The sequence below is a fragment of the Eucyclogobius newberryi genome, unplaced genomic scaffold (genome assembly GCF_026437365.1).
Source record: "Eucyclogobius newberryi isolate DKJ021-1_F unplaced genomic scaffold, fEucNew1.0.hap1 SCAF_7, whole genome shotgun sequence".
In the NCBI taxonomy this organism is placed as follows: Eukaryota; Metazoa; Chordata; class Actinopteri; order Gobiiformes; family Gobiidae; genus Eucyclogobius; species Eucyclogobius newberryi.
Window position 1 is genome coordinate 10,553,543 of NW_027316389.1, and position 72,089 is coordinate 10,625,631.

The 72,089-nt window shown below is 41.4% G+C and overlaps 2 protein-coding genes and 1 pseudogene across 5 annotated transcripts in view; all 3 read left to right on the plus strand.

Moving 5' to 3' along the window:
• Positions 1–10,857, plus strand: part of dyrk4 (dual-specificity tyrosine-(Y)-phosphorylation regulated kinase 4) — a 22,937-nt gene extending 12,080 nt beyond the window's left edge. The window contains exons 1-14 of one of the 3 annotated variants that reach the window (XM_072435214.1): positions 810–1,201; positions 2,601–2,684; positions 3,555–3,707; positions 3,879–4,029; positions 4,157–4,320; positions 4,949–5,085; positions 5,644–5,784; positions 7,461–7,599; positions 7,775–7,856; positions 8,817–8,989; positions 9,073–9,133; positions 9,215–9,344; positions 9,421–9,596; positions 9,673–10,856. In XM_072435214.1, coding sequence (XP_072291315.1) covers positions 1,178–1,201; positions 2,601–2,684; positions 3,555–3,707; positions 3,879–4,029; positions 4,157–4,320; positions 4,949–5,085; positions 5,644–5,784; positions 7,461–7,599; positions 7,775–7,856; positions 8,817–8,989; positions 9,073–9,133; positions 9,215–9,344; positions 9,421–9,596; positions 9,673–9,908 — 1,851 coding nt within the window. In that variant the 5' untranslated portion in view covers positions 810–1,177 and the 3' untranslated portion in view covers positions 9,909–10,856. Of the gene's footprint in view, positions 1–809; positions 1,202–2,600; positions 2,685–3,554; positions 3,708–3,878; positions 4,030–4,156; positions 4,321–4,948; positions 5,086–5,643; positions 5,785–7,460; positions 7,600–7,774; positions 7,857–8,816; positions 8,990–9,072; positions 9,134–9,214; positions 9,345–9,420; positions 9,597–9,672 lie in introns of those variants that run through there. The other 2 variants (XM_072435212.1, XM_072435213.1) reach the window with 2 other exon arrangements.
• A 25,723-nt stretch (positions 10,858–36,580) lies between these two features.
• On the plus strand, positions 36,581–44,396 carry LOC140349223 (probable polypeptide N-acetylgalactosaminyltransferase 8; annotated as a pseudogene).
• Positions 44,397–56,385: 11,989 nt separating this feature from the next.
• Positions 56,386–62,905, plus strand: ndufa9a (NADH:ubiquinone oxidoreductase subunit A9a). Of its 2 annotated transcripts, none has more exons than XM_072435328.1 (11): positions 56,386–56,498; positions 56,931–57,107; positions 57,216–57,313; positions 57,389–57,480; positions 57,670–57,811; positions 57,889–57,991; positions 59,180–59,250; positions 62,090–62,166; positions 62,242–62,337; positions 62,478–62,544; positions 62,628–62,905. In XM_072435328.1, exons 1-11 carry the CDS (start codon positions 56,408–56,410, stop codon positions 62,799–62,801), a joined length of 1,188 nt encoding a protein of 395 aa, XP_072291429.1. In that variant the 5' UTR covers positions 56,386–56,407; the 3' UTR covers positions 62,802–62,905. The 2 variants fall into 2 exon arrangements, with proteins under 2 accessions (XP_072291429.1, XP_072291430.1); XM_072435329.1 differs by having other exon boundaries at positions 56,393–56,502; positions 56,938–57,107.
• The last annotated feature ends 9,184 nt before the right edge of the window (positions 62,906–72,089 follow it).

Consider the following 72,089-nt stretch of genomic DNA (forward strand, 5'->3'; position numbering starts at 1 on the left):
GATTGCTGAAGTGGCCAACAAGCTTGCATAACAGTCGTTAATCATATTAATATCTCTACTGCTCATGGAGTAAACGAGATGTATGACCCCTGTGGTGAGGACCAGGGTTAGCTTAAGACCAATGTTATCTTTTTACATTTTGGCCACATTAACATTGTTAATATTAATGTGCGCTGATGATGACTGTGCCAATACATATATTTTTGTCATAACTGGCCCAGGTGATAGACAGGGGTGGAACGTACATTTTTGTTTGGATAATTGTATTTTTTGTGGATTTTTAAACTGTAGGCCTTCATACTGAGCTAAAATGCAGCTAAAATTGCATCATAAAAAGAGTACAATTACTTTGAGAGTACAATTACTTTGAGCATGGCTTGTATTGCGTGTCTTCTACTTTAAAATGTCCTTTACTTTTTGGCCGTTAAACTGTTTAAATTCATACAATTGAGTATATTTTTATTCATGTAACCATACGTCAAGCCTACTTTAACAACTTTGTAGTACTCTTTCCTTTCCACCAAATAGACCCGGAATTAACATATGATACGTCTGGAATGTTTGAGGTAAAAGGCGAATGCCCCATCCCATCCCTGGAAGTTCAGTCTCAGGACAGGCACTTCTATTTTGTAAACTCGGCTTATCAACTGTGAGTTATAGGAAATCGTTAACTTTTACGTTTGAGTGCGTTACGGCCCCATGATGTCCCAAGTACTGTGCTTCTGCCATCTCCCACGTGAGGCTGGAGTGTCGGCGCGTCGGTGCTGGAGGGAGCAGGCTCACTGCGCCGTGGAGGTGGACGACAGCAAATGATTAAAAAAAACACAGATCTAAATCGGGAAAGCCCCAGCTGTCAGCAGCAGAAACCTGAACAGGTGGCTGCTCAGTGTCTTAGAGGCGCAGAGACCCTCAACAGCTTGTGGCGCTCACTAATCTTCTCTCTGACGACAGCGCATTTACTCTGCCCGTGTACAAGCCGCGGCACGGGAGGTCTGGGTCCGGGAGCTGTTCACTCATCAGAGTTTACTCATCATTCACGCTTCTCATTGCAAGTGGAGCTGAACGAAGTGCTGGACTTTAGGAGGACTTTTTATACTTGGATACGATGCTTCTTATTTGGATTGTTTAATCATCTGTCGGGTGTCCAGCGGTTTCACACACTGACTCAAGACTCAACATGTTACCAGAAATAAGCAACAAGGTGAGACCTGTTTATTGGGTAGTTTATCGACGTGTTGTGTATATTCCTGTGTAGATTGTGCTATAAAGCTTTAAAGAAGGTTGCTGCTAAAGGATTCAGTATGTCCCCTAAGCCAGGTGCTAAGGAAAAATATGATCCACTTCAGTTTCAGTCGCTCACTTACAGTGTTTCTGTGCTGACAGATTCTGTAAGTCTGGAAGCTATTCAGCTCTTTTTTCTCTCTCCACACTTAGAAAATAGCCTCTATTGGAATTGTATATTTTATGTAGGTACGTGTCATTTAGAAAAAATAAAGAAAGTGTACTTTATGAAACAGAGAACATAATAAAATAACCAACCTGAGAGGTTTAAACACACTGTAACAGTCGGTTTATGTTCACCTTATACAGACGCTTTTATTGCATTGACCAGTGACCCTGAACTTCCTTAATGAGCTCATATTTTCCTCTCTGTCACTGAGAGGATTCCACTCAAACCTCAAAGACCTTCTTGTCTTTCATCACTCAGATGGTAAAACAACTAATTAACTCAGAAGCTAATGAAGTGCTGTCTGTCCAACATGATTTTGTGACGTCTGAAGTTCCCATAGCTTCATTATATTAGCCCTGCTCACAGTAGCTGAAGTCAAGCTGTCTCAATGACCTCACACCCCGATACTGAAACTGACCGCATTATTCTACGCTTCCTCCCTTCGGTGCGTCGTTATTGTGTTACTGAGGCCCAAACTCTTAAAGACATAAAGGCCAACAACAGAGAGTGGTATTTTGATCCAGAGCCTCAGGGATACGACTGTTTCTTGTTAAGGTTAAGACCAGTAGACGTGGTAAGTAAAAGCCATCAAGTGTAAATCACCACATTCATTATGTTCTACACAGAAAACAGTCAATCACATCCAGATATTTCTCAATTACTGCACAGCCAAACAAATATCTACAAATATCTTAGAAACAGAGAAATCCCAAAGCATCTAATCTAATAAAATAATCATATATAATAACTTAGACTGCTGCCCCCGCGACCCGGCCCCGGATAAGCGGAAGAAGATGGATGGATAAATTATAACAAGAACAATAGTAATAATATTAACGACATATTAATGACAAACAAATATCAATATTCAAGTGTGATTAATATAACCTTTTCCTTATTTGGACTGTATCAACAATCAAAGCAAATATAAAGATATAGAACAATTATAAATGACTGAAGTGATTTACAGCTCTCTCTAATGGGCCGGTGGCATCTTTTCATCCCTGTAAGCAGAAGCTCAGCTTTGCTTCCCCCATATGTTATCACCCTCTGATTTAACCGGCACGTGTCGGCTGGCTCGGTGCACAATCATCCCAAATGCCTCCTCGCAGTCATGTACTTTAAATAAACAGCTCTTGTTCTTCTCCAGACGTCAAGACCGGAGGCTTTCCCTCATCCGCACAGAATTCTATCAGACGGATCCCGCCTTGGATCAAACCGGTCGTGCACACAGGTCAGTGCAATTTAAATGCAAAAAAAGTGTCCTACTGCAGTGCCGCGTTCCCCTGCCTGTATCTTCACTTAATATGTTCCCTTGTGATCCAAAAACAATACATAGTTACAACTGTCGACATCTGTTAGTACCTTGTAAGTGTTACTGTGGTCTCACAAATCAGATTTCTCCATAGTGCCAGAAGACTGATCCAAGCGTGTCTAATTCGAGTCGTGCAGCGGCACGGAGCTGTGTTTACTTCCTTTGCCTGGTGTGGCAGGCGCTCACACCTATATTTAGTCTTATCTCTATGCATCACAAATACACCTCAAGCAACTCTTAACACGTGAATGGAAATATACAGTGATGCCCTTTTGGAATGCTGTCAATTTAAGAAAAAAAGATGTTGAATAGATCTGTTATATACATGGTTTCTACGGCTTTGTCCAGTATAATCTTATGTTTTTTCAGTCTAGTTGGCGAACGGGGACAAGTCTAATTTTGCCCTCATTGCTGGGTCAAAGCCTTGCAAGGCTGTGACACGTGTAATCTTGCTCGCAGACCAAGTAGGATGGCAGCTAGAGAAAGGCGGTCACTGCTCATCACCTCTCCCACAGAGAGGCTGCCAACAGGCTTTGTTTCCCTCTCTCTTTCTCCCTCTCTCTCGCTCACCGTGGTCAGTAATTCCAGTGGCTGCCTGTGGGGGGTCCCGGTCACCTGAGCCTTTGCTGTCTGTCCATGCCAATAGCTGATAGTTGGCACCAAACGCTGACTTATAAAAACACTAATGCCATAAGATGCGTCGGTGAAATGACATTTAATCCACAACTTTGTACTGTCTGAATGATGCGCCTTGCCGCTTCCATTAAACTGCTCGTGTTTCTTGTGTAGAAGTTCGGCCCTGGCATAGGAACCTTACCACAGCTTGAGCCTCCAGTGGTCCAGGTCATGGTCAGTAATGCCAAAAACCAACACCAGCAGACCGACAGCATCTTGCCCCAAATCTCCAGCAAAGGGACGCTCAGCAACTTCCAGACTCATATGGTTAATATCTGCAATGTTCACATCAGTACTGTAGCCGTAATTGTATGTGTTTGTCGCCATTACAAATATAACTTATTAGTACTTATTATTGGGTGGAATAGTCCAGTAAAAAATAACCCAGTCTGCTTGATTCCTCTTTTATTTATACACTTGAATGAAATGTTTCCACAGGATGAGAGGCCAAAACCAGCTCAACAGTTTGCCATGCGATTTGGAGCAACACTGGACAAAGTGTCTGTGTCGCGCAACAACAAGATTTTCAGCAACAAACTTGAGAAAGAGAAGGCGTATGAAGGACTAAGGCTACCAATGACTCCTGCTGGTATGTGCGTATGTAGCATTAGATGATGCTAGTGATAAACTAAATATATTCTTCTGCACATGTGTTATCTGTATGAATTCGAGCTCAGTGACTCATGCAGTCCGCCTCTTCTTCCGCCTTTTTACAGAGGCACTGAAGAATTTCCAAGACCGACTGGCAGAGTTTGAACAGGAGGAGATTATGGACTACTCTGAGATCTGGTTCCTGGGACTGGGAGCACAAAAGATTGAAGGGTCGCAAGGTGCACCACAGAACTCCGGATATGATGATGAACACGGGAGCTACATAAGGGTACACTATTCTTACTAAAGCTAACCACGGTATTCTTTCACGTAGTTCTCTGAGTCAGCCTTTGAACAAAGAAAGCCTTTGAAATAATTGTCTATGTGTTCATACTCAGAGGTGGTTTGGGGTTAAGGTTGCAGTTCTTGCATCACTTGTGAAGTTCGGTACAAGGAAATATTTGGCACATGACCAGATCCCTTCGTTTGACTTTAATGCTGCAAGATTCAATCCAGTAAAAGACTTTTAATTGCTGCCTTGATTGTACAATATGCGATCTAATGCCACGGTCAATGATTTGTGGAGGCAGCGGCGTCTTACATCATTATGTAATGTACATGTTGAATAACAGAACATGCTGTCTATAGAAGCCCCTGTCAGGGCTGTGACTGAGGATTAGAGCAGCGCTATGGGGTATTTATCAATGCAGCTGTTAGCTGTCAAAGACACCATCCATAAGCTAACAAAAAGAATAAGTTAGTGCAAAATAATTTGTTTTAACCCAGTTGCGATTCTGTAATTTCATAATATGACAAGTCACCATTAAATAATGACTTATTCATAATGTAATCTAAGCTTTGATCTTTACTACCAGGCAAAAGACGACTGAGGTTTCATTTTGTGATTGTTTTTCTAGGTGCTTCATGACCACATAGGATACAGATTTGAAGTGCTTGAAGTCATTGGCAAAGGCTCATTTGGACAGGTCCTTAAATGTCTTGACCACCAGAACAATGAGCTGGTAGCCATCAAGATGATCCGCAATAAGAAAAGGTACAGTAATCATTCCATATCTGATCATATTTCCTGTAAATCCTTTACCAGAGAGGTCAGGTTTTACACGATTCAAGGTCAAGTACTTGTGAGATTCAACACAGAAAGTTTTATTTGTCACATTTGCATCCAGTCCACTCCTCTCCTCATCTGAGATATTATATTCTGTTACATTTCAGTCTGCCAAATATTTGAGATCCTTTTTTAGCGTGATAAACGTTGGCACCCCAGGGTGTTACATTACCTGTGTGTCCTTAATTTGTCTCACTGCAAATTCCTGTCACTTGATTTTACCACTACTTAAATTATGCAGCAAACAAAATGGGTGCAAACTACAAACTACCACAGGCCTGCATCCATGCTCTCCACCCTGTTGGCCTTGTTCCTGATCTAGTTTCCTTGGACAGATTGTATATTGTGTGGCATTTATCAAGCACATATACGGCTCTATTTAATGTACAAGGAACAGCTTTTGCGTATGTCAGTCAACATCTATTAGTAAACCAGTACAGATATTTTAAATTCTTGCCAGAGTGTTATAATGTGTCTTGTGACTAGGTTTCACCACCAGGCGCTAGTTGAGCTGAAAATCCTGGATGTGCTCAAGAAGAAGGACAAAGACAACCTTCACAACGTCATCCACATGAAGGAGTACTTCTACTTCAGAAACCACCTTTGCATTTCCTTTGAGCTCCTAGGGTTAGTACACATTCACCATCGTGAAACTTGAAATCAAAATCAGAGATCATCATTGTCAATTGCTAATTAATTACCTTGTGTTAGCTTTGTCATTCACGGTGAATAACCCATTTGATCCATCTATTTGGGGCAGATAGTTGTAAGTCTCATTTTGGCTGAGTGGCCTTTAGAGGACGTCTTGGACCTTGTCTAACATTACAGTCACTGAACCCTTTAGTTAAAGCCTTGATTAGGGCCCTATCTTTTACCCCTTCTTGCTTCATGGTGTGAAGGCTTCATATTACACAGGCTAAAGACGTTTATGCTTATCACAAGCAGCAGGAAATAGCAGGAGCAAACGGTCTGTCTCTGTCCTCCTCCAGAGATGAGTACTATAATGGGTGCATGTATAAGCAGACAGGGCGGCTATTAATAGGAGGTTTTATCTATAGTCTGCAGCTATCCAAATGTCTGTGAAAACTGATTCACAATATGTGTTTAGCATATTTAAATATAAGTTGCACAAAGTGCTTTGTAGTCTCAGACAAACAACAAATGTATTTCTATTTGTATCTGTATTTTTCATGCATTTGGAAAAAGATCTTAGTTACTTAGTTAAAAGCCATGTTTAAAAAACACATTTTTAAGAGGCAAGGCAAGGCAAGTTTATTTGTAGAGCACATTTCATACACAAGGCAATTCAAAGTGCTTCACACAGCAGGAAAAATGCATTCAAATCACAAAGAAATTACAGAAACAGAAATACAATAAAATTAACTAAATTAAAAATTATCAATCCAACTGATTTTCTAAACTAATAAAATCACAAACAAAAGAGAAGAGTGCAAAGAAAAAATCCTTTCAGTCATATGCGCAGCTAAACAAAACTGTTTTTAGTTTAGATTTGAACATTGTCAGAGTAGAAGCCTGTCTCACATCTTCAGGAAGACTGTTCCAGATTTTAGCTGCATAAAACTGAAACGCAGATTCCCCATGTTTAGTCCTGACTCTGGCACCAGCAGGAGGCCGGTCCCTGAGGTCCTCAGAGTCCGAAATGGTTCATATGGCACTAACATGCCCATGATGTACTTTGGTGCTAGGCCATGGAGAGACTTGTACACAAGCAGAGCTGCTTTAAAGTCTATTCTCTGAGCCACAGGAGCCAGTGCAGAGACCTGAGAACAGGACTAATGTGCCCATACTTCCTGGTTCTGGTCAGGACCCGAGCAGCAGCGTTCTGGATGTACTGCAGCTGTTTTACAACTCGTTTGGAGAGGCCAGTGAGCAGGCCGTTACAGTAGTCTAATCTACTGGAGACAAACGCATGGATAAGTCTCTCTAAATCTGGTTTTGACACTATATTTTTGATTTTGGCAATGTTTTTTAGATGGTAAAAAGAGAGTTTTAAAATGTGGTGAGAGGGGCATTCCCTTTCAGCTTTTTTTCGTGATATAATGTGATGTGATATAAAGCATTAATCCAGAAAAATGACCACAGTAAGCTCATTTGGAAACGTCTGTCTCACATATCTAACACAAAACGTGTCACTAAATGTTATTCATATATCAAAACAATATTGAGGTATCTTTTATTCTAATAATTGTTGATGAGCATAACATAAAACTTAACTTTAAACTTATTAAGTGATTCCGTATCTCATTGTTTTAAAGTGTATGTCATGTTGTCTTTCTCAACAGAGTGAACTTGTATGAGCTCATCAAAAAGAACAACTTCCAGGGATTCAGCCTCGCTCTTATTCGCCGCTTCACTCATGCACTGCTCAGGTGTCTGCAAATGCTGCACAAGGAGAAGATAATCCACTGTGACCTCAAACCGGTACTGAGCCAGTCTGTTTCTGCTCTAAGCACGTTCATGGACCACATTTATCATAATAATATAGCAGAAATTAATGGTCACATACAAGTGGCTGCAAATTATCCCAACATCTTTGAACATTCGACCAGTGGCACTTTGCTGAAGGACTAACACAGACTTTATTTGCTTTTCTTAGGAGAATATTCTTTTGTCTCAGCGAGGGCCGGGGAACATTAAAGTGGTCGACTTTGGATCAAGCTGTTATGAACAGCAAAGAGGTGGGCTAATTCTTACTTTCTCTGAAACATGTCTATGGGCACAAAATACATGCTCAGTCCAGTAGCGTGCGGGTTAAAAAAATAAAATCTAAAATATGCAAAGTGAAGCCCGGCTTGAAGGGCAAAGGTCTTTCCAAAGCTAAATGTTCATACCTAAGATAGCTGATGATTTGATTGAATACGTTAACTTCATCAACCAATTCATTACACAAATTAGCGCTCTATGTTGTTAAATGACTGCCTGTATTTTTAACTAACGTCTAATTATTATAAACATGAACAGAGCCTTAGCTATAAACATAGACTTGTCTCTAAAAGATAGTTAAGTTCATTTGTTGAAACTTGGCGCTGCTGTTGCTTCACTGCTCCTCGCACATGCTCAGTTTGGACAAAACCTGCAAACATCCTTGACTCTCACACAGGTTTATTCAGCGTGGTTTGAGCACAGATCCATGGGTTTGAGGCTGTGTGGTCCTCAGAGCGCATGTGCAGACCTCTAAAAGAAGCTGCTGTCCGCTCTGGCTCTAAAAGCTTGTGTTAGAGAGCGGAGCATGAACGTGCCTCTGAACACGGACTGAGTCGTTGTGGTGAAAGCAGAATCATGCTTCCTGCGCAGTACTGCCCAGCGGCCTGTAGAGGGCACTGAAAGACACCGTGAGTTCAGCCAAGCTTCAGCAGCAGCAGAAATAAGCAGAAAACAGGCTTATTTGGATATATTTTACAACAACTCATATACAGTTGTGACACACTGTAATTGTATTGATTTTATTGCCCAATCACTGTTTGCTCTGATTGCCCACTGGCTCAGTCTCAATTCGATGTCAGCTTGTATGTACTAATTGTTAAACATATGCACTGTTTATTTTTTGTTTTATAGATGCTGAAATTGTATGTAATGTGGTTTATTTTAGGTCAAACAAGTTTATGATTATGTATATTTTTTTTCCATCTGTTGTGCAGTTTACACGTACATCCAGAGTCGCTTCTATCGCTCTCCGGAGGTCATCCTGGGTCATCCCTACAGCATGGCTATCGACATGTGGAGTCTGGGCTGCATCCTGGCTGAGCTGTACACCGGGTACCCCCTGTTCCCCGGAGAGAGCGAGGTAGAACAGATCTCCTGCATAATGGAGGTACACGGAGACTCCCTTCTGAAACAAAAGCCTCCAGTGATTTACCGGTGAGGTGTGTGCTGAAGATGTCCTGATGTTTGCAGGTTTTAGGAATGCCTCCCAATGATTTTGTTCAATCTGCATCAAGGAGGAGGTTATTTTTCGGTATGTGTGAAATGTGTTTTTAGATTTCTATTCAGATAGCCTGTATGCCTGCTTAAAAAGAACTCACTATTGACTTGTCAGATTCAAAGGGCAATCCCCGGAACATCACTAACAGCAAAGGAAAGAAAAGGAGACCTAGTTCAAAGGAGCTGTCAGAGGCACTGAAAACAAACGATGCTTTGTTCCTGGATTTCATTCAGCGCTGCCTCACGTGAGTTAACTTTTGGTTTGTTTATTTTTTATTTCTTGATCATTATAGCGTGACTAAAATTCATTTGTTTTTTCAGTTGGGATCCCACCAAGCGGATGACTCCAGATGAGGGGCTGCAGCATCAGTGGATCCTCCAGGGAAATTTCAACAAAGTCCGGCCCAGAACCAGGCCAACTGTGAAGACGACAAATGACGGTTCAACTAACACCGACAACAGCAGTGACAACAAAAAGCAGAACAGCAACAAGCCGGGTAAACAAACATTAATGACCACAAATGCGAAATGATTTAATCCAGAATCTAATCTTACATTTTTTTTAAAAAACAGTTATTAAAGTCGCCTCAGACTCCGCTGCTAACGACAAACTTAAGCGAGACAGTTCAGCTGAGCGCCTGCGGCCAATTGGGGCTTCAGCAGAGGAGGAGGTTTGTGAGCAGAAAACAAGTAACAAGCAGCAAGAAGGAGAGCGAGCAGTCCATATCATCATCAAGCCTCAAGAGGAAGTAGGCGTTGACAGGAACGACAGTGAAGAACCAGCTGAGTGTTTCCCCCCAATTGTGTAACCCAAAGAGAACGTGTGAAAGAGGCTCCTGTTAATCCTAAAATTATTGAACCCCTAATACTTGCCAGTGTACTTGAACACTGTTTTAAATGGGCACAATCTACTAAACACTTAAAGTTATGAATCAAGTACATTCATGTTTTTAAGTACGATTCCAAATATGACATCTTGAAGTCACAGGTTAGAAAAACTTAAACTGAAAAAACTTTGTTTTCACAAATACATTTATATATATCCATATTGAGGATTTAGACCAGCTTCTTTTAACTATAATTAATGTCATATTTCACAAAGACACAGCACAAGGCTTGTACTTTATGTTAATGTGCATCATTTTGTAATTGTGCTATTTTGAACCCAGTCTTTGCTGTGCATTGAACTACTTTATACATAGCTTGAATTTTATTTGTATTTTTTTATCTTCATAATGCAGTACATACACACAAAAATGCATGTATAGGTCATTGTGTAATTTTAAAATGCTTTATTTATATGTGCAATAGCGGCTGAGCCAAATTGTTGTTTTTTTTTACAACATTTTGAAAATATGGCTGTAACACATCTGTCTTTATATTTTCTCTCATAATTGGTATGTTTTTAAGTTGTTTACCATTTTCTGTTATTTTCTAAGGTTATTTTATGTTTTTGTACAATTGTAAATATTTTATCTGCAATTTTCTGTGTATGTGAAAGGTAGAAGTTAAGAAGTTAAGGAGATTAGACAAGGTTTTACTTGTGTGTTGATGAAGTATGGACTTTGGACACATTTTGTAAGTTTGTGAGACCTATTACAGAAATACAACAGATCTGATATAATTAGTTTGTGCCTTGCAGTATTAGAAATCTTGCACTTTTGCGTGTGGACAATGAGATTCATAAAAATATCTTCATGAAATATTAGTGTCTCATAAACCCAAACATATCCTGAAAACATGTATAGTAGCTATTTGAAATGTTATTTTTATCACCATGAAATAAAATATGTTTTAAACATACATTTCTCTTGAGCCAATTATTCATCTTTAGAATGTAGTTATTATTTATGCTTATATGAGACATATGAAGAATATGTCTAGGCTTGTGTTTATACAAATTGCACCATAGCTTTGAATTAAAAGATTGTACATGTTTATGAAACGGATCAGAGGAAGAATTTAACCCAGAAAAGAGAGATCACTTTATGAATTGTTCTGCTACTCAATTTGTATTTTATTTATTTTCACATAAATGTATCATATATAGGACAATTTTACAACATTGCCCTAGAAACAACTGAAATGTGTGTGATATGAAAGTAAAGCTTGTAAAGCCATAATCTTTTAAACATTTTACAGTGAGTGTTGGTCAAAAGGCAATGAGAAGATGAGTCTTTGCAGTGGTACAGTTGTTATAGCTCTCAACGCTGCATTTTTAGAGTGGTAGTGCCACCTTCTGTTTGATTTGAGAATGGCATAACTTTTTAATCCATGATAAGATAAGATAAGATATTCCTTTATTGTCCCACATGGGGAAATTTCATTGTTGCAACGCAGGTAGATACAGAGGAAAAGAACAGATCACTTATAGGAAGTTTGAAAAACACTCTCAGTAGAAGATCTCCTATAAACAAAAACTCCCATAGACAAAACATCCCATTTCCCATGACACTTTAGATAAAATATGAGTCAGTATAATAACTCATTCGTCCAGGAGTGTTCCATTGTAGAAAAAATATTCAGTTGTAGTCATCTGGACGTTTCGACTCCCATCCAAGAGTCATTCTCAATCTGCGAATCGAGTCTGGGAACATTCTACTTCTTCTCCCTCCGGGCGGGCACTCCTGTCAAAGGGAATATTTAGTTTCACATGAAAAATGCCCTCTTTGTTAACTAACAGCCCGGTAATGGGCTATCTACATCCTATTGCAAACTGACTTTTGATCCTTCATCACTGAGTACCTGATTAGCATCAGAATGCCCTGGGCATCTACCGCTCCAGGGTTTCAAGACACTATTATATACGACCGGAAAGTTGAATCTTGATTTGAGATTTCAGTTTCAGTTTCTTTCCCTCTGCCGTTTGACTCATCAACACTTCTTAACACCTGTCACTTTAACCATAATTGAATTGCTCACTGCACTGTTCACTTTCTGCACTACATATATATATTCCACCAAAGTTGGACTTCAGCAGTCGCCTTTTTATAATAAAAAGAAAAAGAGCATTTCTTAGCCAAAATGAGAGTGCTATAGATTATTAAAGACTGAGAGTGGCTGTTTTGATTGAAAGCAATCAAAATATTGAAAGATTTTATTAAAATTTTTGCAACAAGAGGTAAATAACAATTCTGATTTTGAAATACGGACAATATTTTGGGGAATGTGATCACAGACAGGGCACTTCCTGTTCCCAACATAGTTACAAAAGATGTGTTTATACATGATGTCATTTTAACAAATGTGCACAGAACACAAGGTGAACTTTCTTTTGGACTTAACATGTGTTACTAACACTGTATGTTTGTGTGAATGTGAATGAATAAAATAGTCTATATTTACAGACTCACCTGTCCGGGTCATTATAATCTCAAGTTTACAGGTTTTCACGGATAATTGACAGGAGCACATGAATCCAGAGACTGGATCTATGTGGCAAATGATGTGTCACTCTCTCTCCCTCTGTTTATAACACATAAAACACCCTGACCATGTGCTCAGTGCTTCCATATTCTCGATAATGTATGAAATGTATTTCTGAAGCATGTTTTAGGCTCACAGATTCATTCTAAAACCGCAGTAAAAGTTCACTCAGGGGAGGCTGCATGGACGCGCATGCTCCTGAGCCCGGCCATGTGTGGACAGGTTTCACTATCTTCTATGTTATTATTGTGTTTGTAGAATCTGGATGGTTACATTTCCAAGTTAAAACGTTTCACAAATCTGGATTTTCAATCAAAGCAAGAGGTTATAACTAAAGAAAGACCTACACCGGAGTTGAACGGGTTGCTTTAGACGGAGGTAGATATCTAAAAAAAATACTTACTGAACACATAGCCTAATGGTTAGCGACAAAAAGTCAAAAGGTTTATACTCTGAACAGGTGTTAAGTGTTTCTCCTTTGACAGTTTTGCTTCTGCTGAATTTTGATGATGTGCTTAACATTCTTTTGATTTTCAGGTTGTTGATTTACTTATATTGATTGATACATTGTTGACATTTTTGCTAATGATTAATTATAAAACAGGGGTTTGATTCTAATCATAAGGGGGGAATTGTGGTGTAAAAATGTAATGTCTTTGCCTTTTGCCATAAAACTTAGGTTAACATATGTGTAACATCCGGGTCAAACTTATTATGGCTCTGCAGACATCCCTGTGAACACAGACTGACAGCTGCGGATCCAAGGATGTCTCGCATTCGGTAGAACATTGAGTGTGTTTTTCTGCAATATGTTTAGACTGGTTTTGTGCATACGTGGCACCTGTTATGCCTTAATAAGCTGAACTTAATGTTTGCTCTGGTCAGATCAGGGAGGGACAGAAAGGCAAATGTCAGGGAGAGCTTTTTTGGCTGTGCACGGCTGAAATAAAGAACCACTTTTGAACGAGACAACTTGGTTATATTTCGCCTCATTTTCTCTGTCATTTGTTACAGTATAGTTTCCACAACAACGGCCTGGAGAACAAGAGAAAGTGGGCTCAATTTACACTGAGCTTCTATTTGGACTTAAAATTAGGTCAAGCATTGAAGAAACAAAACAAAATTAATTTGAAGACAAAAAAAAGAAAAAGAAAAAAGGGATAGGATATGATTTTTTTTCTTGTGAGGCGCTTTCTTCTGCTTTATCTTAGCAGATTGTTCCAGACTATAACAGCATTATAAAAAAATGTTATGTGTCGGAAAATTGGCGAAGGAAATAGAACTTCATATACAGGCCACACCTGTCAATAAAACGCATGTGTCCACGTTGTAACATGAGATATTTACACATAAATAAACACGGTAGAGATGCGTCTTTTGAACCGGGGGTCTCACGGCGCACCCGCGGTCCGCTGCGCTGTGGGACTAATTTCTCAGTGAATATGGGTTGGATTGTAATAAAACAGAGGCATATCAGGCTCTAGGCGTCATCTCCACCTGCCAGTACTCTGATGTCAAGTCATGTGTGCTAAAGTACCCGGCTGTGGACAAGGTGGTGAGAGTGTCTTGGATGCTCGGAAGAGGGCATGAGGGCTGATGGGTTTTTTTCATTCAACGGCCTGTAGTCCACACACAGCCGAGGGGTTTGGTCCTTCTTCTTCACCTTCACGATAGGCGCGGCTAATAGTGGCCCTAGTGTGACGGATTAAAAAGCGAGTTACGCGAGTCACAGATTTGAAATTCGTCATAAGACACTATTTTCACCTTTTAGTTCATTATTGTGGTCAAAACTGTATTTAGTACAAAAAGTATAAATGCTAAAAATGTACATATGATCTGTTCAAAATGTTTATTTGTGATAAAATGTGAATATATGAGTATATTTCTGTGATGTATTTTATCTGCATAATAGTGATATTTTATCTGCATCATTAGTCTAAGAGAAGAACGGGTGTGTGACAGCATTTGTTTGTGAAGGGGTCGTAAAGATGGGCCAAAGGATGTTGCCCCAGGGGGGGGGGGGAGTTGCACCCCCCTTGCAGGCTTTATCTCTACGGAAAAATACCAAGTGCCTTGATGTGAGGCTGACCAATGAGAAATGTGACCCGCCTATTCCAGAATATCTAATAAAACCAACCAGCATGGGAAAAAACGGTGTGAGACGCAGGAGGGTCAGCCAGGCTCCTTACAACGGCTTGGCTGACACAGTCCCCGCGTTTTCTCCCATGCATGCCACACAAATGTCTGACGTTTCTGTGTCGTTTCATATTCTAAGTTGAATTGTGTTCTCAATGTGTTAAGGAATAGCATCGGTGTATGTCTCATTCCATGACATTTTCTGGTCCTATCGAGCCGGACGACAAGCAGCCCCTTCGCGGAGATTGACGGGTGAATCGGTGAAGTCTGTGCACAACTGAAAGAAGTCCACTTTTCCCGTGGCCGCCCATCGCACCTCAGTCTCCGCGAGGAGAGCGCGTCGTTTCGAAGCAGCAGGAGAACACAGGCGACAAAGAAGGTCAGACAAAATTTTGTGTGTGAAAAAGTGTTAGCCATAAAACGTTTTTATGCATTAGTTTGATATTTACTGGAAAAATATTGTAGGCTTATGGACGAGATAAGTTTCTCACATAAAGCAAGGCAGTTAGGTATTACTGAGGAAATACCCAGTTTCATATTACTGAGGAAATATGCAGTTTAGGTATTACTGAGGAAATACCCAGTTTAATATTACTGAGGAAATATGTGTGAATGTAAGCGCTGTGCACGAGCGAAGTAAGTAAGAGAGAAGTGTGAATGTGTGAATGAGGATTAATAGTGATTAACTAACGAGTGTGAGAATCACAATTAATCATACAAGGGTCACAAGGCGTTATTCTGAGAGATCTAAAATTTGCAGTCACGGGTGAATCTTAAACACCACGTTTATGTCCGGAGGAATCTAATAAGGAATTTTCTCTAGAAGCTTGACATTGACCGTGAATGTAAAGCAAGTAGCATTTCTCTCAGACGACCGAGACCACATAATGCCAGAATTATCACCCCAAACTGTAAAAAGACAAAGGAAAAGTCATAAGAGGATTTTGGAGGGAGACTTCCAGCATGCTCAGATGACGTGGCAGAGAGGGGGAGATAAGGGGGGTCAACAAGGCAGGAGAGGAGAAAGCAGTTCAGAGGACACTCTGAACTGATGAAATAAGAAAAACTAAACTCAGCTGGTTTTAAATTTTAGTATTTCAACAAATTTAGGGTTTTGTTTGATTGACAACAATCAATTATAAAGATTGTATTAAACTTGATAAGAGATGAAGATTATTTCAGATCTTTATAGATGGCCAATATTTTTGGGGAATGTGATCACAGACAGGACACTTCCTGTCCCCGACATAGAAGACAAAAGTTGTGTTTTTACAGTATCGTGTTTTTTGAGTGCACAGAACAAACCCACGTTTTGTTTTGTTTTATTTTTGGACTTGACGAAAATTATCTTTTTGGACTTAATGCATGACTAGATGAAAGTACAGGACGAAAAGACAGAAGGGTTTTTAAATTTAGGATCAAATGCAGGCACAGGCCTGGAAGTGATAATGTGGGTAAATGGGTGACTACTGATGTTTTTGGACATAGAACGGGCAGTAAGTAAAGTGATAGTAAAAGTTATATCAGTAACTTATTTATTTGTATTATCATGAGGAAACCTCGTATTGCATGTAGACGTAAGTGAGGGAATAAGTTAAATAGTGACGTCCGATGTCCTCCTTGGAAAGACATGAATGGGTCATTAACTAAAGACAACAGGACACCAAGTCATAAAGATAGTCAGAGATAACAGGGGCTATTGACTGGCAAATAATCTGGAGGACTCAGGATGGAGCAGATGTTGTTATCTTTACGTATCACAGGGACACTAACAGCAACACCTCAGGGGGAGGGTTGACGTGATGAGTAATGGGAAAAGTTAAAATTAACAGCGAAAGAATTTGACATTCTAAAGTAAATACCTGAAGGATTGTGGAGATTCAATCAAGAATTGAATAGATTTAAATAAGACAATATCATCTAAATTTAGACGTTATAGAAGTTATGAAAACCAGTGATAACAGGACTTAAACATTATAGGACTCAGGTCGGAGCCAAGAGGGGTTAGACTACAGGAAGGGCCTGGGGGGAGTAGAATAAATTTTACGAGACCCGCAGATTACCTGAAGATAGTGAAAACTATAACCAGGGGAAGGTTTAGAATCATTTTGATTTTTATACACATATAGACTTGTTAGAACAAACTAATACACAATGTTTGTAAAGCACCACATGAGCAGGTGTGAGAGATTGAGTTTGAAACTCACCTGAAGCACATATAGAAGATTAGCACATATTACATTAGATGGGTGACTTTATTCAGGCCACACCCACAGAGGAGATGTGAAATTGTTAATTATGATGAAGAATTCTAAGTTGTGAACTGACCCTTATGGCCAGCTCAACGGGGGAATTATTGAGACAATTATTATTGTTTGATGTATTTGTATTGCACACACACACACACACACACACATACGCGCGCACACGTGGAGACCAAACGTTTAGAGTTTGAGACATTTAGAGTTTGAGACATTTAGAGTTTGAAACTTTTAGAGTTTGAAACATTTCGATTTTTAAACATTTGGAGTTTGAAACAAATGGTGGTAAAACAGATTTACAAGTTACAGATCGCAGAGGCAGTGTCGGATTACAGACACACAGGGTGGGGGGCCAGCGCCGTGGAAGGGGGGCTCAGCCAGGGATGTGACCACTGAACTGGAAAGGTCAAGAGGTGACATTGCGGAGTGGAAGACAGACGCAATTCCATCTCTTCCTTGATTACATCCTGGATTAATGAACGTTGTAAACTATCTGGATTAATGAATTTTGGTTAAATGTAGAAGTTTGAGAAATGGGCAAAGCCATTTATCAAATGGAGGGATGTACGTGTAAACAAATATTCCGAATCAATAATTACTAAAAAAAAATTGTAAACAAGAAAACTGTTTGAAATGCACTGAATTGTCGAAAAGACTTTGTTTATCACCGCAGCAGAACGTGTTGGAGATGTGGTGTTTACAGAGACGAGCCAGGTGGACGAGCAAAGTGGACGGAGCCACACCGTGTCGTCCTCACACCGACCAGGGGAGGACGAGAACATGGGTGCTCTCATGGGAAAGTGAGAGAAATGTCTGGACAACACAGCGGCAGATCCATAACATCGCAGACGCAGGACTTCGTTTGTATGAGTTTTGTCCAGAGTCTACCGTAGAGTACAATACTCTGCTACGATGGACGAGAGCCAGAGGCTACGGTGCGCAGAGTACCATACTCTGTGGAAAAAGAATCAACAGTTATCATCATCAAGTGATGACGGTAATATGGGTGCTGAACACCTGTATTATACAATCGGGACAATCGATCAACATACACAACTGTGTATACCGGTTAATGGAATATAGAGGGAAGAAAATAAGTGATCAACTTGAAAGGTTATGAAATGCATAATGTATAATGTACAATGTATAATTGACATGACAGAAGCTGAAGAAACACAATGGCATATTATACAGCCACAGTTGTTTGCACTAACTAAGAGAGTTTTTTATCTGCTACAACATAACTACATGTAATGTTAATGAGATTATGAATTGAGATGGGAAATGTACCAGTTCATATGTGTCATAGGTGTGACCGAAGCGAGCAGCGGGAGGAGGTCTCTTAAGGAACCAAGAGAGGACGTATGGTGATGTGGGGACACTTGTGGGACGTTGTGCCTATGTATCCCTTTTGTGGCCAGCCATGGTCATAACAAAGACCAGCATCACCCAGAACCATACCGCAGGGTCAAGGTCGAGAGGTTAGAGGACTATCTGGTTCCAGTAGCACCTGATACTACGTATTTGATTCTATTGGGGTGTCCAGAGAGGTCCCTGACGAGTCAAACTGACCAGAGAGCAGTGGGTTTAAGGGCTTTCCGATTGTACTTCTATATTTCCCATCACACCGCACAAAATTATAGACAAGATAAATTGTCTGTTTGTCAAATTACAGAAATTGACCAATCTGACTCAACATTTAGGACAGTAATGCTGTAGACATGTTGTGGGCCGAGAGAAAATAATTTTGTTCAATGTTGAGAAATGTGCATCACTTTTTAAGTATAAAAGTGTCATTTTAACACCAATATGAAAGACATGTTGAAAACTGAAAAGAATAATGTGTTTGGCATATGATACAGTAGACTAATGCTTTGATAAACAGGAGGGAAATGTGATAAAATGTGAATATATGAGTATATTTCTGTGATGTATTTTATCTGCATAATAGTGATATTTTATCTGCATCATTAGTCTAAGAGAAGAACGGGTGTGTGACAGCATTTGTTTGTGAAGGGGTCGTAAAGATGGGCCAAAGGATGTTGCCCCAGAGGGGGGGGGGAGTTGCACCCCCCTTGCAGGCTTTATCTCTACGGAAAAATACAAAGTACCTTGATGTGAGGCTGACCAATGAGAAATGTGACCCGCCTATTCCAGAATATCTAATAAAACCAACCAGCATGGGAAAAAAGGGTGTGAGACGCGGGGGTGAGACGCAGGAGGGTCAGCCAGGCTCCTTACAACGGCTTGGCTGACACAGTCCCCGCGTTTTCTCCCATGCATGCCACACAAATGTCTGACGTTTCTGTGTCGTTTAATATTCTAAGTTGAATTGTGTTCTCAATGTGTTAAGGAATAGCATCGGTGTATGTCTCATTCCATGACATTATTTCTATTGGCTGGCGGAAATGTGTGATATGCGCCTTCGCAAAGTTTTCAGTGTTCTTTCCTGAAATAAAACAGAAGAGTAAGGACGTGAACATCTCTGTCCTTCATTTTCCAATTCAAAAAGCAACCACGTACCTCTCCCAAACTGTCGGAGCAGAGGGCGCAACACTAGCAGACTCTGTCATCTCAGGCCAAAACAGATTCCTACTCACATTATGATCTGCCACTTCAAATAGTCTCTTATTTTTCACATTGTCATTACCATGGCAAACAGGCTCCGCCATCTCATCTCTGCCGTTTTTCTTCGTTGTGGTATCTTAAGTTCCCTAAGTCTTTGCAAAAGACAGGATCCTGGATGAGCCCCCATTGTTACTTTCTTCCTCTGCCTAGTAATCTCCTAACCGTAGTACAAAGGCTAAACAGGCATACGACTCGTTTGCGACACAAGATTTATTCCCGTACATGAACCAGAATGCAGAGGCTATACAGACCGGTGACGGCAGACAGACAGCGTGCCTCACGCCCCAAAACAAAAAACCACAACCCACTTCTGGGCTACCCACAATGCCGCTCTCTTAAAGGGGTCATCCAGACTGGTAACATAAAGATCCGTCTTTCGAGAAAGACAAACTTTTCATTATTTCTTGTAATTGTTTGCGGAAATTCCACAACAGTTTAGTCCTTTTAGGTACGTTTTCAGACTGAATCAAACCAGTGGTCCAAATTACCCTGCATTTCAATACGCAACCTTTTTAATGGTAATGTAAATATTTTCAATTCACCTGGGCTGGGTCAGAGACAATTGCGGGACACGTGGGTCATTTATCTTACATTTTCTTGACTGTGATTATGGGCAAAGACATCAGGGGCTTGGGTAAAAGTTTAGATAGTTTCTGGGATTTTTTAACAATCAAATTCGCTTCAGTGTCAGTGGATTAAGAGAAGCCAATCTCATATTAGCCAATCTCTATCGGACTAGAGTCAACAAGCCCATAAAACTGAACTATTAAACAAGTGTGTGTGTTCCTTCAATACTAAGCCAGTGGTTCTTAACCTGGGTTCGATCGAACCCCAGGGGTTCGGTGAGTCAACCCCAGGGGTTCGGTGGAGGTCAAGACACACATCCGACTCATATGATTCGTGACACGCCCGCTTGTCTGCAGGGAATTTGGTGCGCTCAGTAGTCGACTTGTGACGTTGTGATGTACGTCTGAATCAAAGACCACCTTTCTGGGCAAAGTATTTGTGTGGCTGAGGTCTTGTTTTTGCCCATGGTATTACTCGTGTACTTTAATTGATGAGAAATAACTCCCACGGGACTCCGATGTAAAAAATAGTTAACAAAGTTTAATCCACAGATTTGTGACACTTCTTACAGGTCAAATCAAATCAATTTATTTTTGTAAGGCCCAAAATCACAACAACAGTTGCCTCTGAGGGCCACAGGGAGAAATGAATCAACATCCACAGTCAATCAGGCGTAATCAAATAAAGCTATTCTCAAAAAATACAATACGATTTGGCTCTGTATTTTGCGCTGTCTCCTCATGGATCTATTAAAATATCTGGATAGGGTATGGCTAGCCGCAGCATGTCGCAGACTCCCCCAGTGGCCACTCCATTGGTACTGCAGCCAAAGAAACCGTGCGTCCGGAAAGCTTTTTTTCCCTGGAGCGCAATGTAACAAAAAACTGCTCGTGTTCGGCTGAAAGAGCACCTAGAGCGTTCAAAAAAGTCGGGTATAGCTGCAATTCTTACCTATTTATGGGTTATGGACTTTTTCTAATTTTAAGATTCTTCAGTTGTCTTTAAAATGCATTTTAAGCTGTTAGCTTCGGCTACGCTTTAGCGCGCCGCTCTAGCCCAGCTCGTGACCGTCTAGACCAGTGGTCCCCAAACTTTTTTACACGAGGGCCACATTGGGTTCTAAAATTTGGCCGAGGGGCCGGGTCAGGAAAATATGGTGTGTTTGTGTGAACTAATGATTTACTATTTATTACTCAGTGTGTCAAACACTTGCGCTTCCTGCTTGATTGGCCCCGGTGGCCGTTTGTGGTGAATTTTATTTTCTACGGGCCACATCTTGGGCACGCACTAAGTGCGAGCAGTGCACTATGTGCGAGCAGCAGTGCACTATGTGCGAGAAGTGCGCAGGCGCGCAGCAGGCGCGCAGCTTAGAGGGAACAGTGCCATCTCTTGGGGAAATGTGGGCATTACAGGCAAAAGGTAAAATGAACGGCCAGCCACAGTATCGTGAGTTTGAATCCCGACTCCGAAATTTGCTGCATGTCCTCCTTTCTCTCTCATCATTCCCCTTCCTTTCTTTCTCATTCCATCTACTGTCTAATAAAGCCTACATTTTTCTTTTTTAATATATATATATATATATATATATATTTTTTTATATAACTTGGACAAGCTTGGCGGGACGGATTGAAAGGCCCGCGGGCCGTAGTTTGGGGACCACTGGATTAAAGCAACTATTTGTTTTTTTGTTTGCATGTAAACCCACTGACTGTCTTCATCAGATGGGAGGTAAGAGCCACCGGCCTGAAGCTGTTGAGGTCCTTGGTGCGCAGTGTCTTGGGCACTGGTACCACACAGGAGGTCTTCCAGACCTGTGGTACCACCCTCAGCTTCAGGCTCATGTTGAAGACATGCTCCATAACTCCACACAATTTATCTGGGCAGGACTTAAGGAGCCTGGGGCTGATGCCGTCAGGTCCAGCTGCCTTCCTTACTTTAATCCTCTTCAGGTCTCTCCTCTCCTGTGCTGCTGTGACAGTCAGTGGTTGACAGAGGGACCGTTTGCTGAGGGGATGGGTGAGTCCGGGTAGAGTGGTGAGCTGATGGGCCGTAGCAGAGGTGTGAAGAGGAACAGGTGTGGGCCATTGTCCAGCTGTGGAAGAGGGAGCATGCAGCTGTGCAGGGGGAGGGGGTGATTGATCAAATCTCAGGAAGTGAGAATTCAGTTCATTCACCCATTGTAGGTCCCCCTCCGTCTGGACAGGGGGGACTTTGAAGCCTGAGATGGTTTTCAGGTTTTCCACACTCCCTGAATGTTCTTCTGCTGCAGCTGATCCTCCATCTTCCTCTTGTAGCTGGCTTCTGCCTGTCTGATCTTCCTCCTCAGCTCCTTCTGCACAGTCCTCAGCTCCTCCTTGTTCCCTGACCCGAAGGCTCTCTTCTTCTCCTTCAGCAGAGCCTTCACTTCACGGTTAGTCCACCGCTTGTTTGGAAAACACCTAACCGTCCGGGTGGGTACAGTGTTTTCAAAACTACTTGATGTAGTCCGTGATGCACTCTGCCTCCTCGCTCTCAGCAGACCACATCCTCACCTCACGGGACACCACAGGCTGCCTGTGCACGATGGGTTCATACACAGGCTGCAGATGTACAAGATTGTGGTCCGAGCTGCCCAGGGGAGGGAGGGGGGAAGAAGAATAAGCCTCCTTGGTGTTGGCAAAGAACAAGTCCAGTGGTTTATTGTCTCTGGTGGGGCAGGTAACATACTGGGTGAAAGTTGGCAGAACAGAAGAGGGAGAAGCGTGGTTAAAGTCACCAGATGAGGAAGAGCACCTGTGGGTGCTGTGTCTGTAACCTACTGGTGCTGGAAAGCAGTGCTTCACAAGCATTTTCAGCATTAAATTTTGGGGGTCACATACACAGCAATCACAATAACGTGTGAGAACCATCTCGGACTCTGAGGACCTCAGGGACCAGCCTCCTGTTGGTGCCCAGAGTCAGGACTAAACATGGGGAATCTGCGTTTCAGTTTTATGCAGCTAAAATCTGGAACATTCTCCCTGAAGATGTGAGACAGGTTCTACTCTGGCAATGTTCAAATCTAAGCTAAAAACTGTTTTGTTTAGCTGTGCATATGACTGAAAGGATTTTTCTTTGCACTCTTCTCTTTTAATCTTTAAACTGTTTTGTGATTTCAGTAATTTCTTTGTGATTTGAATCAAATCAAATAAATTTATTTTTGTAAGGCCCAAAATCACAACAACAGTCGCCTCTGAGGGCCACAGGGAGAAATGAATCAACAATGTCTGTGGTGGCGATGAAGTCAGACAATGTCTGTGGTGGCGATGGAGTCAGACAATGTCTGTGGTGGCGAGGGACGATGTCCCAGGGTCCTCTGTCCTTAGACTCGCCTTCTTGGCCAGGAAAAACTACAAAAAAACCTCTTTTTGGAAAAAAGCGTAGAAACCTGGAGGAGTTCCAGTGAAGGAGAGATCCGACTCTCACAGACGGACAGACGAACACGAGGGAGACTGGAGCTGGACCCACTCTTCAGGCAGATGAGGGACCGTCGGAGGCGAGCTGGACCCACTCTTCAGGCAGATGAGGGACCGTCGGAGGCGAGCTGGACCCACTCTTCAGGCAGATGAGGGACCGTCCACACAGGGCAGGGACCACTTCACCAGGAGAGGGGCATCTGGGTACACAGGTCCTCAGGAGTGAGAGAAAGAAAAGGAAGGCAGTGAACAGTTTGCAAGTGGAATTAAAAAATAAATATTGTTTGATAGCATAAGTAGTCAGAAGAAGAGGATAGTGCTCAAGCTGTCATACTTCCACCAGCATAGTTACTCCTAGGGCAGCGTAGCTAAAGCTGTGGGTTTATGTTTCTGTTCCTAACTAGTCTGACCATAAGCGATTTCGAAGAGGAACGTTTTAAGCCTGGACTTAAATCAAGAGACTGTGTCAGCATATTTAAAATGGGTCGGGAGCTGATTCCATAACACAGGAGCTTGGTAGCTAAACGCTCTACCTCCTACAGTACTTTTAGAGACTCTTGGGACCACCAGAAGGCCGGCATTCTGAGAGCGAAGAGCTCTGTTTGGATGATATGGTTCTATAGAATTTTTGAGGTAGAATGGGGCCATGTCATTTATGGCTTTGTAGGTCAAGAGTAGAATTTTGAATTTGATTCTAGACTCGACGGGGAGCCAGTGAAGAGACTTCAGCACCGGCGTAATGTGCTCTCTTCTTTTTGTTCCTGTTAGTAATCTTGCTGCTGCATTTTGAACCAGTTGAAAGCTTTTTATGGAGCTTTTAGGACACGCTGCAAGCAGGGAGTTACAGTAGTCTAATCTAGTCGTTACAAATGCATGGATAAGTTTTTCGGCATCACTTTCAGGCAGGATTCTTCTGATTTTGGCTATGTTGCGCAAATGGAAATAGGCTGTTTTACAAGCTTGATTTATATGAGCTTTAAATGAGAGCTCCTGGTCAAATAAGACTCCAAGGTTTTTTACAGTAGAACTGGAGGCTACACTAACATTGTCCAGTGTGGCTATCTGCTCAGATAGAGCGTCTCGTAGATGCTTAGGGCCAAGCACAATGACCTCGTTTTTTTCAGGGTTAAGAAGCAGGTAGTTAAGTGTCATCCAGGTTTTTATCTCCTTCACACAAGTACTAAGTCTGTCTACTTGATCGCTCTGATCAGGTTTCATTGATAAATACAGCTGAGTGTCATCTGCATAGCAGTGGAAGTTAATGCCATGCTTTCTGATAATGTTGCCTAATGGCAGCATATAAAGAGTAAACAGAATTGGACCGAGTACCGAACCCTGTGGCACACCGTAAATTACTTTAGAGCTTGGTGAGGAGCTCTGGTTTACATTAACAAATTGGAACCTATCAGATAGATAGGATTTAAACCAGCTGAGGGCTGTTCCTCCAACACCTACATCACATTCTAACCTCTGCAGTAGAATGTTGTGGTCAATGGTGTCAAACGCTGCGCTGAGGTCCAACAGGACCAGGATTGAGACCAGTCCATCGCCAGCGGCTAATAACAAATCATTTGTGACTTTAACTTGCACAGTTTCAGCGCTGTGGTGGGCTCTGAACCCTGACTGGAAAACTTCAAATAAGTTATTGTCCTGCAGGTGGCGACAAAGGCAAGGCAAGGCAAGGCAAGTTTATTTGTAGAGCACATTTCATACACAAGGCAATTCAAAGTGCTTCACACAGCAGGAAAAATGCATTCAAATCACAAAGAAATTACAGAAACAGAAATACAATAAAATTAACTAAATTAAAAATTATCAATCCAACTGATTGTCTAAACTAATAAAATCACAAACAAAAGAGAAGAGTGCAAAGAAAAAATTGTTTCAGTCATATGCGCAGCTAAACAAAACTGTTTTTAGCTTAGATTTGAACATTGTCAGAGTAGAAGCCTGTCTCACATCTTCAGGAAGACTGTTCCAGATTTTAGCTGCATAAAACTGAAACGCAGATTCCCCATGTTTAGTCCTGACTCTGGCACCAGCAGGAGGCCGGTCCCTGTGGTCCTCAGAGTCCGAGATGGTTCATATGGCACCAACATATCCAATATGTACTTTGGTGCTAGGCCATGGAGAGACTTGTACACAAGCAGAGCTGCTTTAAAGTCTATTCTCTGAGCCACAGGAGCCAGTGCAGAGACCTGAGAACAGGACTAATGTGATGGTACTTCCTGGTTCTAGTCAGGACCCGAGCAGCAGCGTTCTGGATGTACTGCAGCTGTTTTACAGCTCGTTTGGAGAGGCCAGTGAGCAGGCCGTTACAGTAGTCTAATCTACTGGAGACAAATGCATGGATAAGTCTCTCTAAATCTGGCTTTGACACTATATTTTTGATTTTGGCAATGTTTTTTAGATGGTAAAAAGCTGCTGATGTTATTGATTTGACGTGGCTATTAAAGTTCAAGTCTGAGTCCATTATTACCCCCAGATTTCTAATTTGGCTTGTAGGTTTAAGAGCAAGACTCTGGAGGTGACTACTAACACTTTCTCTTTGTTTCTGTGGGCCAAAAACGATTATTTCAGTCTTGTCTGAGTTCAGCTGGAGAAAGTTGTTTTGCATCCACAAACTGATCTGTTGGATGCAGTGACAGAGTGAATCTACTGGTCCATATTCACCTGCCGACAGTGAAACATAGATCTGAGTGTCGTCTGCATAATTGTGATAGGACACATTTTCACTGCGTATCAACTGACCTAACGGCAGCATGTAGAGGTTGAACAGAAGGGGACCCAGGACTGACCCTTGGGGCACTCCACAGGTCAGGGTCATGTGGTCTGAGACACAGCTACCAATTTCAACAAAGTACTTCCTGTCTTCCAGATAGGACCTTAACAAGTTTAGGGCAGTGCCAGTGATGCCCACCCAGTCCTCTAGTCTCTGTAAGAGGATCCCATGATCAACAGTGTCAAAAGCAGCACTCAGATCTAACAGAATTAAAAAGCTGTTTTACTACAACTTTTTCAAGGATTTTAGAGACGAAGGGAAGATTTGAAATAGGTCTGTAGTTTACCAATAGGTCGGGGTCTAGATTAGGCTTTTTCAGAAGAGGTTTAATGACTGCATGTTTGAAGGACTGTGGAACATAGCCACTTTCGAGTGAAGTATTTATTATATTAAGAATAGGGTCTATAATTAGGGGGAGAATGTCTTTGAGGAGTCTGCTTGGAATGGGGTCTAGGACACAAGTTGAGCTTTTAGAGGACATAATGGCTGAAGTTATCTCTGTTTGATCAACAGCTGTGAACCTTTCTAAGTTTACAGGTGGATTTATATGGGACGTTAGATTTACAGCTTGGGCTAGTTCAGGGCTAATAGCGGGGGTAATTTCATCTAATTTATCTCTGATTGTTTTTATTTTATTGTTAAAAAATAGGAGGAAATCATCAGAGCTGAGTGTAGCTGGGATTGAGGGCTCTACTGCGCTGTAACAGTTTGTTAGCCTAGCTACAGTGCTGAAAAGGAATTTAGTGTTACTTTTGTTGACTTCTATTAGATTTGAATAATATCTGGTTTGAGCCTTACGCAGAGCCTGCTTATAGGACAGCAGGCAACCTTTCCATGCTTTTAGGGATTCTTCTGTGTGAGAGCGACGAAATAATCCCTCTAACTTTCTAACTCTTTGTTTATGTGAACGCAGTTCTTGGTTGTACCATGGGGAGGCGCGCTTTGGCCTAATGACCTTCTGTTTTAACGGCGCTACAACGTCAAGAGCAGACTTCAGAGAATTCATGGTCAAGTCGACACATTGATCACTTAAACTGGGACTAAAGCTGTTCTCAGCAGGATCACATGACATGTCACTGAATATTGGCTCTATTATTTCCTTGACTTTTGAGATAGATTTTTCAGATATTGTCCTTTTCATTATAACTTTATTCTGTGGGACTGGATGATCTTTAAGAATAAACTAAAAGGTAATTAGGAAATGATCTGACAATATAGGGTTTTGAGGGAGGACAATGAGGTCACTAATCTCTGTTCCATACGTTAGGACAAGATCCAGAGTGTGAGTCGCTATATTTACATTTTGAGTGAAACCAATGCTGTCTAACAAGGCGCTGAAGGCATTACTGAGAGCGTCATCACTCATGTTCACGTGGATATTAAAGTCTCCAGCTATAACTATTTTATCCCAGGCTAGCACTAAGTTTGATATAAAGTCAGAAAACTGTTAAAAACTCTGAGTAGGGACCAGGAGGTCGGTAGATAACTATGAACAAAACTCATTTTTGGTTTTTCATATTTGGACATGTGATCGATAGCATAAGGCTTTCAAATGAGTGAAATGCATTGTTAGTTTTAGGGCTCATGAGTAGGCTTGAATGTGAGATCACTGCCACACCACCACCTCGGCCTGTGCTCCTGGAGGTCTGAAAGTTAACATGGGTGGGTGGGGTGGACTCATTTAGTCTGACATAGTCGTCTTGTTGAAGCCACGTTTCAGTTAGAGCTTGAAGATCTATGTTATAGTCACTAATCAATTCATTGACTAAGAGCGATTTGGAGGAAATACGTGTTTATTCATTTGTATATTTGTGTCATTTGTGATTGTTATCTTCCTTAAGTTATTTGGTCTGACGCCTGAAATAGTTTTTCTGAGAAGTGACTTTTTGGCATTATTTGTACGAGGGACACGAGGGACACACACAGTCTCTATCTGTCTTGAATCTGAACACTTCACATGTGACAGAACGGGCGAGAGTTCAGCGACAGAGGAGCGTCTTAAACTGCTGCTCTGCGCCCGGGACTCTTCCCTAGATGGTCACTTAACACGACTAAGACTATCGGTCAAATTCCAAACTAATAGGGATGTACCCTCCGAAGTCGGATGGATGCCATCCCTGCGTATGAGCCTGGGCTTTCCCCAAAACGCACTCCAGTTATCAATAAAGACTACGTTGTTTTGAGGGCACCATCTAGATAACCAGCTGTTGAATGCTGAGAGATGGCTGTACAATTCAGCATTGATCCGATTGGGCAGGGGACCAGAAAATATTACAGTGTCTGACATCGACTTCACTAGGTCACACACCGCGGCTACTTGAACTTTGAGCACCTCTGATTGTCTCCGCCGGGCGTCGTTACCGCCTGCGTGAATCACGACTCGCCGGAAACGGGTCCTACTCTGCTTTAAGATCCTAAGGTTTCCTTCGATGTCACGCATTCTGGCCCCCGGGTAACACCCAACGCTAGCAGCTGGCAGCTTCACGTCTCTAACACTAGAGCTCCCGATTACAAGAGTTTCTCAAGTGTGTTCAGCGGGCGTGTGATCGCTGAGGGGAGAAAACCTATTATTGACGTGAAGCTCACGGTGCTCTAAGGTTCGGCGTTTAGCGCCTTGTCCCCTCCGAACTGTCACAAATTGGTCCCTATTCTGTTCCTGGTCTAGTCCCGGGCCTTACTGCTACTGCTAATGCTAATGCTACGCCCTGCAGCGCGGTCCAGTAGCCCTCGCGCTAAAACCGAACTATAACTGGACTTTAGCTCCTCTTAACAGCGGATCCGCGCTTCTAACTCCGTAACCCTGGCCTCCAAAACTACCACTACACTGCACTTCACGCACCTATCATCAGAGAAGGAGCCAGGGTTCTGACTCGACATATGACAGCTCAAACAGGTAAAGGTAGATCCAGCCATGACGCTAGCGGCTAGGCTACGCTAGGCTAGTTCAGGCTGGAGCTAGAGAGTGAGGAGGGCTTTTAATCCACAAAATACTGAAAATTGAGCGGTTTGAGGCTCCGGATTGTTTGCGGAGAAATCAAACGCTCACTTTCGTGTATATGATGCGTAAATAGTGTGTATCAAATCAAATCAAATCAATTTATTTTTGTAAGGCCCAAAATCACAACAACAGTTGCCTCTGAGGGCCACAGGGAGAAATGAATCAACAATGTCTGTGGTGGCGATGGAGTCAGACAATGTCTGTGGTGGCGAGGGACGATGTCCCAGGGTCCTCTGTCCTTAGACTCTCCTTCTCGGCCAGGAAAAACTACAAAAAAAACCTCTTTGGGAAAAAAGCGTAGAAACCTGGAGGAGTTCCAGTGAAGGAGAGATCCGACTCTCACAGACGGACAGACGACGTGTCTGACGTGTATAATTCGTGGATTAATCGGTAAAAGGCTCTAAGAACGAACAGCTCTGAAAACGCGACACACTCACTGGAAATGACGTCACTCCTTTTGTCATTGCATAGTTCCTGTTGTGTTAAGCACTTTGAATTGCACTGTGTATGAAATGTGCTCTACAAATAAATGTGCCTTGCCTTGCCTTCAAGTCACTGTGGTTGTTATTCTGGTTATGTGACTTTGCTAAATATTTAGGCTGTTGGCAAAACTGCTGTGAGAGATGAGGGAGAGGGAGGGAGAGCGGGAGGGAGAGAGGAGGGAGGAGGGAGGGAGGGAGCGAGAGGGAGGGAGGGAGGGAGAGGGTGGGTGGGGGAGAGGGAGGGAGAGAGAGAGAGACGCAGACACTCTAGCAATGGCTTCAGCCATTGCAAATTTTCTAGTTTGGTCATGTTTTGGTCAAAGAAACAGGTGGGGGGAGAAGAAAAGTATGACTTTATCAGATACAGATACACACAGGAGTTTGCTATACGTGACCTTGAGTCCATGAGACAGAAGCAGACAGAGCAAGTATATATATGTGTAGGGTAACATACTAGTACAAGTACTGTAAGGTTATGAATGTCCACCCACTTGTGAAGGAGGGGAGGCATTCAGGTTTGATATTGATTAAAGAATTGTTCAAGAATTCAAACATGACACACTGCACAAGTGTGGGTAAGTTTGAATCGTATTTTTAAGAGAAGAATGCGGCACCAGCCGGATAATCGGCAATTTAAAAACTCTATAATCAGATATCTAGATTAATTAATTAACTAGAAATTGATTTGCTCGTTGATCTAAAGGTTTGAGAACGTAACCGTGACATTGACCCCTTTTCTGGAAATGAAGGAACACTTAACCAAATGTGGGTTATGAAGATTTAATGACCAAAGAATTAAACAGATAAATATGAATCAGGAATATGCAAATGAGTCGATAACAGATGGAATACACTAGACATGATTGTTCTAGTTGTTCTAGATCTATCTAGGTGTGTGTTAGAGTTAATTCTAAGATGAAATTCAGCCAGCCTGTGAAGTGCATTCATACGAACGGAACCAGAAGCTGTGATTCTGAGGAGACGGACCTGCGTGGGGTCCAAGGGCCTGCTTCGGGTCCAAGGGCCTGCGTGGGGTCCAAGGGCCTGCGTGGGGTCCAAGGGCCTGCGTGGGGTCCAAGGGCCTGCTTGGGGTCCAAGGGCCTGCGTGGGGTCCAAGGGCCTGCTCTGGAGCTCGGCTCTGACGTTGTCTGGCCAAAGAAGGACTGGATCGGTTCTGTGATCTGCGTTCTCCTTGGCTCTGAGGCGTTCCCGAATGAAAAGGCCGTCGTGCTGCTCCACTGATGTGGCTGGTAAAAGGCTGTGGACTTGGAAAAGTTGCAAAAGGTCCTTGCTTGATTTCGCGTGATGCAGCATCAATCACGTTTTTAAAAACGGGCACAGGTTTCTTAGTTCCGGGAGTGAACATTAGCTTCTCTTGGAAAAGTCTTTGTCCCGTAGCGTAGCATCGCTCACGCTAACTAGGCCCGAGGCCTGCTCCCAAGGCCTCATGGACCTTGCTGGTGGGACCCTGGATGGAGGGTCGAGCTTCGAAAGAAACTCGGATGGAAATCGCTCTGGAGCTCAGATGGTACTGGTCTGTAACTCCCTGCTCTTTCCTTTTGTCTTTCCCCGCGGGGGTTTTGGCGCCATGGCTTCAGCCAATCAGCATGCACGCTGGGGTCAGAGCTGATAAGGAGACGAGATCTGGCTTTAGGCCACAAGAGTTACACAAAAGGTAAAATTGTCCACAAAACAAGTTATGAAACAGTTAAAATGACATGTTAAACACGATATCACAATATGTACATGTAAAGTCATCTGGTGGACACATTTTTGCAATCTGATGATTGTCTATTAAAACCACTAAAACCGCATAGTCTTTCAGCGTTTTAGCGTTTGTCTTGGAGAGATCGTTACTCTCTGTAATCCAAAAGGAGTCATTTGATGAAAAGTTATTTTCAAAGTTCAGAGCGTCTCTGTTAAAAAAGTCAACTGTTTTTGACTTTTTTCGGCTGGATTTGAGCGTTTTTCGTTGCGTTCGTTGTGTTGTTGTGACGTGAGCTAGCTCCGAGCGAGCCCACCAGCCCCTCCCCGCGCCCTCCGGCCGCGCTAAAGTACGGCGTGTCGTCGGTACACGTTTATGTACACGTTTATATGAAAGAGGAACTCCACGAACGATCGGGACACGCATTGGAATCGCTTTAAATTAACCTGTTACCATCCACCTATTTTCGCCCTGTGCACAATGGTTGGACATACCCAAATGGCATTGCTTATTAAAAGAGGATCTTATGTTCCACATGCAAGTGTGATGCATCATTAGAAAGCTTAGGCCTTCTAGTTTCTGCAGATGTGCACATGGACACTGTTAGGGCTTCAGAACTTGCACTACAGAGGCCCAAACATAAACAAAACATCCTTTTTTAGTCTCGCCTGAATATTGTTAATTTGTAATGGTCCTGAGCATGACATACTTCATTGTGTGCATATGCTGTTCACTGTACATGATTATGTTTATCTTGTTGACAACAACAACTGTGTACAGTTTCAGATCTCTAGGAACAGGCATTTTGGTGCTGTTGACCTTTTTGTATCAAAAAGTATATTCGGAACAAGTGATCCAAATATGTGCCAACTGTGCCAAACTGTTTTATTACAATTTTAGCACCTCTATGATCATAAAACATACATTTTGATGTTTTGTAGGCCACTAATAGCAATTATAACTGCTAAAAAAAAAATATGTGAAAATGTGTAAATATGAGTTTACCCATGAATTTCCCATATAGAGGTTAAAAAAAAAATATATATATATATTATTTTTATTTTATTTTTGTATTGGTATAATAATACATATATCTAACAATATGCACGTCCAAAAGGCTAATAAAATCAGAAAACGTTATGCGCAAAATCCTGCCGAGAAATCTGGCTCTTTACAGCCTTCCCGGAGCCTTACGCAAGGGAATACAGAACATTCTGTGTCAATCAGCCCCATTGTCCCGCCCCTCTTTTTAAAGCTATTTTCATTGGCTAGAATAATCTGTCAATCAATCTGAGCTACGTCATTCGCACGCGGCGCTGTTTAGATGTAAACAGACTAATACATGTGCGTCGCAAGCGGCGCATTTTTTTTTGCGGAGGCTGTAGCAAACAAACCCGTGGACATAAAAATTCGTGGATGGTCTCATTCTGTAGGAAACAGTCTGAAGAAAAGAAGGATACCCAACATTATTTTATAGGTCAAACAAGTCATTTGTTATGGACGGAGAAATGCGCCGAACAAGCGCATTCTCGTCCCGCGAGAAACGAAGAAAAGTTTGTTTACTTGACAATATCTTGAAATCGGATAACTTCAGGAAAAATACAAGTGGATATTGTTTTTCAATGGTTCCTTACGGACAGACTGAGCACATGGATGTACAGAATTAAAGCCGTTTCGTCCGTCATAAACAGCAAACAGGTAGGACATGCGTTTGTAAAAGTTGAGACTTTCTCACAAACTATTGGCAATTGCTTCTTGGGGCATATTATTCAATGTAAATCAATGACATATTCGTTTTGTTGAGAAAATAAGCTTTAAAATGATGTATGGCTTGCTGGTATTGACCACGGAAATAAAAGTGATGATGTAAGAGAATATTTGAGATATAGAAAATGTTCGCCGGCGGACAGGTGGGTGGTAACAGGTTAACTTGTTTTGACTTTATTCGGCTGGATTGAGTGTTTTCGTCGTGTCGTTGCGACGTGTTTTGGCTCCGGCCCCGCCCCCCGGCCGGCGCCGTACCGCGTTTCCACAAAGGAGGAACTCATGAAACTGCGGAGAACAGTCGTCTTACCCGGAGATCGTCACGTTATCCCGTCGCAATACTGACCTAACCTAATACTGATGTGCAATTCTGTCGTATGTGCAATTACTGTGAAATTCATGTGCAATCTATGTGCTGTCGTGACACATATTCATGTGCAATTACTGTCGGGATCACATGCAATGGTATTTATTTATTTATTTATTTGTCTATGGGAGTTTTTATTTATTTATAGGAGATCTTCTACTGAAAGTGTTTTTCAGACTTCCTATAAGTGATCTGTTCTTCTGTATCTACCTCTGTATCTACCTGCGTTGCACCAATGAAATTTCCCCATGTGGGACAATAAAGGAATATCTTATCTTATCTTATCTTATCTTAAAACTCCACACGGGCAGTAGATAACACCTAGCCCGCATTCCTGTCACCATGGCAACAGGGGGAGGACATCTGTATATCCTACATATGTATATATTTGCAGTGTGCGTGTGAAGCCAGCATTACAATATTAAAAGTTTATTAATGCATTAAAATATGAAATGTTTATTAACACTATACAGGCCTTACTGGCAGGTGCCAGACGGTCAATTTCATACCTAACAGCACAGATTCAAAATTTAAAGTCCGGACAACGAAAGGTATAAAGGTTTTTTTCCTGATTGTAAAGGAGAATCATTTGAAGAGCTTTGATGAGCTGAAATAATTATTTGGCTTTGACATAGAGGTTTATAGATATTTACAAATAAGGAGTTATTATAACCAACAAAATAAACAAAGTAATGGCCATTATAAAACTTTTTTTGTCAAGGCTTATAGATCAGAAGGTTCAAGGGAAATAATATCTAAATTATATAAGATAAGATAATCCTTTATTGTCCCACATGGGGAAATTTCATTGTTGCAACGCAGGTAGATACAGAGGTAGATACAGAAGAAAAGAACAGATCACATATAGGAAGAAAACACTCTCAGTAGAAGATCTCCTATAAACAAAAACTCCTATAGACAAAACCTCCCATTACCCAACAAGAGATGGAGGGGGAAAATATTAAAGATAAAAATAAATAAATACCATTGCATGTGATCACGACAGTAATTGCACATGAATTACACAGTAATTGCACATGAATCACAACAGTAATTGCACATCTGACGGAATTGCACATGGTTAGGTCAGTATTGCGAGTGTTCAGGACTAACAGTGTTTGTTATAAAGTCTGACAGCAGCAGGAAGGAAAGACCTGCGAAACCTTTCCTTCACACAGCGAGGGTGGATCAGTCTCTCACTGAAGCTGCTCTCCAGAGCGGACAGAGTGTCCTGCAGGGGGCGACACTCATGGTCAAGCATAGATGTGAATCTAGCCAGGACCCTTCTGTCCCCAACCTCCTGCACCGAGTCCAGAGCACAGCCCAGGACGGAGCTGGACTTCTTGATGACTCTGTCCAGCCTCTTCCTCTCCCTCTCTGTGATGCTGCTGCTCCAGCAGGCCACACCGTACAGGAGGGCTGATGCCACCACAGAGTCATAGAAGGTCTTCAGGAGTGGCCCTGTCACTCCAAAAGACCTGAGTCTCCTCAGGAGGTAGAGCCGACTCTGGCTCTTCCTGTACAGTGCGTCTGTGTTATGAGTCCAGTCCAGTTTGTGGTTCAGATGAACACCCAGGTACTTGTAGGAGTCCACTCTCTCTATGTCCCGTCCCTGGATGTTCACTGGTGAGGGGGCAGCAGAGTGGCGTCTGCGGAAATCCACCACCATCTCCTTGGTCTTTCCAGCGTTGATGAGGAGGTGGTTCCGCTGACACCAGTCCACAAAGTCCTGCGCCAGTCCTCTGTACTCCACATCATCGTCGTCTGTGATGAGTCCGATGATGGCAGAGTCGTCAGAGAACTTCTGCAGGACAAAGCTGTCCGTGTCATGTCTGAAGTCTGCAGTGTAAAGGGTGAAGAGAAAGGGCGCGAGGACAGTGCCCTGGGGCGCCCCCACACTGCAGGTCCGAGTGTCAGACACACAGTTCCGGGCTCTCACAAACTGGGGTCGGTCTGTGAGGTAGTCCAGGATCCACTCTGCCAGGTCATACTCCACACCAGCAGTCTCCAGCTTGTCCCTCAGGAGCAGCGGCTGGATGGTGTTGAAGGCGCTGGAGAAATCGAAGAACAGGATCCTCACAGAGCTGCCAGGCTTTTCCAGGTGAGAGAGAGAGCGGTGCAGCTGGTTTTCCAGTTATTTTTTAGCTCATTTAAAAAAACGTTTGTTTTTCAATGATTATGTCAGACTGAATGAGTCCACCCCACCCACCCATTTAACTTTCAGACCTCCAGGAGCACGGGGCCGAGGTGGTGGTGTGGCAGTGATCTCGCACTCAAGCCTACTCACAAGTTCTAAAACTAACAATGCATTTAGCTCATTTGAAAGCCTCATGCTGTCAATCACGTGTCCAAATTGGGGAAACTAAAAAGGAGTTTTGTTCATAGTTATCGACCAACCTCCTGGTCCCTATTCAGAGTTTTTAACAGACTTTATATCCAACTTAGTGTTTGCCTGGACACCAAATAATTCTACTGCAATTGTTAGTTCTAATGTACTGAGAATAACAAGACAAGATTATGGTCGTGAAAATAAAAGTATTTATTCCCTACGATTACAAAACTAACAGATTAAAAACGCATGTCCTGTCCCTCACAAGTTCCCATCAGACGTCTGCTCCTCATCTGGGGGCCTCTCACACACAGGACAAAGAATATGAATATTCATAAGAAGGTGGATCTTCTCTGGCACCAGCTGTACCAGGCTGTACCTTCCACGACATCATAATATGGTCGTGAGATGTGACCCTTGACCCAGACACAGAAGTTGGGGGAGAAACAGACACAAGCAGACAGAGCAAGAATTTGGAATGTGTGTGTGTGTGTCCAGAATGCAATAACAATGAAAGGTATATTCATGCATTACAATATTAAATGCTTATTAATTCCTACACAATATTGACCTTCGATACAGATTTTTTTTCTATTGTGCTGGTTTAGCTGGTTCATGGGAACCAAGTATGACGATCATGGCATTAATGATGCCATGATGAAGCATTAATGATGAAGCAGTAGATACCACTGCTTTGACAATGAAAACTGGTTGGATGAGCAAAAGTCCCTTTGTCATCTTGACATCAGCGCTTGAGAATCAGTCGCGGATGGGCATCGTGCGCTCAACATGAGAGCTGCATGGTTCAAGAAGTTGACCCTTTTCTTGGTCGGAATTGGGATTGTTTTAATAAGTTTTATGTCTCTAAAGTCGGGGTTTGAAAAGGGAGGATCAAGTGTCAAAGAGATGGGCTCCTCACGACTTCTGGACAGTTTTTCTGCCCTGGAGGTCAGCATCAACAATCTCAGTAAGTCTGAATGTATTTTTGTATTTGCATTAAGCCCATTTATTCATTTATTAGCCATAGAAGAAAGCTCCTTTATTTTAGTTTAATAGGCTACTGGTTTTAATAGCAGGCTGGCGGTGATTATTTCAGTCCACAGCTAGTATTTTGAGTTTGTGCGTTTGTGATTTAATTTGTCACTTCTTGTTCCTTTTTGTTTAGACAATGGCCTTAAAACACTTGAAAAAGGGCAAGATGAAATGCTTAAAATACTGGCAGAAAAACAAGCCGTGCGTAAAAACCTGGAGGGTAATCAGCCACCTCCAGAAAAGAAGCAACAGGAAAAAGCCAAGGTAGAGGAGCAAAAGAAGTCCTCTAAAGTGTTCCCAAACTCACCCCTGTTTAAGGCCTGGGGTGAAAATCTGTCAGAGGAGGAGCAGAGGGAAGCACAGGCCTTATTTGAACTTTATGGATACAATGTGTACCTCAGTGACCGGCTTCCTCTTGATCGAGCTCTTCCAGACACCAGGGAGAAAGGGTAAGGCACTTCTCACATCTTATGGTTGCATAGTTCCACTTGATTTACAAGATCAAACAATAATCGACATAATTGCTGTAAAATAACCTCTCCTTTGTTTGGAACAATCCTTGTAATTACTTGTCATGACATCAGTTATGTCAATAATGAAAGTCCCTTTTGTAGGTGTTTGACAAGGACCTACCCAAAAGAACTACCCACTATTGGTGTGGTGCTGATCTACCTAAACGAAGCTCTGTCTATCCTCAAGAGAGCCATCCGCAGCATTGTGAACCGAACACCAAAGCATCTGCTCAAGGAGATCATTATGGTAGATGACAACAGTTCCAATGGTGAGGTCATTGCAAAAACACTACATTTAACCTTCACATACAGATTACCCTTAATCATACTTTGAGTAATAAAAGGCACAGCAAAGTTAAACATTTTCTATTTCAACATTAAAAGGTGCACTATGTAATGTTTCTGGAGGCCTGCTTGACTCCATGGAGTTGTAATTGCTTTCCCTGGAATGTTTCACACTGTTGCATTAAACATGTCTATCTCTATACATACATTCATCTTTATCATCTTAATAATTGTAACCTACAAAATCTGTTCAACTTGCTGTTGTGAACTAATGTGTATTAAGATGAATAGAAAATATACAGTGCATTTAAAGGTTTAAATATACAAAACATGTTTATAATCTACAGGTCCCTCTTGAAAATGTGTGCCCTGTATAAATACAGAAATAATTATATTAATACATTTGGCACAGCTCCTGCATCAATTCTCTGAAAACCAAAACAAACAGAATGTCAGATGTTTGGATTGGTGTGGTGAGGATACATTCTGTAGAACTATCATTTGTTTGGACAGTGTTATCAAAAGAGAGAGAATGTTGGCAATGGTAAGCATTAGCAGAGCGGGGGTGGCGTAGGGGGCTCAAGCGTCGGATGTTTTTCCAAAAGCCCCAGATCTTTCTGAATCTTAAAGAAGAGGAATTTGGTAATTTGCATAATAACAAAATCCCTATATTAATAAATTATTTCCCAAACGTTTTTACCACACACATGTAGTACTCTTACACACATGTACTTTTACACACATGCAGTACTCTTACAAACATGTAGTACTTTTACGCAATAATGCAGAAACTCGCAATGGCTTCAGCCATTGCACATTATCTAGTTTAATCAATATTTGTTCTTTTCATATTCAAACTTTTTAAAGTCATAGATTGCACAGTCTGTATTGTTTGTTACAGAGCGTTCTATTCAAAAGCACCAGTTTCATGTGAAAACGTGTCATTTGTGCAGAGCTGAGGCTGACCTCTACTGCGCCCATTCTCTGCTCTGAGCCCTGATTGGCTGCTCTTGCTGTCCGTCACGTTCACTCTTCTCTATCTGATTGGATGCTGGCTCTCTTTACCCATTGTCTTATTGTCTTATTGGATATTTTTGTTGAACTGGTGTATGATTGGCTGCATGTAGAAAGTGGGAGGGAGCATAGCAAGTGCTTAATGTTAAACTCACAATACAATATAAATCACAAGAAATAAAAGCATAAATAATTAAATTAAGATATAATCAGAATTCACTCAAAGGCATAGCTAAACAGAACGCTTCAAGCGTAGCGGCCTGTCTCAGGGAGACTGTTCCAGATTTAAGCGCCATAAAACTGGAATGCTAAGTTTAGTCCTGACTCTGAACACCTCTGCTGTTCTTTTTTTTGAAGAGAGAAGGGTTAACCTTTTACCCTTGTAGGGCGTGTTCAGCATCGAGGGAGAGAGATGACCAAGCATTTTCCAAATCAGTCAGAAGGTTTATTTCAACCTAACAGAGGATTACTATTCCAGGCGCGCCTGGGCCTTGAGCTCGCTGACATCACACTTCTACGTGTGCCTTTAATGCCAGTCAGACAAAAGGACAAAGACATAGCTCGAGAACCCAGGCTTAAATAGTCACAGAATATAATTGTGCAATGTGTGTGTGGACGAAGTCCGGGTCATGGAGCCCTCTCGTGGTCGTCCGGCACGGCCCCTCGTACGCCCCTCGTATGACTCCACAGGATGGACAGGATAGGATGAGACAGGGGCGTTTGTGTCGCCCGTACGATTCCCCAGGATGTCTCCAGGGGTCGTTGGCCCTGGACCTTGAACTAGTTTTGACAGCGGAGGTTTTTTGGGATTGATCGATCGATCGCTTACGCAACCCACCGCTCACTCCGAACACAAGCATGATATGATTTATCATTTCTAGCATAATCATAATCAATTAATATCAATATACAGAAATATATGAGCATAATTATCATAATGGCGATATTAATATAATCAATATCCTTCAAGAGTTACTGTATGTACAGGAAATACAGCATCGGGGGCACTAAAACAACTTCATATGGGCTTGAAGGAGCAACGCTCATCACCTTTGGGCTTCGCCCTGAACGTTTAGAATATCTGGCTCCGCCTCTGATGGCAAGTGAAATATGGTTCATATTATGTTCTGCGGTAAAACATAAGGACTGCATTTATGGTTGTGAATAGGTTTTTCTAGTAAGAGAAACATGGTTTTAGGCTATTCAATTCATTATTTATCAACCACATTTCCTTGATGATTATTTCATTTAGCATCAGATTCAGTCAATGGCTCCTTTTACCACTTCATGTGGCCCATTTTATCTGCTATCAAAACAAATTAAGATATTTTTTAACTATTGTTTTTAATCCATCTGTCAATTTTTGGGGATTTAAAAAAAATACTTGTAAATTGAACTGAATTGAAAGTAAGACTTTTAAATAACTCTTACAAAATATTATTTTTACAGGAAACTGAAAGTTTTTTACTGATAAATTAGAATAAACTGATTACTTAAGGACACAACTGATGTGGAGGTTTATATTGATGTTAACAGACATTTCTATGTCCGTTTTTTTTACATGGCAAGAAGTAACCCAACTTACTTGACCCTGCCATAAATCTAATTGTTTTGACATTTTAGATGCAAAAATATTTACAGAGGGGGGGATTTTGGATTACTTATATAGTACTAGATCTAACTGAAAATTTACATGAAATGTATCTTCATTTTTTTCCCCTTAAATATAAATCAGGCCTAGGATTGGATATCAACAAATCCTTTTGTACGATATGTCAAAATCTTGTGAAGTACAAGACTGGAAAGGTTGGTAGGTGCTTCTTTAGAGGGATCTTTATGCCCATATGCTGTAAAAATGTATATTTAGAAAACTGCTTTTGAAATTGAAATGATCCATATTAATCTAACCCATCCTAAGTTTGGTCATGCAACTGCACATTTATCATTCTTTCAGAAGACTTAAAGGAGCCACTTGACTTTTACATAAAGACCATCCAGGAAGAAAACCCATCACTTCAAATTATAAGAGTGAGGCACAATGAACAACGTGGTCTTGCGTTTGCCAGAGCATCCGGCTGGAGGGCAGCAACGGCTGATGTGGTGGCCATCCTGGACGCACACATCGAAGTCCATGAGCTGTGGTAAGGACACCTCACTAGACTAGATCCCCCAAACTTAAGAATAATTATAAATGTAACACAATTGCATTATCAGATTTATGATCATTGCTGTAGCAAAACTAAATGGATCTTTTGAATTGGCAAAAGTAAATTTTAATGTTTTAATTAAATGAAGCTGCAAACTCCAACGCCTATGCTATTCAAACATCAGCTTTTGTTGCTGAAGATTTATTAGTTGGCTTAAGAAAACACAATGTTGTAAATCTCGCCAAACAGGGCTGAACCTCTATAAACTCAGATCCAGAAGGACCGCACTGTCATAACATCACCTGTGTTTGATCGGGTGAACTTCGATGACCTTAAAGTGATCCAGTACCAACCATCCTCCCATGCATTTGACTGGGCCTTGTGGTGCATGTACGAGAGCTTCACACCCGAGTATTATGCACTCAAAGACGGCTCATTGCCCGGAAAGTAAGAGTTGATTAAAATGTTATTTGGTTTTCAATTAGCTAAATTATGTTAAAATTGAAATGTATTTTGATTATCTTTCAGGAGTCCTTCTGTCATGGGAATTTTTGTTGGAGACAGAAAATTTATTGGGGAAATTGGAGTACTCGATGAAGGCATGAAAGTCTATGGGGGAGAAAATGTTGAGCTAGGAATACGAGTGAGTAAAACATGAAACTAAATGTCACTGAAGCTGTTCAGATTCGTCTATTATTAATTGCTTAATACAAGGACGGCCCTTGAGAGGCATCATTTTCAAGAGCGCTCTGTTAACGCAATACAACATACAAACATGTAGTAAACAAGAAATTAACCAAAACATGTTCAAGATCAACTTTATTGTCACACTAGTGGGACATTTTTCTCTGTCTGGACGATGCGCAGAAGCCTGTTTTTAAGATGAATAGATTAAAACACAGCTTGTCAAACGTTTTCCCTTGGGACGTCTCCCCTTGGGACATACACTTTGAGAAATTTTGCCTTAAAAGTCTTTCAAGTAGAAGATGAGCATTGATCTTTTATTCCACCCAGCCGGCCCTTAATTGTTCCCATTGGTCCTCCAGGTTAACCTAATGTCAATAAAGACCTACTTACTTGGCTATATCAGTAGTTTGATTGCAAATCACAACTTTATTGAACATAATACATGTATTTATTTCATTTAGTTCTGTGATTTATTTATTAGGCTATGAGTAATAGCCACTGGACTATAAGTAGAATCTTAACTAAAAATCAAATGGTGTTTTGCTAAACCAGGTATGGACCTGTGGTGGGAGCATCGAAGTCGTTCCATGCTCGAAGATTGCCCACATTGAGAGGAACCACAAGCCCTACATGCCAGATCTTAGCATGGCCATGAAGAGGAACGCTCTGAGAGTGGCTGAAGTCTGGATGGACGAATACAAACATAATGTCAACCTTGCATGGAATTTGCCATTCAAGGTAATTGTCCACATTTCTTGTGCAATGTACATATAAGACTCCAGTGCATGTGACAGGTTATTACTATTTTCAAATTTTGACTTTATTTGGTGTACATATAGATTATAGTTTTACACCAATTAAGTAGGTATTTGTGGAGAAAATGTTGAAAAATCTGTAGAAATTGACATAACACTAGGGATCATTTCAGTCAAAGGGTATGCTTATTTTACACAGAATTATCACTTACAAACAGGAAGTGAAATAATAAACCTTAAAAAAAAATGTGATAACATGTTTATAATTTTTAGCAAAACTCTAAATATATTTATCTTTTAGTTCAATGAGTTGTCCAACCTGGCATAGGCGTGGCACTCCCTTTCTTTATTCAGTGTATAATTCACTCGATCACCAGCCGCTTTAATGCACTAGAAAGTCTGTTTACAAAGTACACAGACCTTTTGTTGACCTTTTGTTGACCTTTTGTTAACCTCTGCAGGATCATGGTATAGACATTGGGGATGTCAGTGAACGGAAAAAGCTGAGGGAAAGGCTGAAGTGCAAACCGTTCAAGTGGTATCTGGAAAATGTGTATCCTAAACTGGACCCTTTGGAGGACCTGGTGGCTTATGGAGGAGTGAGTACATATTTCCTTTGCCATCTCTAAAGGTACTGTTTTCTGGTCTGGGGTTGGTAACCTGCTTGTCTCCATGGAGATGTAATTGCTCTGCCTAGAATATATTTCTAGTATTTATCTATTACTGTATTTTCCGGACTATAAGTCGCACCGGAGTCTAAGTCGCACCAGCCAAAAAAATAGAGAAGAAAAAAACATATATAAGTCTCACTGGAGTATGAAATGCGGTTGCAAGTGGGAAAATAACAAATAATATCACAACTAAGTCACTCCGGAGTATAAGTATAAATATAAGTATAAGTTGCACCTTGGCCAAAACTGTTAAAAAATGGTAAGACTTATAGTTCGGAAAATACAGTATTTATTTTCATAGCTCACTTAGAAAAACACAGGTGCTTCCTGGGAGCAGCCTCGCTTTTCCACAGATATGACAACAAACAAACAACATGTCCATGGACTACATATAAAACATTTGGACTGTTGTAAAAGTTTTATATGCTGTCCATAGATGGCAGGTGATAGTCTGGATGTGGAGGTTTATCACAAAATCATACTGAACTTGAGCACTGACCATTCGTTTCCACATGAAGTGGTTTCAGTAACCTCGGCTGTGTGTCATATTGAAGGTAAATGAAACAGCAGACATCTGGGTGTCATCCATAAGATAATGTGTCCAAGCTAGCTTGTACAGCAAAGGTTGACCTGATAAGAATGAGTTAGTGATGATTTCTCAGACACCCCTGTCCAGAAAGGTTTCACATTGCACCGTTTTAAAAGTTCTGGACGATTTCAGTTTACAAAATCCCTGCATTTCAGATGAAGAATCTTGACGCTGATATGTGCATAGACCAAGGACCCGTACCTGGTCACACGCCCATTGCTTATCATTGCCACTACTATGGACCCCAGGTAATGTACATTTATTTATAGGCTTGTTTTATGAAGGAATTCTAGTTCACTGTATTTTCACCTACTTCAAGATTGTATATTACCGTTTATCTGGTGAGCTCTACATCGGCGGCATCAAGTCTCATAAGTACAACGACAACCGCTGCTTAGCCGACCAGGGCAACAAGGAGACTGAGCCAAGCCTCTTCAACTGCAAGGAGGCTATGCAGAAGAGACAGGGCATTTACTGGGATTTTTCACAGGTAAAACTAACGCTAATCCAAAATTAAAATGTATGATTTATCTTCTATTTCATGTCATTTTCATACATTTTTTCTTAGGGTAAAGAACTGAAGAACAGAGAAACAAAAAGATGTCTCGAAATTCACAATTCTAAACTTCTAATACAAGAATGCACTGGCCAAAAGTGGGAGGTGCAAAATATTATCAAAGACTTCTAGATTTTGGTAATACTCTTAATTATTCAATAAAATTTGACTTGATTCAATGAAAGTTTGTAAAATATTGATTAAACTATGATGTAATAGTATGTTGAAATCCTTTTCATTGACAATGGCAATAAACCCCTTTCTGATTCTGATTCTTATGTCATTTTCAAGAAGATAAGCAATTTTTTTTGTTGAAATTGTATCATACAGACCTACTTCATTTCTGACTGTGGACTATCATATGTATAACTCAATCATGTCCAAACGAATGGAACAAATACTCCCAAATATAAGTAATAATGACCAGACAGGATTTATTTAGAAACGACAAACACATGATCTCTTCACATAATGAACTATAAACAAAATCAACAAAACAAGACAGTAATAATGTGATTAAATGCTGAAAAAGCATTTATTTGTCCAGAAACGTTTGTTCGTTTTTAGTTTTACAAAACATGTGAGAGTAACTGCATTTCTATTTTGATTTTGGCAAAAGACTACAAATAAATTCTACAAATAAAACAAATGTAATCAAATTAATTTTGCTTATTTAAACAACCAAATGATTTATCTGTGAAACATAAAATTACACTGTGTAGATTTCCATACGAAAGTATAAACTAAACTTGGCTCTCACAGTCTTGGTACCAGCTTGCACCTAAAAGGGCCAAAGGGACCAGGGAAATCGCCCAGAGTCTAACCTGTATCAAAACCCCTTTTGGGATAAGACTTGTCACCAGCCTGGCCCCAAAAGGGCCAAAAGGACCAGGCCAGAGTCCCAACAGACTAGCCTGTATCAAAGCCCTCCTTTCACATCCTCACCTCACGGGACACCACAGGCTGCCTGTGCACGATGGGTTCATACACAGGCTGCAGATGTACAAGATTGTGGTCCGAGCTGCCCAGGGGAGGGAGGGGGGAAGAAGAATAAGCCTCCTTGGTGTTGGCAAAGAACAAGTCCAGTGGTTTATTGTCTCTGGTGGGGCAGGTAACATACTGGGTGTATGTTGGCAGAACAGAAGAGGGAGAAGCGTGGTTAAAGTCACCAGATGAGGAAGAGCACCTGTGGGTGCTGTGTCTGTAACCTACTGGTGCTGGAAAGCAGTGCTTCACAAGCATTTTCAGCATTAAATTATGGGGACCACATACACAGCAATCACAATAACATGTGAGAACCATCTCGGACTCTGAGGACCTCAGGGACCGGCCTCCTGCTGGTGCCAGAGTCAGGACTAAACATGGGGAATCTGCGTTTCAGTTTTATGCAGCTAAAATCTGGAACAGTCTTCCTGAAGATGTGAGACAGCTTTTACTCTGGCAATGTTCAAATCTAAGCTAAAAACAGTTTTGTTTAGCTGTGCATATGACTGAAAAGATTTTTCTTTGCACTCTTCTCTTTTAATCCTTAAACTGTTTTGTGATTTCAGTCATTTCTTTGTGATTTGAATGCATTTTTCCTGCTGTGTTTACTTTGAATTGCACTGTGTATGAAATGTGCTCTACAAATAAATGTGACTTGCCTTGCCTTCAAGTCACTGTGGTTGTTATTCTGGTTATGTGACTTTGCTAAATATTTAGGCTGTTGGCAAAACTGCGGTGAGAGATAAGTTTCCTGATGCCATCATCATGAAGCCTGTTCAGATAATTGGAAGGGAGGACAGATTTTTCAACTATTTATGGAGCCTGCAGGGCGACATACTGTTGCACACATGTACACACCCACACTACTTACTGATTCACACGGCAAAATATGAAACAAGAAACTTTGCAATGGCAACAAGTAGGGATGCATACCTAAACCCACGTTCAGGTTCAAGTCCGGATTCGAATCCAGAGGTTTAGGTTCAGGTCTGGACCTAATGAGTCCGGACCTGAACCATGCCATATTTGCATAATGTTATAACAGCATAACAAGCTACTTCGCTAAATTAAGTTGAAGACACTTGAACAAGGACAACTATCAAACACAAGGCTTAACTGCAGAGTGCAATAAACTCAACTTGTCTGGTTTATTCACAGTTTTTAACAGAAGTTACAACTTACAAATCACAAGCTACTAGCTACGAGCTAGCTGCTAAACTATAGCTTAACAGTTACACACATCACTTGAGGAACAACTCAAGACTCAACTCAACAACAAGAGCATGTTGAGTATTGTTGACAGGGTCAGTCTGGGTCAAGGGTCAAAGCAGCTGTTTCATCTGATACAATGTTTTGCCTTTAGACACATTTCTTTCTTTAATGTTACCGATCCATTGGCATCAAAAGTCAGGTAAAAACCTTCAAACAGACAAAACACCAGTGTAAATAATTAAGTCAGTGTAAAATAACAGTTACAAAAACTAGCATTAAAAGTCAACTTAAATCACTATAAAGCATCAACTTAGCAATATCAAAAGTAGAATATGAAATATTTTACACAACAAATCAAGATAATACATCATATTAGCAGCATTAAACACCAGACCATATTTAACAACAGTAGAATACAAATACAAATACTATTACAAAATATAAACTCCAATTAATGAATGCAGAAAATAAGCAATATTACTTTTAGCGAGGCAGATAATCATAACAATTGTGCAAAATATGACTAAAGCATGAAATGTTTACCAGTGTTAGTACATACCATAAGCTTCATTTTAAGATCGGGAGATAAGTCAGATTTGACCTCTGAGGTCCACAATGAGGTCCAGGACCTCAAAATAGCAAAAATATTTATGTTTTGCTTCATTCGTTAATTATAAACATGTTTTTTATGTATAAACCACACACTTGTGTTCCAATAAATGTACCCAGACCTGATCATCACTATGGCAAAGCGTCATATCCTCATAAACCCCCAGCCCTCTACATCCAAGAAACCAAGACCACTCCCAATAACTAACTGGGAGCTTTGTATTCTTTGCCAAACAGAAACAGATGAACCTTTGCAGTGCCCACTAAGATCAACCATGAAACAGAGTGGTAGTGGCTATGCAACATTGACAGAAGACCTCCTCCAGTTCAAGGGACTGCAGCACATGCCAATGGACCTCAACCTGAACAGATGGCAATGACATAGAAACTACCCTGAGGACACACAGTGCTCAGTGGCACAAAAAATGCCGCTTAAAGTTTAACAAAAAAATATTTCTAGAGCAGAGCTGAATCAGCTTCAGGACAGCAATCTAGTACCAGTACTCTGCACACACGATCAGCAGCTGCCCACAGGCTTCCACAGTCAACCGAGCCTATCTGTTTCTTTTGCAATAAGCCAGCTGGCACTGCAGATTTGCATGAAGCAGCTACAAAGAATATTGACAAAAACGTTCGGAGATGTGCAACTGAATTAGGGGACACTGAACTGCTGGCCAAGCTGTCTGCAGGAGACATGATTGCCATCGAGGCAAAATACCATCGCAATCAGACCAGCTGCACTCAAGGACGAGGAGGCTGATCGTCTGCATGGCATGGCCTTTGCTGAGCTGGTGGTATTCATGGAGGAAATGCATTCAGATGAACACAATGCCCCTGTATTTAAACTCTCAGACATGGCTAACCCCTACAAGACAAGACTGGGTGGCACAGTAGCCAACAGAATACACACAACCAGACTGAAGGACATACTTCTATATGAACTTCCTGATCTAAGAGCCCATTCTCAGGGCCGAGACACACTTCTCTTGTTTGAGAAAGATATAGGTACTGCCCTGAAGAAGGCCTGTGATCATGCCAGTGATGCCATGCACCTAGTTAGAGCAGCACAAGTAGTACGTAGAGAAATATTTGAGACCAGGTTCACCTTTGACGGTGCCTTCAAAGCTGACTGCCAGAAGAATTCTGTGACACCAGACTCAGTTGGCCAACACAAGCACCACAACTGCTGCTCTCACAGTATCGCAGCTACTGGTGTTCAACAGTGTAAAGCATGCACGCAGTGTGGAATCAACCAATACATAGCTGTTCACCAACTGGTTCCCACAATGAACCCAAGACAATGTGCTACTCTACCCATCTTCCATGCCTTCACAGGGTGTGACACTGTGTCTTCTTTCGCTGGCAGGGGGAAGAAAACTGCCTGGGAGATTTGGAAAGTGTTCCCACAGGTGACTGATGCCTTTGAAGAACTCTTATACATGCCAAATGATGTCAGTGAGGTGTCAATGTCACTGCTGGAGCGTTTTGTTGTGCTTATTTATGACCGCACCAGTGACACCACGGAAGTTAATGATGCTAGGAAACAGCTCTTTGCACACAAGTCTAGGGCTCTAGAAAACATCCCCCCCCACACAGGCAGCACATCAAGCGTGCATCTCTACAGGGCAACTGCTGGAACCAAACTCTGGTCCGGAATCCAGAGTTACTAATACCATCTGACTGGGGCTGGATAAAGGAGGCTTCTGGTTGGTAGCCCCTTTGGACAAAACTGCCAGAGGCATCAAAATCTTGCCACTGTTATGGAAAAATAATAATAAGAATCTGGCCCTCTGCCTGGTTTCAATTTCGATTCAATTCTAATTCAATTCAATTCATTTTTGTGACGTCCAGACATCTACATGTCTGGACACCCTCACACCAGAGCAATCAGCTGCTTTTGTTCTTCAGAGCCGGTAAACTTCCTGCCTTCCCAATCGAATAAAAGGAACCACGGGTGTCCAGGACGAGCCTGTTCTCTAAGGTGTCGGCAGTCAAAATGTAAATGTAAACCCTGCATTCTCTAGTTGTCCTTTTGCCTGTGCCATTTGCATCTATGTCCTCTAAGACTTGCTTGTGAATTGTAAATGTGGAATGGTCATGTGACCATCTGTGATTAAAGGAAAGGGACAGAGGTGGGACAGAGGGACTTGGGAGACAGACATTTTGGGAAGCAGGCAAGAGACAGACACGTGGACTCGGCCTTCCATGAGAATGGCCGAGTCCACACGAGTTTCTTTCTGATTCAGCCACAAGAACAGTTTACTTTTGAAACGAGACAACTTGCTTCTTTGTCTTATCGAGAGATTTTTGCCACTACAATTTGGCGTTGTTGACAAACTCCCTCGACCGGCAATTCCAATTTCCAGGGACCGTGTGATTCAGCATTTTTGCCACCTAAGCCTCGTACCTCCACTTCTGAGACGTGAGGGCTGCATCACAGGGGCCCTGGAGAAAGGACTCCGGCGCTGGGTGAAAAGGACCTTGTGTGTAAGTTGTTTTGTTTTGATTTTTGTATTTCAATTGTAAGACTAGGATATATATATGAAGACAATTGGGTTTGAGCTGTGTGAATGACTTAAAGACATGTTCTAAATAGAACATGGCTTCTAGTCTAACTGTATCTCAAAAAAATAAAAGAACTGTGTGCAAATATAATCTGTAAGATAGCCACCTAGCCACAACGGGTAACTTGTTTTCGGAGTCCAACTCCTTTTTTAAATCAGTCCAACTGATTGTACGTACTTTTACACGTGTAACGTGTTTTCGGAGTCCAAATCAATTTTAAATTTTTTTTTTTTTTTTTAAATTTGTATTTAAACTAATAGAGCTGTGTGCAATTTTTTGGGTTAGAGCTGTGTGGATGAGTTAGGGCTTTGTTTTAAACTGTGTGATTAAACAAAGCTCTAATTCTAACTGTAACTCAGAAACAAATATATTATGATTGAGTTAGAGCTGTGTGAATGAGTTAGCGCTTTGTTTGAAACTCTGTTATTAAACAAAGCTCTAATTCTAACTGTAACTCCAAAATATTAGAGCTGTGTGCTAGATTACGACGCCAATCCTAATTCGAGTTGGATTGGAATCTTAATTTTAACTCTAACATTTTTATTTATTGATTTTTTGTAATTTTATTTTAGCCCGTTGTGTGCGCTGTTAGAAATCTGCTATGTGCCGTTCTTTAAAAAAAAAAAAGGGGGGGGAAATAAGATTGTTTTCAAGCATTGTGTACCCTAAAACCGAAACTGTTGTGTTTGAGTTCCCGTCGAAAAAGGACGGAAGTTTATGTATTGTTCGTAAGATCCTTTGTTTGTGATAATTCTGCCAAAAACTGTAGCTAGTGGTAGACCCTGCAGAAAAGATGCTGGATACTGTTTGAATGAGTTTGAGATATATTGAGTTGATGTTAAAAAAAAAAAGGGAGATATTGAACACAATTGTAATTTTTGGATTTTTTTATAATTATTTGATGAAATATTGAATGTATGCAATATAGTTTTGGGAAACTGTAATAATGTGAACAAGAGAGAGCGAAAATCCTTGTCCACATAACACACCCACACACAAACATCCGCACCTCCACTTACAACATAACACACACAACAACAAAAAGAACAAATTACTGTGTGCAGAATTTTCTCTTTACACAGAGTGGACCTGTCGGCGCAGCTGGGCTCATCCTCCTTCTCAGTCAGTCTACCCGTCAAAACATCTGAAGAAAACTACACTGGAGCCACTTCGTTCAGAGAAGCAGAGGATCATACAAGAAACGCTAGACACGCCGTGAGAGGCGTCCACTGTTTGGGCGAAACTCAAAGACCCGAGCCAGAACATTGTCCAAAATATTGAACTAACTTGTGTGCGCGGCATTGGGCAACCAACGCTCAACGAACTGTACAGGCACACATGCCATTATGACACTCTATGCAGTAGCAGCAGCAGCAGCAGCAGCAGCAGCAGCAGCAGCAGCAGCAGCAGCAGCAGCAGAGCCAACAAAGCCAAAGACGCAAATGTGGCGCACGTAACGTACAGAGGGGTGCGCATTTCCAGTATGGACAATTTGGACACGACAGCAGCATGGAATCACCAGATCTGACTGAGAGGGGAAAGAGTCCCAGCTCGCCACAGAAACCACAGCCTGGACAACACAAAGACAAGCCCAAGACAAGATAAAAGTGCAAGCTTGAGCGCTGCTTTTAATCTACATACATTGGTCAAAACACCTACAGACACACATCCATCACTCTGGAAACACACGTGCCCCATCCCCCTCGTGGAGGGGACCGGGGACCCCTGAACACACACACCGAAACTCAAATGGAAGAAGACTGAAGCTACAATCAGAACATTAGAACATTGAACTACTTATGCTATTCATTTTGTTTTTGTTTTTTTTTGCCCTGATTTCATTGAGGTACGTAAAGGGCCACGATAATAATCCAGAGACTAGGCAAACACAAAGCCTTGTTTTTTTTTTCTTTCTTTTTTTTTTTTCTTGTCATTAGTCCTGTAACTTTATACGTCTTTTCGATTATTGATTTTCATTTATCCGTTATTCCTCTTATGCCTTGTTCAAGTATAATTTCATCTTACTTTGATTAGTATTGTGATTAGCTTTTAATTGCTACAGTTTTTTATGTTTTGTTTATTGTTTCATTTTATTTTGTTTGTTGGTTTCCTCCATGAATCCTATGCCTGTGTACAACTTTAAGATAGACTTTGGAATTTTTTTAATTTTTTACTCTTCCAAACAGCAGCTTATTTATGGTGTATTGACGTAGTGATATTTTATTTTTTCTTTCTGATTGTGATTAATTAGGAAAGCGAGTTTCCTAAATTATCACGGGAGAGGTCTGTTGTGGAAAAAATATAATCTGGCCCTTTACTTTTTAACTTTCAATCCTATTTCTAATCAGATTTAGTTCTAACAGCCTGACAACCCCCTTTGGCCTGGAAATTTACATGTCCGGACTCCCTGGAGTGGCTGGGAAGTCCCACGTTATGTTTCACACTAGGCAAGACATGTGAATTGAATTAATGCAAATGTTATGTACTGTCTCCTTCCTGAAACCACTGTTTCTTTGATGTCCCATTTGCTCCTTGGTCCCTTTGTACCTGAGAGACCAGTGACCGGGAACTTCTGTGTGTGTGTGGTCATGTGACCATCTGTGATTTAAGGCAGGGGACAGACGTGGGACGGAAGGATTGGGGAGACACACAGTTTGGGAAGTAGGCAAGAGACAGACGCGTGAACTCGGCCTTCCGTGAGAATGGCCGAGTCCACACGAGTTTCTTTCTGATTCAGCCACAAGATTAAACAGTTTACTTTTGAAACGAGACAACTTGCTTCTTTGTCTTAACTAGAGATTTTTGCCACCACAGCTGCAAACCGTCCCAGTGCATGTTGCAGGTCCGGGTTTGATGGAGCCATCAGGACAACATCGTCTGCAAACAGCAGAGATGGAATCCTGTGGTCCCCAAACCGGACACCCTCCGACCCCTGACTGCGCCTAGAAATTCTGTCCATAAAAATTATGAACAGAACTGGTGACAAAGGGCAGCCCTGGCGGAGTCCAACATGCACTGGGAACAGGTCTGACTTACTGCTGGCAATGAATACAGCCCCTGCTCCGGTCATACAGGGACCGGACAGCCCTGAGCAAAGGGCCCCGGACCCCGTACTCCCGGAGCACCCCCCAAAGGACACCCCGAGGGACACCGTCCCACCTGATGATGCCATTCCAGGGATAAACCAGTACTTGGGTGTCTTAGGCCAGACTGCAAACCCTAATCTTAGAAACTTGGGTGTTATCTTTGATAAAGACATGTCTTTGATAAAGACATGTCTTTAGAGCACTCTAAGCTGTTGACGAGGAACTGTTTCTTTCAGTTGAGGAAAAACTCTAAGCTCAGGAAAATGGTGTCTCAAAATGACCTGGAAGTTATAATTCATGCCTTTGTGTCTTCACATTTAGACCATTGCTCACAGTTTGTTTTCCTGTCTTAACAAGAAGGGACTCTCTCGTCTGCAGCTGGTCCAGAACTCTGCAGCGAGGATCTTGACCCGCACAAATAGAAGGGCCCACATTTCACCCATTCTCAAAGCCCTTCACTGGCCTACTGGATACAGTTTAAAATTCTTGTTTTAACTTTTAGAGCTTTAAATGGTCAAGTCCCTCTGTACATCAGCGATCTGATTAAACCGTACGCTCCCTCTCGCTCACTAAGGTCCTTGAATCAGAAACTGTTGTTGGTTCCTCGCACCCGTTTTCGGACCAGAGGAGACAGATCCTTCCAGGCTGTTGCCCCCAGACTCTGGAACGATCTTCCGTTCTCCCTACGGTCACTGGACTCAGTTACTGCTTTTAAGGGTCAGCTTAAAACCTTTTTATTTAGTCATGCCTTTTAAATGCACTTGTTTTACGGACTGATTTTACTGTATATTGTTGTATATGTATTGTTCACTGTAAGTTTTTTTGTGTTTTTATTGTTTTATTCTGTGTTTTGTGAAGCACTTTGTGACTTTTGTCTGTGAAAGGTGCTATACAAATAAAATGTACTTACTTACTTACTTACTTACAACTTCTCTGTCTGGGTCAAGGGTCGCATCTCAGACATTAGGATGTCCTGGAAGGTAAAGCCTGGTACAGCCTGGTACGGCTGGTGCGAGAGAAGATCCACCTTCTTATGAATATTCATATTCTTTGTCCTGTGTGTGAGAGGCCCTCGGATGAGGACCAGACGTCTGATGGGAACTTGTGAGGGACAGGACATGCGTTTTTAATCTGTTAGTTTTGTAATCGTAGGGAATAAATACTTTTATTTTAAAGACCATATTCTTGTCTTGTTATTCACAGCACATTAGAACCAACGGTTCTAATTAATTACTACATTTAGGACTGTATATAGCACAAAACACAAAGCCACTGAGCTCGGTCCATAGTTATCCTGGAGCGCCCTCTAGTGGCTAAACTTTGAGCAATCGAATTTACCATCCAATTAGAGTTTGAGTTTTACTCACGTGACCATTGCGGAAAGTTCGATTGCCATGGTTCTACTTCACCGGTCAACGTTCTCTTAATGTAGGCGTAATTTTATTGCACAAGAATAAATGAGCATTACAGAGGACAAGAGAGAGAATTGCCTTAGTGATAGAAAGGGAACATCTAGACTAAATTCAAACTCTATCCATTTGTAATTCCATAAGTAATTTTTTAAAACACATTTATGACCTGCTGTGTCGCAACCACTAAATTATCAAATTCTTAATATCCTTTTTACTGAAATAAAAACTGTGCCTTTCTTCTTTAGATACAACAAATGGAAGATCCTCAACTGGATAACTGCCCATTATGGTGTGACAGTGGAAGAAGTGGCATGCCCTTTGAAAGCAGAGGGCCTTGCAGTTCAGCAGAAAGACTCTCTGGCAGATTCCTCATGTTTTGGACGAGACATTTACTTGGAGGTTATTCAAATAGCATCCAATGTTTAGAAGCAAGGAAAATAAAAGTTGAAATTATTGCCTTCAACATTAACTTCTGTGTAACACAATGTTTTGTTGTAAATGTGTTTTTACATTTATGGGAACTGATTTCCTTTTCATCTCAAAAATGCATATGTAAAATTCTCAATACACTAATAAGATACAGTACCTGTGCCACTCATTGAGTAATTACTTTTTGTGGTTTCCTCATACCATTGAATAATCTATCTGGACAAAATACTGTTGACACCATTGCAACTTTTCATAAAATTACATTTATACAAGGTGAACTTTCACTGTTGTTGAACTGTACATTGAAATTAAATAACAGTTAAAACACTTCCATGGGACTTAGCAAACAAACTCACATAGGACCAAAGACAGTGTGAAAGGTGTGAATGGCATTAATCAAACCCAAGAGTTGTATGTATAATGGCCAGGAATGCGAAGGGTCTCAAACACGTGGAGGATGGGGAACAGTCCCGAAATTACTTCAACAAACAGATTTTCGGGAAGAATTTCCATCCTATCAGCTCACCAAGTGTTGCTGAGGAGCAGAAGACAGTGGGTGTTATTTATTTGATAGCTCACCCATTACATTGTCTTAAAGAATTAATTAAAATGATTAACCATTTGCAATGAACTTTTGAAGAAATCCACAAACTCTATTTTTGACATCACTTGAGCATTCATCATCGTCTTCATCATCGTCGTCATCATCTGCTTTCACAGTTGGCCAACTGATGTAGTGTAGGAGTAACTGAAAGGAATTAACAAAAGAGTAAGCATTGGGCCTCATTCAAGAATGTTCGTAACTTCCACTTAATGCTGACATCCGCGCTGGATTCTTCATGTGTTTTTAAAAAGCCAAATTGCTCATAGAAGCCAAAACTCATAGCTAGAGTCATAATGATCAGAAGATACATATACATAGATTATTGTTATCATCACCGTCCCCATCACCATTTATTACGGAAGCTCATTGTATTCATAAAAAAAAATTACAAATTACAAGATGATTTTTGTAATAATGAGATTGTTTTGCCATCATCTCTGCTGCACCACTCCCTCTCACCTGGAGAAGCCTGGCAGCTCTGTGAGGATTACGTTTTTTGATCTCTCCAGCAGCTTCAATACCATCGAGCCGCTGCTCCTGAGGGACAAGCTGGAGACTGCTGGTGTGGAGTATGACCTGGCAGAGTGGATCCTGGACTACGTCACAGACCGACCCCAGTTTGTGAGAGCACAGGACTGTGTGTCTGACACTCGGACCTGCAGTGTGGGGGCGCCCCAGGGCACTGTCCTCGCGCCCTTTCTCTTCATCCTTTACACTGCAGACTTCAGACATGACACGGACAGCTGTGTCCTGCAGAAGTTCTCTGACGTCTCTGCCATCATCGGACTCATCACAGACGACGATGATGCAGAGTACAGAGGACTGGCGCAGGACTTTGTGGACTGGTGTCAGCGGAACCACCTCCTCATCAACGCGGGGAAGACCAAGGAGATGGTGGTGGAGTTCCCTTATGACTCCAGTCCAGTTTGTGGTTCAGATGAACACCCAGGAACTTGTATGAGTCCACTCTCTCAATGTCTCTTCCCTGGATGTTCAGAGAGATACAAGATTTTATTTTTATTTTTAATGAATACAATGAGCTTCCGTAACCATTATTATCAAAAGTAATAACAATAATTAAATCAATAGTAGAAATAACCACAGCAATAGTAATTGTGGAAACAAATATTTGAACCAATTCAGCAAAATATCTTCCCTCAGCCCTGAGGACCAATAAAAAAATGTTCTGAGGCCACATTTGCCCCCCTAACCATCGTTTGGACACGCCTGCCCCTAAAAATAACATCTTCAGAGGAATTGCGTTTTCCAGCCGACAAAACATGGTTTGGCCCAAGTTGCGTACCGTAGGAACAAAGATGGCGGCAGTGTCGCTCATTAGCCGTCCTGTGGGTATCCTTTCAAAGATTACATGTGAGTAACTCTAAATACAAATTACCTGCGGCTATAAAACATATACGGGAATGTTAAATTATATTGCAGATGTTCAGAGACACGTTCAGACACTTGACGCTTTGCAAGAGCGGCTGTGCTGAAGTGACCTTGCTATCCAGCTCTGCTAACAGCTCATATTAGCTCCTGAAATATCTGTTATTATTGCAATGACCGCGGTGTTTGTGTTAATGTTACCATGATACGTTAATGTGAACGGCAAATTGCTCAAACATTCATGTTCGGTGTAAAGTGAGCAAGTACTTATCCTCTTTTGACGCGCTAAATTCGCTACCAAGCTATGCATTTTATCTGGGGATATCTTTGAAAATAAACTGTGCTGCGTTCGACTTAAAAGTGCATAGTTCTTCCACCTAATTGCTCCTATAATGTGTTTGTGCTCACTTTAAGCAGGCAGCAGCAGCAGCCCTGCTCTGTGGAGTCTTGCCTGTGTCAACTCGGGGCAACGCAGAGAGCTGCATCATGCAGTTCTTCCTAAAGGAAAAGGGGGGCGCTCTTCCTCCAGTGGCTTAGCGGCGACTGTCTTTGGTGCCACTGGCTTCCTGGGCCGTTATGTGGTCAATAGGCTCGGTAAGTGGGGAAAGGTTGTTTTAAATAGTATGTTTCACTTTCACATGTTACAGATTTATATTGAGACTTTTGTTTGGTATTTTGTAATATAACTTGTATAATTTGCAGGTCGAATTGGTTCTCAGATTGTCATCCCTCACCGCTGTGATCAGTATGACCTCATGTACTTGAGGCCAATGGGGGACCTGGGCCAAATTATATTTATGGTATGTATATAAGACTAGACTAGTCACTCGGGTTTCACACTACTGTCATGAATGTTTTTATTTAATCCATCCAAGGAGTGGGACGCCCGAGACAAGGACTCCATCAAACGGGCTTTAGAGCATTCAAATGTTGTAATAAATCTGGTGGGTGAAGAATGGGAGACGAGGTATTTGTAAATCATTTGTTATATTGTTTATTGTTGTTGTTTGTTTAAAGGCGTAATGGACGATTTTTTGCCGATTTGAGAACTCAAGCGGAAGTGCGCATAAAAATCGTCCATTGCGCCTTTTTTAAATTTACATACATACATACATACATACATACATGTGTGTAATTTTATTTTGTATTTTTACAGGAACTACGACTTTCAAGACGTCTTTGTGACCATTCCTCAGAATATAGCTCGAGCAGCTAGAGAGGCTGGCATTACCAAGTTTGTGCACATGTCCCACCTGAATGCGGATATACGCAGTCCATCCAAGTACCTGAGAAACAAGGTAACATGCTTTATGCTCTATATTCAACACATTGTGGTTGTTATTCCGGTTGTGGATGTGATTGTCCTCATTCTTAGGCTGTTGGTGAAACTGCAGTGAGAGACGAGTTTCCTGAAGCCATCATCATGAAGCCTGCTGAGATTTTTGGGAGGGAGGACAGGTTCTTCAACTATTATGCAAGTAAGTAAAAACAAGATTATTACAATTTCTATTTTCTCGGTAGGAGTAGTTATTTTCACAGTGCATAAATAAGCATTTGAATGTCTTTGTTGCAGTTCAAGTATCTATTGTGTGTGTATGTATGTATGTGTGTATATATATATATATATATATATATATATATATATATATATATATATATATATATATTATATATACACCTACACCTACACCTACACATACACATACACAGTACAATTTGCTCACTTCTTTCATTGCCTGTTTATGAGGCATGACTGCAAACATCACTCTCACCGGTGGTACTTTTGAACGCCACAGCAGTGCTCTCAGAATCTTTTAAATGGATGTAAATATGCCTCCATACGGGGTTGCATTTTCCTCCAAGAATGGTTTAATGTACCTTCATTATTTCCAAAGGTACATGCACCGTAAACATACTATTACATGGTGTATAGGCCTATCCACCATCAAGAAATTTTAATACATTTTTTAGTGAATATTTTTTTTTATTTTATTTTTTGTTGTTGATTTTTTTTAAATTGTTGCAGGGTTTGTTTGGGGTCTTCTTCCGTGTAGTGCGTATGCACGTCACTAGAGCGTAATCTCTGATTGGTTGCTCTGCCGCAACTTTTCTGCGTCGACCACGCTGGATGTGCATCCAGTGCTCGAACACCCCAGACAGGCCGCGTCCGACGCTCAAAACACAGGATTCGCGGCGCAAAAACTCTCAATAAGCACCACAAAAACGCTGGACGCCCAAGATGCGCGTTTACATAGACTATAAATGTAAACTGGATGCTTTGAGGCGCCGGTATTTGAAGTAGTATTTTAATGATGGCGCTACCTTAAATATAGGATGAAGTTGGGTTTTAGGGATGGTTTATTTCCCCCAATGTCAAATCGGATGGCGGGCCATTTTGATATATCTTGTAAGGGTCTTCCATCAACATTAAGTCCGGGGGAAAATAACGCCCCTTGCTGTTTCATGCATAATACTATCAGCACTGACAATGTTAAAATCTAGACTACAAACAATTTTGTTTTGCTGTGTACATGACTGAAAGGATTTTATTTGCACTTCTTCTCTTTTATTGTCCGTCTGTTTTGTGATTTTAATGCATAGTTTCCCATTGTATGAAGCACTGTGAATTGCCTTCTGTACAAATTGTGCCTTCTAAAATATTTCAGATATGCGCTGGTTTGGCAGTGCTGTTCCCTTGATGAGCCTGGGAAAGAAGACCGTGAAGCAGCCTGTTCATGTGAGTATTCATTCATCTTCTACTGCTTGTTCCCATTAGGCTCCAGACACTCACGACCCCTATCCCAGTGACTTTGGGCCGTAGGCGGGGTTCACCCTGGACAGGGGCCAGTTCGTCTTAGGGTTAACACAGAGACTGAGACACACAGACAAACATTCACTCAAACAATTTCATTCTCTAGTGCAAATTTGCAATTGCCAGTTTACCTCACACATGTCTTTGAACGGTGGGAGGTAGACGGAGAACCCGGAGAGAACTCGCGGGAAGGACATGGAGACTCCACCCACAGAGATGATGTGATTTCAAACTCCAGTGCGACTTTTTCTTCTCTATTATGCATTTTTTTTGGCTGGTTGTTTTTTGAACACCCTGCCATTTTCAAGTTCTCCCACTTAGAAGATGGAGGGGTCTTAAATTTTCATCGCAGATGCATTTCCACAGTGCGTGTTACAGGTACAGAGTGCTGCCTGGAGGATGGGCTGAAACAGGAAAGAGTGCCGTGACACATGCCACGGCCGTCTGCACATCCAAGGAAAGGGAGAGATGTTGTTCTATTGTTAAAGACTGCAGGAATCAATCAGAAACCAATTTGGGCACATAATGAGGCACCAATAGCACTTTAAGAAGGTTAAAAGCTCTGAAAAGTCAATTTTGCATGAAATGGGACCTTTAAATTAGCACATGTCCAGGCCCATCTGAAGTTTGCAATGACCATCTGGAGTGAGTATGAGTTTTTACCGAATGTTACCGTAAGTACTAGGGTTGTGTTCAAAAATCGATACGCCGATTTATTGTCACGGAGTCACATTATCGATTTATTTTTTTGTGGCACGTAGGCTTTAAACGAGGTGGAATAGTACTTTTGGTCTGCTGTTTGTGCTGCGCTCCTCTGGGCCGAGGTGAGAAGGAGCTGTGGACCTGATCAGAAGCTGATCAAATCAAATCAAATCAATTTATTTTTGTAAGGCCCAAAATCACAACAACAGTTGCCTCTGAGGGCCACAGGGAGAAATGAATCAACAATGTCTGTGGTGGCGATGAAGTCAGACAATGTCTGTGGTGGCGATGAAGTCAGACAATGTCTGTGGTGGCGAGGGACGATGTCCCAGGGTCCTCTGTCCTTAGACTCTCCTTCTCGGCCAGGAAAAACTACAAAAAAAACCTCTTTGGTAAAAAAGCGTAGAAACCTGGAGGAGTTCCAGTGAAGGAGAGATCTGACTCTCACAGACGGACAGACGGACACGAGGAGACTGGAGCTGGACCCACTCTTCAGGCAGATGAGGGACCGACTGAGGCGAACTGGACCCACTCTTCAAGCAGATGAGGGACCGTCTGAGGCGAGCTGGACCCACTCTTCAGGCAGATGAGGGACCGTCTGAGTCGAGCTGGACCCACTCTTCAGGCAGATGAGGGACCGTCGGAGGCGAGCTGGACCCACTCTTCAGGCAGATGAGGGACCGTCTGAGGCGAACTGGACCCACTCTTCAGGCAGATGAGGGACCGTCGGAGGCGAGCTGGGCCCACTCCTCAGGCAGATGAGGGACCGTCGGAGGCGAGCTGGGCCCACTCCTCAGGCAGATGAGGGACCGTCCACACAGGGCAGAGACCACTTCACCAGGGGAGGGGCATCTGGGTCCACAGGTCCTCAGGAGTGAGAGAAAGAAAAGAAGGCGGTGAACAGTTTGCAAGTGGAATCAAAAAATAAATATTGTTTGATAGCATAAGTAGTCAGAAGAAGAAGAGGATAGTGCTCAAGCTGCCATACTTCCCCCAGCATAGTTACTCCTAGGGCAGCATAGCTAAAGCTGTGGGTTTATGTTTCTGATCCTAACTAGTCTGACCATAAGCGATTTCGAAGAGGAACGTTTTAAGCCTGGACTTAAATGAAGAGACTGTGTCAGCATATTTAACATGGGTCGGGAGCTGATTCCATAACACAGGAGCTTGGTAGCTAAACGCTCTACCTCCTACTGTACTTTTAGAGACTCTTGGCACCACCAGAAGGCCGGCATTCTGAGAGCGAAGAGCTCTGTTTGGATGATATGGTTCTATAGCATCTTTGAGGTAGGATGGGGCCATGTCATTTATGGCTTTGTAGGTCAAGAGTAGAATTTTGAATTTGATTCTAGACTCGATGGGGAGCCAGTGAAGAGACTTCAGCACTGGCGTAATGTGCTCTCTTCTTTTTGTTCCTGTTAGTAATCTTGCTGCTGCATTTTGAACCAGTTGAAAGCTTTTTATGGAGCTTTTAGGACACGCTGCAAGCAGGGAGTTACAGTAGTCTAATCTAGTCGTTACAAATGCATGGATAAGTTTTTCGGCATCACTTTTAGGTAGGATTCTTCTGATTTTGGCTATGTTGCGCAAATGGAAATAGGCTGTTTTACAAGCTTGATTTATATGAGCTTTAAATGAGAGCTCCTGGTCAAATAAGACTCCATTGAAACACGCCCAGCAGCGTCATCACAACAAACATGGCGGCGCCCGTGTCCCCGGCATGTTCCCCCCGCTCGCCTTAGCTACCAAAATAAAGGATAGCGGCGTACAAAAGGTTGATTAAAATATCTTAAAATCGTGAGATTTAGTCTCCCGATCGGGATGATAGAGACGTTTTCCGTCATTGACTGTTGTAGCCTGACCCCTGGTGGTCACTCCGACTCAAAAAATTGCAACATTTTGATCTTTTTTTTGCCTTCAAAGTTAAAAAAATAAGAATTTGCCTACTGTCCGAGCCACTTAAAAAATGTTGACTCGGGTTACAGCAAACAGACAATTTATTTGGGTTAGCCTTAATGGCCTTATAAGTTCTAATAAAACAAGGGTACATTTTCTTTGGCAGGTGGCAGATGTGGCGAAAGCCATTATTAATGCTGCCAGGGATCCTGAAGCTAATGGCAAGACCTATGCGCTTGTTGGGTAAGATTTGTTATAAATGAATGTTCTGATGTAATTAATTACTGTTTATTAATGATAAATTTCCTTCTTTGTCAGTCCCAACCGCTACCTGCTCCATGACTTGGTGGAATATATCTACGCAGTGGCCCACAGACCCTTTGTACCTTATCCACTTCCTCAACCACTTTATCAGTAAGCTGAGATTTTATTTATTTTTAATTTTCCTATACGTTAATATCATGTATCTTTGTATCAATTCCTTTGTATTCTATTTAAGATGGGGTTTTTTGTGGCACATCTTTTCTCTACTAATTCATATTTTATTTTTTTAGTCTTGTCGCTAAAATTTTCTCCATGAATCCATTTGAACCATGGACAACCTCCGACAAAGTTGACAGAGTAAGAAAATACTGTGTATGACTCTTGAAAAGCGTTTGCTTTTAGGTTTGATTTAAAAACAATTAACTGTGCCTTTGTTTCAGTTTCACATAACCGACATGAAGTATCCAGGTCTTCCAGGTTTAGAGGATCTGGGAATTACTCCTTCCTCAGTTGAACAAAGGGCGATCGAGATCCTGCGCCGCCATCGCCGCTTCCGTTATCTTGAAGCTGAATTGGATGAGACAAAGCCAGCCAAGACGGTCACCATTGAATAAAAGATAATAATTTAACATTTCTCAACTGCTGCGAGAGCATTGTGACCCTTATCAATGCTTCATTTAAATGTATTGTGTACATAAATAAAGTTTTACCACCAATATTGTTCCCCTAGTCCCTCTATCAGTTGTGGTTACATTAAGTGTTTGTTTACCAAGTGCAAATAGTTGATTGTAGTCTAAATATGTTTCACACATTTTCTATCAGGGTGTGAAATGAGCTGAGACAAGGCTGACCAACTACATTTGTATTGCAACATCAGTGGAAAACGTTTGCCTTGGTTCAAACTGTTCCTTGAGATGGGCAGGGATGTACTAAACGCTGTAAGATAAGATATTCCTTTATTGTCCCACATGGGGAAATTTCATTGGTGCAACGCAGGTAGATACAGAGGTAGATACAGAAGAACAGATCACTTATAGGAAGTCTGAAAAACACTTTCAGTAGAAGATCTCCTATAAATAAATAAAAACTCCCATAGACAAATAAATACATAAATAAATACCATTGCATGTGATCCCGACAGTAATTGCACATGAATATGTGTCACGACAGCACATAGATTGCACATGAATTTCACAGTAATTGCACATATGACAGAATTGCACATCAGTATTAGGTTAGGTCAGTATTGCGACGGGATAAAGTGACGATCTCCGGGTAAGACGACTGTTCTCCGCAGTTTCATGAGTTCCTCCTTTGTGGAAACGCGGTACGGCGCCGGCCGGGGGGCGGGGCCGGAGCCGGGGGGCGGAGCCAAGACACATCGCAACGACACGACGAAAACACTCAATCCAGCCGAATAAAGTCAAAACAAGTTAATTTAAAGCGATTCCAGTGCGTGTCCCGATCGTTCGTGAAGTTCCTCTTTCATATAAACGTGTATATAAACGTGTACCGACGTCACGCCGTACTTTAGCGCGGCCGGAGGGCGCGGGGGGAGGGGGGGGGCTGGTGGGCTCGCTCGGAGCTAGCTCACGTCACAACAACACAACGAACGCAACGAAAAACGCTCAAATCCAGCCGAAAAAAGTCAAAAACAGTTGAATTAAAAAACTATTCCAGCGCGTGTCCCTATCGTACAGTAAAATAGAAAAAATATACTAACCATATTTACAAAATATAGGAGATAAAGCACAATAAGTGTGAGAAAGAAGAGAGAGCGTTTACACCGGGCTGCCAGCTGTACCAGCGCCTTATGACACAACACAGTTTAGAAGACCGTGTGATGAGTCAACTGGACAAGATTAAAAATACACTCGAAACTTAACTATGGATGATCAATGCAATTAATGATATCAACAATGACAAATGCAAACCTCTGAATATATGTGGAAAATGAATGCAAACTGTCGGCTATCATTCTGTCTGGTTTCTCTAAAACGCCTGTCTAAAATGACCCCTAATTCAACCTGAAGCTCTTTCAGACCCTTTTGAAGTATAAACCGTTTCCTGAGACTGCAGCGTTGGACTCTCATTCTGATTTGCTCATCTGTAAGTGATAAAAGGCTTTGTGTAAAGGAAAGTCAGATTTTAAGGGTTTTGGTGGATTGACAGACAGTAGATTGAGCATTTGTTGTGTCCTGTTACTTACAAACTGATCTTGATTGTTCCCAGAATGGAAAAAGATTGATTTGACTTAAAATAAGTGGGTTATATTATTCACTCTAGGATTTACATTCCAAGGAGCTTGATCGTTCCCTTTTATCAGATAGTTTATAGAAGGGAATAATTGAACAATTTGAAGTTAAGAGGTATAAAAATATTTGCCAGCACAATGGCTGTACATGTAATTATATATTTAAAAAATAATAATAATCTTAATAATTGAGACCCGACAAATCACCCACAAAAAAGTTGAAGCTCATCCAACTGAGGCAAAGCCAATGAAGAAAACTGAGAACAACAACAAGCTACCACTGAAACGACACCGACCAGACCCAAGAGACAGCAGCAAGTACCTTCAACTGACACATCCATCACCTTTAAATGTTTCTGTGTCACAAATGGTTGAATCTCTTGCACCGATGCCTGACCAAAGTATATCCCAAAGACTTGCCTACTCTTATTGTGATCCTCATCTACCTGAATGAGGCTCTTTCGGTCATCAAAAGAGCAATAAGAACTCATAACCACCTGCTCCAGGAAATCATTTTGGTGGATGACTAGCCCCCCTCCCCACAGAGACCCCACCACGTCATTATGTGCCCCCCCCAGAAAATGTAACTCACCCAGAATTGATGTGACCGCCCAAAATATATGTGACCCCCCACAATTTATGTGACCCCAGAATATACTGTATGTGCCCCCCACAATTTATGTGACCCCAGAATATACTGTATGTGCCCCCCACAATTTATATGACCCCCGAATATACTGTATGTGCCCCCCACAATTTATATGACCCCGAATATACTGTATGTGCCCCCCACAATTTATGTGACCCCAGAATATACTGTATGTGCCCCCCACAATTTATGTGACCCCAGAATATACTGTATGTGCCCCTAACAATTTGTGACCCCCCAGAATATACTGTATGTGACCCCCCACAATTTATGTGACCCACAGAATATTCTGTATGTGACCCCCCACAATTTATGTGACCCCCAGAATATACTGTATGTGACCCCCCACAATTTATGTGACCCCCAGAATATACTGTATGTGACCCCCCCAATTTGTGACCCCCAGAATATTACTGTATGTGCCCCCCACAATTTATGTGACCCCCAGAATATTCTGTATGTGCCCCCCCACAATTTATGTGGAACCCCAGAATATACTGTATGTGACCCCCCCAATTTGTGACCCCCAGAATATACTGTATGTGCCCCCCACAATTTATGTGACCCCCGAACAAATGACAAGACACATGCTTTTAAAGGCAGTGGCATAAACTGCCACGTTTGCACAAACCCCATGAAATCAGCTCCAAAAGAGATAAATCAAAACATAGAAGATGTTTTCACACATAATCAAGTCCTGACGCACTAAATGGCTTGATACAGAGTCTGGACCACATTTATCACTAACTCATATTCTTATATCATCTGTACACAGGAAAACAACATAGATAGCTTTGACATGACATGCCATGACCTATTTTTCCACAACAATTCCCCTCTTTTGATAAACATCAGCAAAATGTCAACCATCATCAGACAATTAATCCCTAAAATTCAAAGAAAATAGTAATTATATATACATCTTAAACATTTAGCTGAAGGAAAACATTTCAGAGTAGAAACCTTTCATCACAAGTGTTCAGGGAATAAATATCATTTTGTCCTGGGACTTTTGACCACGAGTATCTCATCCTCGAATTACCGCAACATTAGCACATAACTACATACTACTAAATAACAACAAATAAAAACAAAAAATAACAATTAATAATAAAGAATAATAAAATGTATAATGAGAATGCAGAGTAAAAATTAATAATAAAAAATAATAAAACATGAATAATAAAAAATAATAAAACATGAATAATAAAAATGAATAATTAGTCACATACAGAATATACTGTATGTGACCCCCCACAATTTATGTGGAACCCCAGAATATGTGTGACCTGGATATTAAGGGATGGTCTCATATGGATTGATCTGCTCTGTATGAAGCACTTGAATTAGACTTTAATCTGAGCTTGGTTTTTTCTGACCATAATACTTGAGACTTCAGTCTCAAATAACAAGAATAAACATAGAACACACAACACGACCAGAGAGCAAAAGTTAAAATAATAATACAAACAGAAATCAACGTAACATCAAAAGAAATAAAATCATGGCACATTTCAGTTGAAATGAAAGTTCCATTTGGTCCAAAGTTTATCAGATTTGTCCATTTCCATTAAGTCTGAATGCCTTTTTTTCCATTTGTCTGAGGTCTGCGTTGGTTAGGTTTGTGTCATCCATTTCTTTGGCGGCAGGAAAAAAGAAAAAGGGAAATATTTAGAGAATCACTGACTGACTTAGAAACTGTTTTGCAGCAGGTTCATGTTACATTCAGCTGTTCGCTGATGATCTCTATAAGGGAAAGCCGTGGCTACAGAGCCGCGGCGCGTGGCTCTGTAGACACTCCCATAAGGGCCAGCCTTTTTAAAATACCGCTATATATTTCTAAATAATTGTTAAGTTAAAGGTGGAATGGACGATTTTTTTTCAGCAAATTTTTTATCATATTTCCTCATGGCGTGGATAAAGCATTTGTCCTGCCACGTATCAATCATAAAACGCACCTACCGCTCACCTGCAGCCGCGTGCGGTTCGTCCCCACGTTTCCGCGTGCCTAAGCGCATGGATCTATCATAATATAGTTCCCTCAGTGTACGGGGCAAAATGAAGACGGAGAAAGACAGTTCGAGCTGACGCAGAAGTGGACAGAAATCTACGGGAGACGAGCGATGCGATGCGATCCGTCGCGCTAATAAACAAACGCACGTGTGTGTTGTATCAGTCCACACGGGGGAGTGCGCATGTGCACTTCCACCTGCGTTCTCAAATCGCCCGAAAAATCGTCCATTGCGCCTTTAAAATCTAAGTTAAAAACTTCTTCAAAAATGTACACAAACTCAAAAAGGTGAATCCTTTTAATACAGTTGACTTTACAGCTCAAAAAAGTATTTTTGAGAAGTACTGTCTGGATCCAGGAACCATTCCCGTGTTGTGTGAATGTAAATATGAACAACCACAGGTAGACGGAAAACATCTTGAATTAACATGACTGTTGTTACAAGGTCTCTTTGTTTTACAGCACTGCTACTATAACACAGAAGGAGAAGTTATGATTGGAGGCATAAAGTCACACAATTACAATAACAACCGGTGTCTTGTCAATCCAGTGGCAGCACCACATCGCTGCAGGACTGTCAAGAGCGGTCCAAAAAACTGCACATGCTCTGGGATCTTTCAAATAAGTGAGAACCCTGACTCTGAAGAAAAGCTGTCATGTCTATTGTATTTGTTCTAGACTAATATGAGTTGAATAATGGCCAAAATCATGAGCCATTATTGTCACCGCACCTCTGATTTTTACTAGATTGCTTATGATTTTTTGACATTAATGTTCATGTTTTACTTCAAACAGGACAAAAGGCAAGACAAGTTTATTTGTAGAGCACATTTCATACACAAGGCAATTCAAAGTGCTTCACACAGCAGGAAAAATGCATTAAAATCACAAAGAAATTACAGAAACAGAAATACAATAAAATTAACGAAATATTTTTTTTAATTAAAAAAACACCTAGCCACAAAGGGTAACATGTTTTCGGGTCCAACTCCTTTTTAAATCAGTCCAACTGATTGGCGGCATCTGGAAATAGCTCTTTTATGAGCACATCATTCAGCAGTGCCGCGAACAGAGCCGCACCTTTGAACATTTCATCACTTAAGTAAAAGCCACATTGTTATCACTGCACCCAAAGTTTTTAGTTTGGATCAGATAAAACCACGCTCCAAATGTTTTAATTAGCAGTTATTTTGTCACAGCAAATCTCATTTCACTGGACAAAACCAACAAGCCGCAGTGATAAACTAAAGAAAAAATAAAAATCTAAATTGATCAAAAACATTAAAAACAAAACATACAACAAACAAGTGCAAGCACGAGCGCGGAGAAGCATTTCCCTCACCACAGGAAGTCAGCGGCGAACCACAGCTGTACATTTTGTTAAACCTAAAATACAGAATATATTCATGAATAAAAACATTTTTGGCAACAGCTACATCTGTTATGCTAAATGGGCTAAAATAGGAGCTGGCCAGGCATGTTTATCAGAATTACATTCATTAAGCCTTTGGGATGGGCCACACGGTCTTGGTCACAGACACAGGATTATGTTGGTATTTAACATAACAACACTTAAGTACAGCTCAAGCAAGAATGGTGTGTTCTTCAATTCAGTCAAGATCATCATTTCTCAGAAGTCATAAACATAGGAACTTGCTTTGTTGATTCGGTGCAACATAAAACAATGAATATAAAATGACCTGTATAAAATTAAAAAGGGCATGCATTAAAGAAAAACAATTTAAATCTGCTATAGAATGAATAAAATATAGGCTTACTATGTACACAAAAAAATAAATTTTCTGATAAAGTGCAGAAATTGAAGGGTGCAAATGATAAAAACATAAAATAAAAATATTGTTAAAGTGATGGGTGTTTAAGAAGTGTTCATATGTCCAACGGCAGAAAGAAAGAAACTGTTCTTATGGCGGGAGGTTCTGGTCCTGCCTGAGGGGAGTGGCCTCCTGCCTGAGGGGAGTGGCCTCCTGCCTGAGGGGAGTGGCCTCCTGCCTGAGGGGAGTGGCTCAAATAGTCCATGTCCAGGATGAGAAGGGTCGGCTATGATCTGACCTGTTTGTCCCCGAGTCCTGGAGACATACAGGTCCTGCAGAGATGGAAGTCCGCGGCCGATCACCTTCTCAGCAGAACTCACAATGTGCTGTAGTCTCTGTTTGTCCCTGGCTGTGGCTCCAGCGAACCACACGGTGATGGAGGAGGTGAGGATGGACTCAATGATGGCCGTACATCCTCTGCTGGGCCTTCTTGGAGAGCTGAGTCTACCCCTTTGTTCAAAATCAAAAGCGCAGCACACTGTGGCCTGTTGAAGAATCTGGTTTAACAGTTTTGGAGTAACTTCTGAGATGACAAAACTAAACCAATGCCAAATTATTAACTTTAGGTTCTTGTGTTGCTTGAAGCTAGATATAAACTTTTGACTCTTAAGTGAATTTTTATTTGATTTATTAATTCTATTCTGAATATCAGTTTCAAGAAAATAAACATATCGCATCAACAAGCAAACATACATATTTAAAAGTGTACATAGGAAAACAAATCAAAGGAAAACAAATATTATTTTTAAGGATCGGAGAGGCAATTTTAAACACTTAATAGTTTTTGGGTTTTTCATGTTATTCATATTTTTCCACAGAAATGTATTAAACTTGGAGGTCTTTTTGTAGAATTTTGTATTGTGTAAATACAATTTTCCCAATAGAATTATTAAATTGGTAATAGGTCATTGTTAGTATGATTAGAGCACATTATGTTTTTGATAGAAAATTCAATACTGACACTGACAGGACAAGAAGGGATAGGTGACATCTTTAATTTCATTATTACAAAACTAAGTTATTCATGTCGGCAAATTTGGAGAATATACAGTTTCATGGATAGATGATATGGATTTTGAAATTTACTTCAGATTGTTTTTGTGATACAGAATTGAAAAGGGAATGTCTAGGCTTTTTTCCACTTTTCTTGATCAATGTGTGAATTCCAAAATTGTTTTCCTCTTGTTGGAATTTTATCACAGTTTGTCATAGATTTTATGATTGATTTGTTGGTACATTTTATGTCTGTTAATTTTGTCTAAATTTTGAACATTTTAACTGCTCATTGTACCTTTTAAGTCTTTCACTTTCTTCTGTTGAATCGGGTTTGGATACTAACGTCTGTATCTGATTAATTCAGTTTGTTTTATTATGCTTCAGTTTTGATTGCCTTACCTTGCTCAATAGCTGTTTCTCTGACCTTATGTTTAACGAATTCCCACTGATCAATACAATCCAGTTAATGTTTAGAAAATATATCGAGCTAAACATTTTACATTTTCTTGGAATAGATTATCTTTTATTGTTTAGTTTCAAGTAGCCTCATAACTCACTCTTTTCTTTTTGTCCCCGGAGCTTCCATATAATCACTTTATGACCTGTTAGAGGGCAGGCACCTCTTAAACAAGGACAATAACCAAACATCAATTCGTGATGTCAATGTTTTAATAGCGTTGGACCAGGTAAAGTCTAGTATATCAGGATTCATAAATCTTTAAAAAGATTTATTATTATTACAGAGGTGAATGGTTTAAAATGTGTTATTGGTCTCGGCTGCCTGTCTATGGTACCATCAGGGGAATCCATCACTGCTGAGTGCAGAAAGTCCAGAGGAGGAGCCTGTTGTTGAGCTCATTTACATGGACCTAAAGTAAGTAAGGTGTTCATTGGGTTCATGTGCTATGGCCTATTTTTGGGGAATCAGAGTGATCAGAGTGAAGAAATAGAGGTGGAGGTGGTCTCCTGTCCTCGCCCAGTCTCGTAGATGTGTTGTTGTTGTTGTTGTTGCTGTTGCTGTTGCTGTTGCTGTTGCTGTTGCTGTTGCTGTTGCTGTTGCTGCTGCTGCTGCTGCTGCTGCTGCTGCTGCTGCTGCTGCTGCTGTTGCTGTTGCTGTTGCTGTTGCTGTTGCTGTTGCTGTTGCTGTTGCTGTTGCTGTTGCTGTTGCTGTTGGCATCCAAGCGTTGCATTACCGCCAGCTGCACGGCTACCAAGCAGTGGCATCAGTGGAAATATCAAAGCCTAAAGAATGAAGCTGTGCGGCGGAAGCACAGCATTTACCAGAGAAAATACTACGTGTGTTTTGTTTGAGATGACTGTTTTTAGAAAAAATGCATCCAGATGAAAATAAAATACAGGGTTAAAGCACCTGACCCATAATGTGAGTCCCATTTTGTCCAGTTTATGTCGAATTTGTCCATTTCCATGTTCAGTCCGTATGTGATTTGTTCCATTTTCCGTGCGTCCAGTTTGATGTCGGTCCAGTCCTTTATTGTTGGTGCAGTTTGTGTCATCCATTTTTTTGTGATGGCCTTTTTCCCGGCCGCCAAAAATATCCTCCAGAGATATCCATTCCCAACGTCCATGGCAGGGGTTCTGCAACCCAAATACATCGTAAAGTCTGATGGGATATTAGTGTCAAAGATTGTGGCCTTTTTAATTTCTGTCCAATACGTCTGCACAACAGGGCAGTCCCAAAATACATGATAATGATGTGCCTCCAGCATTCAGCCCCTCCCTGTGAGTAATAAGAACCCAGACATGAGATCTTGTGGTTCTCCATTGTGAAACACAGACACTTTCCCACTCCTTATCCGTAAACGCTTATTTAAGTGCTCGGTTTAAGCATCGAACCGTCCGAAACTGCCCTCTGTTCTTCTGTTTATGGTTTTCCTCCTCCCCGTGTCTGTGGCTCTGACCCTCGATGCTTATCTTCATTGAGTCGCCAGTAAAAACCTTATTTCTACCAGGGTTCGCCCCGCCCCCGGGCCCCGCCCCCGGGCATCATCCCGGGACGAGGCGCAGCTGAACGCGAACGCTCAAAACGCCCGCGCGCTTCTTTTGTTTCCACTTCTGGTGGTGCAACTTTAACATTGCGAGAAAACAAACAGAATTAAAAAAAAAAAAAAACAACAACAACAACGTGTGACAATACGTGTT

Coding starts and splice junctions, on each gene's coding strand:
- ndufa9a (XM_072435328.1), top strand. CDS start 56,408: ATGGTTTGGCCCAAGTTGCGTACCGTAGGAACAAAGATGGCGGCAGTG. Junction 57,812..57,888: donor CCAAGTACCTGAGAAACAAG/GTAACATGCTTT, acceptor CCTCATTCTTAG/GCTGTTGGTGAAACTGCAGT. Junction 57,992..59,179: donor GTTCTTCAACTATTATGCAA/GTAAGTAAAAAC, acceptor AAAATATTTCAG/ATATGCGCTGGTTTGGCAGT.